The sequence below is a fragment of the Sinohyriopsis cumingii genome, chromosome 9, assembly GCF_028554795.1.
Source record: "Sinohyriopsis cumingii isolate HCF-2022 chromosome 9, ASM2855479v2, whole genome shotgun sequence".
Lineage (NCBI taxonomy): Eukaryota > Metazoa > Mollusca > Bivalvia > Unionida > Unionidae > Sinohyriopsis > Sinohyriopsis cumingii.
This window is the reverse complement of record NC_142969.1, coordinates 22,997,190-23,069,278: the sequence shown is the minus strand read 5'-3', so window position 1 is coordinate 23,069,278 and position 72,089 is coordinate 22,997,190. Positions and strand designations below refer to the sequence as shown.

Genomic DNA, 72,089 nt, shown 5'->3' with positions numbered 1-72,089 from the left:
CTTTCAACTGCATTTATCAACCTCAGTATATAATGAAAATATCGATAAAATTGACTTTATGACAATTTATATTTGTTTTTGGTGCTTCTGTTGCATGGATTTTTTTGGATTTTTTTAAACGTAGCTTTAACACATTTTCTGTGATATCGCTACGATGTCTGCAGTGTGGCAGTTTATAGTGATGTCTAGCACTGGGGCATCATGCCACAGACATATAGCATCATGCCCCACCCAGTCACATTATCCTGACACCAGGGTGACCAGTCCTAACACTAATCTCTTAATCCTGAGCGCCTAGCGAGGCAGCTGGTAGTACCATTTTTATAAGTCTTTGGCATGACTCGGCCGGGGATCGAACCCACGACTTCCCGTATCCGAGGCGGACGCTTCTGTTGCATAGTGGCCATCATAAAAAGTGCTGAGGCTGCTCAAAGAAATCAGACGTCAAGCTTTCAGTAAGCTACACCTAATAGTTTGTCACACTCATAATGACTCTGAAGTTTTGAAATTGATATGATTAAAATGAAGAGGACAGATTCACATAAACAACGGTTAAAATGTAATCAAAATCTATCAGGTTGTGCTGGATATTTCAGTTGAATATTTTCCAGGGGAGGTAACTCGTTATAAAAACGAATTCTCTTTTCCTGATTTGGATGACACGAATGAGTTATTCTAATTTAAATTAATTTCAATTTTCTCGAGCAACACCTATATCCTCGTTTTGTTTCGTTTGTTCTGAATAAAAGACGTTTAGACCACCATTCATCTTCAGATAAATATCTTTGTAAACGAGAAGGAATAACTATTTATGTTACTCTTCAATATATTCCAACTTACAACTGCGTCAAAGTTACATTTAGTTTGTATTATAAGGAAATAGTATTGTAAGTATTTAATCATTTATCTCTTCTATCCGTTCCGCTTTATAATTAGTAAATAATTCTGATGGGTATAAGGCGAAGTCCCGTCCATTTGCAACAATCACAGTGGAGAGAATGTATTCTTCAAGGCTACTTATGTGAAATGTGACAGAAATGTATTTCTTCGTGGTATTAGTAATACAACACGCCACCTAAAATAGATAGCTGATGAGAAAGACTACTCTCGTGTGATCTCTAAATGACCTTGTAATAACCCTAAGTGTGTGTGTGTGTGTGTGTGTGATTTGGATTTTTAACGTAGCTTTGACCCTAAGTAGACTAATTTGAACAGTTATAAAAATAGTTTGGAATATTAGGTAACACTAACTTCTGAAAGTGAAATAAATGAATTATTAAATAGAAATAATATTATTAGCTATTCATCTTCTTCATTTTACCTGTTACCATTCAAGTCCAGGAAGTGCAAATGACCAGGTGGAGCCATTAGACTTTTGATACATGCACATCTGAAGTAAGGCCAAGCTGTATACTCTTCATCCCGAAATATACACACCAATCATTGTCCAAAAATAAAGGAAAGTAATTGTTCTAAAAACAATAATTAAAATATACAGGGTATTCTTTTTTAATAAACAGGATAACGATTGAGAAAAACCAGGGAAATTTCTTCATATATGATATCTTACATAAAACTTTACAAGGAATCATTTTGGTTACAATCAAATAATCATTGATTCATTATAACCATCTATCAAATCTCTGATATGTCAACAACATTAACAAGTTATTATTTTTTCTAAATCGATGAAGAGGAGTCAAGAAGAGATGCCGACAAAAAACAAAAGTACTACCTTGTTATAATTGGTTTTTCACATAAATCATGCAAATTAACAAAGACTGAACTTATATGACCTGTTGCTATTCGAAATCCTGTGTCACCGATTGAATTGCGTCTTCATCTTACACTCTACGACAAATTGTTCTCCGTTAAACTCTAATACAAATGTGTTAACAAAAAATAAATTTCGCTTTGTATTTTCGAATGAAAATAGTCACTGATGAAATACAGAATCTGAAGCATTGTATGTACAAACTAAATTTGTAAGAAGTCGCTGTCCTTACGTTATCTGAGATTTCGGAGCTTTTTAAAATTTCTCAATGCCGTAAAAGAGAGAGATCGAGAGAGAATTGCAGATACCCACCGAACCGAGCGGAAAGTGCTATCCCTGGATTCTTCAAGAGATTGCTTGCAAATGTTAACCGAATTTTATAAATACGAATAAATAACATTATCATACAGGTTAGAGAATTTTTAATTGGCACTCTACGGAGATTCTTTTCCGGCTTTGCAGGTAAAAGGCACCCATTGCCTTGCCTGCATCAACAAACCCCTATACCATCTCGACCATGCACACATAACCAAAGAATGATGCTATAACTCATTCGATATACCTTGATTTCTGTTTTAGGAATTCGGAATGACTGTGTACTTAGATTATAATTAATAACTTGGTCGACATGCGAGTGTGTCTCTTGCTCACGAATGCCTACACCACCATCTTTGTAGCATTAATATTCCATGCTGTTAATAATACTACAATTGGCAGAAAGTATCTATGGTTATTTTCCCCAAAAGCAAGAGAAGGAACCACTACCGTATTATTTGCTTCTGGTACAAAGTTAAATTGTTTTGTTTGTTGTTTATGTATTTCCAGCAGTCTGCCAAGTTCAGTGTGTAATTTGATATTTGTAGCGAATACAGTCTTAGATCAAAGACAATCCTTCTGGATTTTACCTTTCCCACCTGTATCTTCAATTTAGATACATTTCAAAGGCTTTGTTATTTAGATCTTTATCTTTTAACTTAATCTAATAAGAGTACCTGCTTATTTTGTAAAGAATGTTTATCTTCTTTACGATTTTAGATACAGTTACCTTTAAAACGTGTTACCACTTAATTTATATTTGGCACCATATAGTGGTGAGGATTGTGATTAATCTCTCTCTCTCTCTCTCTCTCTCTCTCTCTCTCTCTCTCTATATATATATATATATATATATATATATATATATATATATATATATATATATATACACATACATACGTACATACATACATACACAGAGGTTCTAGTCCGTATGATTTTATCTTTGGATATCAATAGCAGAGCCATTCAATATTTCCTTCATGTTTTCTTCGTAATCAATATACCACTTTGGTGCTAACACACACACACACACACACACACGCCTCTGTATCAAGGATAAAATATGCCCTAGTAGATGGACATCATAATACTGGAACAGAAGTAAGTGATGTCTTGAACGGTAAAATTGCGGCTTGACACTCTTCTGTTCAACGAAACCCTTTTCTGTGAGTTTATGGAGTGGTTTGTTAACTGATGCTAAACTGTTTCTTTTCACTGGGGGCCCTGAGTGGCCGAGTGGTCTAAAGCGCTCACCGTTCCGGATCACTGCCATCTCACCTCTGTCTGCGTGGGTTCGAGTCCAAGGCTCGGCTAGCGTGGGTACGTGGGAAAGCCTGCCAGTAGCTTCTCGTGGGTCGGTGGTTCTTCCCTGGGTTTTCCAGGGTTCTTCCTCCACCAGTTATACTGGCTGCCATGTATAGCCTATCTTGTGCTGAAAAATGGCGTTAAACCCTAGAACAACAACAACAACAACCTTTTCATTGTACCTTTACCACTGTATCGATACGTCGGTAGTTTCCATCTGCAAGGAATATACGGATATTCCCAAGGAATCTTGTTACGACTTCAATGATATTAACAACGTGTTTTTATTATTCATGACAAAATAGTTAAAATGATCTTCTTTTTTTAATAAATAAACGGTTGTGCTTATAATGATTTAGTCACATGTTTGATGCGTGTCACGAATGCCATCGCGGTGGCCAAATGGAATGGTATGAAATATATTTAGACCAAATTTCAACTTTAGGATGAAAAAAAAATAGATTCAAATAAAACACTCCACCCAACTCCTCACATATCATGTTTAAGTTATTTACTAGTGTATGCTAATGTGTTAGTAGTGTATTCCTTTATAAGACTGCAAATCATCTTACGATTTTCAGAAGAGCATTTGTCTTCTGTCCGAATTATACATAATTTCTAAAGCCTATTAAATATGTTATGATTTATTGAGTGTTTTTATGTTTACTGCCCATCTCTGATATCGTTTCCGGGTGCTGACAATCCCCTAAAAGTTTATCTGCGTATTTTATCAGCAGTGTAGCTAGAACAATGTACGGTTCACTATCACCACTTCCTATTTTAGGCTGTCTAACATCAGCACGACGTCTTTTACAGTATCAGAGACAGCGTAAGCTTAATAATCCCACTTTAGTTACAACTTATAAAACAATTAATATACACATAGCAAACTCATCTACTATATAAGAAACCGGCCATTTAATTTTGGGGGTCAGTGGGGGCTGTGATTTTCTTTTCAGCTGAACACCCTACGATATATTATCTTGCAGGAAAGAGAGTAAAACGTCCGCTTGGACATGAACAATGCAAATCCGAATCTCTGTACCATTACGTACGGCCAGACAGACCCGAACCCAGACGTTGACACGAACTCCTGTTGGAGGAAGAAGTTAATAGACAAAAGAAGCTTCAATACCTAGGAAACAACCACCTTCAACCACCTGTTGTAGGAGTCTTGATGAACCGAATTTCCGCACATGCAACCCTTAATAGGTGTACAAACTTTGGGCCATTAGCAACGCTTTCGATATCATGAATGAATGCGGTCATCTTGAGCTGTAAGACATTGTTTATTAACGACGACACCATGGACTCAAAGACGATACGCGTCTTAATGCATGAATTCACGGAAGACATCGATGAATCGATGAAAAATCCTGAAGTGCCGCGATGAAGTGTGTCGTTGCCAAAACATGAATTTTACATGGTTTCCCCGAGGCGAAATGTAGCGGCGGAATCATCCACACTCTATATCACACTAGCGTCGAAGATAATAATGAAAAATTCCGAAAGAGTCTTAAGCATCGGATACAATATGGCGTCAGATATTGTCAGAATCACCCAGAAGATACAGGTTAATCTAACATATGACACCATCATCAGCAGTTACAGTTAAGTCGCTTCCACGAGTTACATATTGTTCGGTCCTCCCCTAATGCACCACCGGATTGATCTGCTGTCGATTACTCCGACGGCGCACGTGTATATTCCATGTCAAAATCCCCGATTGAAGAACCATCGTTTGTCCCTTGTGGACTATTAATAATGCAATAAACACTAATATGGGTTCACACTGAGTTTTCTTTTTCTGGCAAAGTTAATTGGATATGCCTCCTTGTAGCTAACTCAAACACAACGTAACCATATTAAAGAGATAAAAAATAACACCTCACTAACATTCAAATTACCAAAGTCATAGGTACCACAAATAAAAAAGGGCGGTGAACTTTTTCCATTTCTCATGGCGGTTCTAGCGCTGTTGGAAGCTGCTTCTAGTATCCATACTTTGGAAAGGATGAGGGCGTCGGTTATGGCATCGCCGTTGCAAGCCACAGTATTAACATTTGTCAGTTTTATTTAAATGTCATGACTAATAAATCCAGCCTCTCCAAGGTGTCCTTATGAGTGGTAAACATGCGTCGGTAATCCGAAGCATATGGGAAACCAGAAGTGTTACTGGACATATAACTCACTGGGTAGCATACGCAATAACACCTCGACATCACTTGTATTTTACATCGTACTGATTTGTACCACCAGGGAAATTCTTTCTTTATCTACATGGTGGCTTTGCTACTAAATAACCTCTGTTTAATTCACCGCTGTTTTTGCAAACTCAAACAGATGACCCATGGACATATCGTCGTTGACGCGCTACATGCAATTGCGGGACGCAAAGCGTTCTTAAGTAAAAGGTGGTATGTGCTTGATCATACACTATCACGTATTAGCTACACTTGAAGCATGTACGAAATCCCAGGTAACTTTTACAGATGCTACAGCTCAGCGACCAGATGAAGCCGATATGGATTTAACTAAGTTTTCAAGCAATCCCGAGTTGACACAGTTGAGAAACCGGATTGATGTTTGCGTCGACCTTAACGAACTTGAGTTTACAAGATCGAACAACAAAACTGCAAATGTCCAACGTGGACATAAACGATAGTGTTCTGAAGCTGTTACTAGACATTATGAAAAACAAAGCCGAAATCACTGAGAACCAGTGAATAATACACTTAACTGCGTCAGTTGTCTTCCTGAAATACAACGCTGACAACGCCGATGCTGTGATGAAACAATATATGTATATAAATGTCGTCAAGGTGCTAGCTGCCCACTCTTCACCCATACAGTAACAAACATTCATGGGGTGTTTTCGGTGGAATATTAACCAATGAATTAGAATTAAATAATGGTGAAATTGCAAATCACCAACTTGTGTTCATTTATGTCATGGATGGCCTTCATAAGACTAAATTTTACATCTTCAAGATGCATGCGTCCGTATCGCATCAGTTTATTTTAATCGGATCTATAGCCAGGCGGGTACGATGGCAATATTGAAAAATAATAAGATGTGTGGTAGCTGACAATATTACGATATTTGTAGAGTGGTTTAAAGATCAGCTGACAGGGGATGCTAACAAGGAAGTTTTCCTTGTGCCTCTCTCTCTCTCTCTCTCTCTCTCTCTCTCTCTCTCTCTCTCTCTCAAGAGGATTGTGAATAGTCGCAAACAGTACAGCCATGGGTGTAGTGTTGTGATTAACATGCATTCCTTCACTTCATTATCGTGTTCTCTCACTTCTTCATTTAAAACTACGCTTCTCGGCGCAGCACTATGTTTTGATTGGGATACCTGGGCAGGGATGTAAATATTTGCTCACTCCATCAATACACAGTTATATGTAGTCAATCTGATCTCCATTGTGAATGCAACTACGTGTTCATCAATATGCAATACATTTTTCAACGATTCATCGTACGTACTATACGTAGATTCTACGCTGCGAACTATATGATATAATTGCTTCACTTACAATCAACGATATCAGCATTTTTACTTCGAGAATATATCGTAATAATACTGTTGGTGCCCACATTTTTTCTGAAGAATGTTTGCCAAACCAGACATAACAAAACCGATGAAGATCTTTGGCAAGCTTAAATGACTCGATACAAGCGAATCCAGTCAGTTCAAAACCTGGTAATGGTCCATTTATCAATACTCTGGTCATCTCGTGTGTTGAATGTCCAAATCGCTCAAAATACTTAGAACACTCTCCCATTCCAAGAAAACTCCCGGGATGACATGCAACCATGTCAACCGAAATACCATCCTTATAATCGTATCTTGTATTCCATAATCAACAGTGTCCGTATTCGAAACAACTCGATATTATATCATTGAGAAAATCAAGCCTCGATGGCTTCCACAAATTTTTCTCTCTAGCAAAATGAGCCGCGACTGATGGAATCGTAAAACAATTACTGAGCAACTTTCCATGCATTACTATAGGAATAAATGATCATGGTCGGGTATTTATCGATGTAAATCTTACCTGATCACTCACAAAGTACTTTATGATAACTTTGTGAGTGATTATGTAAGATTTACACATCGATAAATACCCAACCATGATTATTTAATCCTTATAATTCCAATTTCGTCATTTCTTCGTCAAATCAACTTATTCCATCAACAATGCATTCCAGTTTAAGTAGCGCATACTTTTCATTCATTCGCCGCTTCACATCACCCATAATACATAACCTGTACAGAATCACACGAATAAATTGACTACTGTCACAGTTACATTTATTCAGAAACTTCATACTTTACATCTTAGGCAATGGCTACCGATAGTTTCAACACGTTTAGTTCATTTACAAAATTTTTGTTCAGTTTTAGTCAGTCCCATCTGCTACGTCAGATGACAATGACCTTACATAATAACAGCTGACACGGAATGAACAAATGTGCTAGAGTAAATTTACGATCAAACTTTAAATCATATTGGATTTTATCAATGAACAACATGGAAATATGAAAAAGATGACTAACATAAAGGTAATTATTCAGAAATAACATTTTATATCATTCTCGACATCGTTAATACTTGTGAAGACCCGTTCAGTGATCTAATGTCAGATGAAATGTAACTACTGTCACAGTTACGTTTATCCCGCAACTTCATAATTTACATCTTAGGCAATGGTTACCCGTGATGTCAGCATATTTTTTTCATTTAAAAAAATCATTCCATTTTAATTTTAGTATGAGCTATGCAGGAATAACATTTAATATCTTTTTCATCAACGTTAATACTTAGCAAGACCATTTCAGTTATCTATGTGAAATTAAATGTGCAGTTGTTAAATGTAAAGTTGATAGCATGCTTGTGACTTGCAAACTGTCGACGGTGGCGATAATCGCGATTCTTCAATACAAAATGGGGCTCCAAGCCCAAAAACAATTTAATATACACCTCCTCACCACGTCAAAAATCGTGGTGAGTGCGATTTGCACTATCCCAGGGGTTGGATATGGGGTGGGTGGGTGGTGGTTTGCATGAAATTGAAAGGCCTAGACAACCTTCTGAATCTCTAAAATTTCGTTTCGTTTAGGGATTCGCTGTGTGCATCTATGCAGTTTGAGCAGCCAAAAATAAACAGTAGGGTAATGTGAGCTCTCAGTCACACTTAAGGGTACCCCACACAAAAATATTCAGAAAGAATGTCAACCGAAAAGAAAAGCCTTGTGGGGTGCCTAGAGTACCATAAGAAGGATCTCACAAAAGGACTATATGGAAAGGCACAAAAGCAAATATGAATGGACCCCATGATTGATAACCGCTCATCATGCTAACAATTATATATATATATATATATATATATATATATATATATATATATATATATATATATATATATATATATATATATATATATATATATATATATATATATATATATATATATATATATATATATATATATATATATATGTATATATATATATATATATATATATATATATATATATATATATATATATATATATATATATATATATATGTATATATATGTATGTATATATATATATATATATATATATATATATATATATATATATATATATATATATATATATATATATATATATATATATATATATATATATATATATATAGAGAGAGAGAGAGAGAGAGAGAGAGAGAGAGATTATATAATGGACTACTAAAATATTAATGTTAGTATATCTGCAATTAAAAAATTGAAATATGACGGTATAAAAACTGAACTTGATCCAGAGAAAATTCTTTGTAAATTTTGAATCATTAAGAACACGAAAATTTTAAGATGGATATACCCTACAAGCAGAGTACAGATTTATTAAGCTCATCCAACAGTCTATGTTCCAATCTTTGGCTATGGTTAAAGAGCTTGTATCTCTCACGTGCGATTGAAAAAATTAGATCAGAATTAGCTGACGAATATTAGAAGAAAAGGATTATTAACACGCGCGTGAAGTTGTTGAAAAAGTTTGTCAGATAGTGAAAATGAAAGCGATTATGAAAGTACTGTCAGTGACTGTAGTAACAACGTCACTAATGGGGATTGTGAAAGTGAAAGTAGTGACGATGAAAGTTATGGTTACTGGGGTCTCTCTCGTGGCTAGTGAGTGTGAAAGTTAATATTTACCCTTGACTTTGTCAATTTTTTAAAAAAATTCCGTTATTGTGTAATTTTTTATTTCTTCTGTTTTTGATAGGATTTTTTACAATTTCGAGTATCGATTGCCCCATCAAATTACAAAATGTGACTGATTTTCCTTGTTTTATGTACTATTTACGGAGAATCAGTAAAAAATAAAGTCTGGTATAATGTCACGAATGTGGAGATCTATGATTTTACTTATAAATTAGGGGCCCCGAGTGGCCGAGTGGTCTAACGCGCTCTCCGTTACGGATCACTGCCATCTCACCTCTGTCTGCGTGGGTTCGAGTCTCGGATTCAACCAATGTGGGTATGTGAGAAAGCTTGCCACTAGCTTCTCGTGGGTCGGTGGTTCTTTTTGGGGTTTTCTCGGGTTCTTCCTCCACCATTAATACTGGCCGCCATGTATAGCCTATCGTGTGCTGAAAATGGCGTTAAACCCTACAACAACAACTTATAAATTAATATAAAGAATGTCTTGTCTTAAATCAATAAGGTGTCCGGTCTGGTCAGTAAGTTTGAAATGTATTCATGATAATAATGGATTATGACAACGTAGACAAACCAGATTAATAGGTTCTTGTACAATAAAATATCCAGGAGATACTTGAGGTGTAAATGAAAACAGAATACGTCCTTGCTGAGCTTGATTGGATTTTTAAAGATCTATTTGATAGCTACCATCAATTACGTCGCATTCAAGATTGACTGCGACTGTTGATGTTACATTAACGATTCCTGGTGAAATATGACGACCCTCACCATAAGGATTATTATTATGTTTGAGAATACCTGCCAGTGGATTCATTTTTCTCCATGCGCATAATATTTCAGGGAGATTTTCATTAATATTACTGACTAATGTTTTTAGCTCGTCGTTTCTAAATTCTGGCATTACAAATTTTGGTAATTCTAATTCAGTTATTTTATAATAATCGAGCAATATTTCTTTAGAAGTTTCCTTTTTTGATTAATATTGTCAAGGTCTGATATAATTCGATTTAAATATAGTATTGTTTCAATGATTTTCTTTTTTAGATCATCATTAAGGTATTCTAAAATTTAATTTATGAAAATATTTGTTAATAATATAGACATAGTTAAACGTTCATTTTTAATTTATCAGGTAATGATTTGAACATTTCTTCTTTAACAGTAAAAGTCCTCTAATCGATTTAACCATCCTTGAAGGATATAAAAGATCGAAATCAGGCTGTAATGGAGATTTTTCTTCGTTATATTTTGGAGTTGTTATAAGTTTTTCGCATTTGTGAGGAATTCGTTTAACTTTGGTTCTGGCGGTACTTGATAAACAGGTGGAATTTCAGACCAACTTAAAACAGATCGGATTGATGATTGATAAATATCTACAGCTTAATCTGGTAAAAAAATGTAATCGCCGCTGATAAAGTTGGTTCGTGAACAGTAACAGCTATTTTTAATTCTTGTAGACTTAATTCTGCGCTGGAATTCATCGTTGATTTGTTCGATTTGATAATTACCTGTGGTAATTCCAATAACTTGCCAATCAGGAGTTTCATCATCTTTTTTATATATGAAAATACAAGCGAATTATTTGCTGGTAATCCACCAAATGATTTTGATCTGACATTTGGTCAGCTGTAATATACTCGTAATTGCGCTAGCGCTATTTCTTTCGCTGGAATTGCAGTTGAAAAATTAACGCTAAATTCAGGATTATTTGAGCTTACCGATATCATCGTTGTTTTTGACGGGGCTGTATTAATTACAATTTGCTGGAGTAATTCGTTCGTCATTGACATTATTATTATTATTATTATTATTATTATTATTATTATTATTATTATCATTATTAATACGATTATTATTATTATTATTTAAATCAGGAGTGGATTCTATGACAGTCATTAAATCTTTGTAAATTCCAATCATCTGTGTAAATTTAAAATTGGATATTTTTCCATCACTAAGAATTGATGATAATAACAAGGATAATTTGGAGTATGCTAGCGTCGCTGTGTGTAATTTTATTATATAATCATGCAATTTTGCATTTGAGCATGTACATATTTTTGTTTGCAATAATATTAAGAAGACCAGCAATTGTTGTTGCAACTGAAACACAAAATGTTACCACTGCTGGTGCCATCGCTAGCGATGGTGTTATTGTTGATAATAACACACCGATTCCAGCAATAACAGTAGACGCCGAATACACAATTATGTCAACAACAACTACACGTCTGCGACATTTTTTAAAGTACTTTTAATGTATATTCGTCAACGATATTTTTTAGTTTTGTTTGCTATTCAAGTGCTTATTTAATCTTTAATGTTGCGCTACAACATCACGTTGAACGTTGATCGCAATGTTCTTTATATTTTAATTAGGTGGGAGTTTGGTGATTAATTCAAGACACCAATAGTAAATCAAGCCGAGTTTTTTCCCTTTCCAGGTTCCACAGTAAATGTTTCCACGCCGTTTTGCTCCAACATCAATAAGATAAATCCAGGAGATCCACCTGACGGAGTCAGGAGTGGATAACGCCGCCGTGAAATTGTGGTAGATATTGTAAATGTTGTAACGCCAAGTACTGAGACCCTGTATATACCGGTAACCTCAGCGCGATGTTTAATGTATTTATTGAGCGATGACCATAATGCTTGTCCAGACGCTGCTGCATATACTACACTGTCGGTAAAAAAAATTTATGTCAGAGAGTTTAATATTGATGGCTGGTGGACTTTCAAAAAAATTCATCAATGGATCTATCTATGTTTCCTCGAAATCTCATATGGAATTGTACATGATTAGAATAATCAGTTCTAAATGAGGTCATTTCAATATTAATTGAATCTAACGAATTCATTATTGGAAGGATGTATTTTGTCGCTACAGCTTCATTGTCTGATTCTGGTTCTCCAAGATCACTAATTTTATTATTAGACATATTGAGAGAACCAGTCATTGTATCGCCGGATTTTTGTACTCGACCACGAATATTATCTAATATCGTTGACATAATAACACCGGGTTTAATTTTTCTATTACTATCAAACACAGCTATGCTATTTGCGGTTACTCCATCAATTTTAACGATAATATCTTTCAATGAAAGATACCTTGTTTTGAATTGTCCTTGCTTATCTTGAAATACAACAACTTCGTTTGGATCTTCATTTACAAGGTTTAATAATTCGGATATTTCATCACTAATCTGTTCACTCACATTTTCATGAGTTATTTCGTCGGTTTTTTGTTTAGATGCTGAACTTCCATAAATATCAACCATTATGCTTTAAGATCTGCTTAAAACGACGCGTCTACTTGTATAATCGTGCACGACTTTATGAGGTGGTAATGTTGATGATGACACAGCGTCAAGTACAGAAATTACTTCACAGACACATATTGGCGGATCGGTTATTGTTTGTGTTGGTAATGTTGAATACCAAATTGGAGTTTTTATTGTGTTTACATAATTTAAAAATTCCTTTGGTTGATCCCACCGATACGAATCAAAATAAATAATACCACGTGGATCAATTGCGCATGCCATCCAAGGAGTACAAGGACCGGAAATTTTAGCGAGATTAATGATACCAGTTTAAATATTGTTTGGTTGTTTTGTCAGCTGATCACGCATAAAAACACGTCTAAATTTGTTACGTTTACTTTTTTTAGCAGCATCAAGTAAACGAAAATTTGACATAAGAAGAATCAGCGAAGTGTTCCTGAAAGTCTCAGATCTTTTCCGTTTCGATCAGGAGTTCCTGGTAATCTTAGACTCCTTACCCTTTTTTAAATTCATTTTCCTGTTATGTTGTTTGGTGCTAATGCACCAGCAGCTCCAACAGCACCAAATGCAGCTGCTTTTGCAATGGCTGGGGCTGCAGTGGCTAATAAAGATGTATAGCTTCAAGAAGTTGAAATATACCGGTTTTAATCTAGTCTTTAATGGCGCTCGCAGAAAGCTTGAGTTTAAAGTCCGTTTTTGATTGTCTGGCATCATTGAAATGCCTGAGTTGACGTTATGACAAGGTTAGATTATTTTGACCACTGTGGTCTGATCTTTTTTAGTGATATTTTTATAACACAGCTTTTTGCTGAATTTGATTGAAACTTTTTAATCTGACTAGGAGTCAGACTGACACTAACATGACGATATGACATTTTAAATATCGTGAGTGATTTAATTACATGTTTTCTACTGGAGCATCAATAACTTTCATTCGTCCACCGACACCTTCAAGTAGCAATGTTTTGTCTGAGAAGAACAGCGATTGCTCTGTAACCACATTCATGCAGTCGAGCTACACGGACTCGAAAATGTATATCAACGACAGATTGCCTGAATAAATCTAAATGTTCCAATGAAAAGTAATATATTTAATATAATGTTGTGAAATCCCGCTGATATATTTGCAAACCAGTGGCAACATTTCGATCACGCCCCATAAATGTCATCAACCGATGATAAGCACGTGCAACATGATTTGGTTCAAAATTTCACAAAACTTCTTCAGAAGGTTCTTAATGTCCATTTATTCTTAAAGCAACTTCAAAAACCCCAAGTGTGTCAACTATCATTGTACTTCGTTCCTGTGATTCTATTCTTGCATTTTAGTGAAACGCAATAAATATATGTCTTGATACAGAAACTCATCACTTTGAACGCTATCTATAGTCATTGTCAACCATAATAACAATGATTTACCACAAGAATTCATAAAAACAAGTAGTTTTTCTTCTTCAGCAAGCGAGGGAGTCATTAACGGCATCTACAGTGACAGCTTTGTTCGTATTACTTTACCAGCATCAACTGCGTTGGTTCGCCAGTTTGCATCATTGTCAGTGGCTTTTCTTACAAGATCCACATTTTGTTTAGCTCCAAATATAACTTTTCTAACATTTCTAGAAAATCCAAATATATGTGATTATGGAATTGTACACGAAAATATTTCGTCTCCTTTTAACATTGATCTACACGCTGCAAATCCCAAGTTGAAATTTTCGTTCATCGATGCATCTTTAGTTCCAGCCGCATTTAGTGCTACGTTATTACTCTCGGGCTGACCAGTGGTATCTTTTGCAAACACCACTGCCGGACCTGATGACCTCGAGTAATCATCGGAATATCTCGCCAGACCCAGTATCGTTGTGGCGACATCAACATTTTCGAGACACGATTCAATATTTTTTCCATCAATCATGTATATATCACTGTTAAATAATGCCATAACACCATTATTCACAAAACCAGGTCGATCTAAAATTCTGTACGCTGTATCACCTGCTTTCAAAAGTCTACCTTCTACTTCAATAAACGCTTAAGCAGGTAAAAAAATCTGCTTGTATCTTGAACTTGTAATTCGATTTGACCACGCTGATTTGGTACACGTGCGTCATAATAATAATACTGATAATCGCGTATAGATTCATCTTTAAGAACTGGTGCATTATTATCGTCTAACACGAAGACCACTTCCTGCTATTAAACTTGCTGTTATATATTTTCTTTTTCTGACTGAGGTATATCAGCCATTTTTCCAATTAATTTTGATTTGCAGCTTGATGTTTTATTTTACTGATATTTGCAGGCATAACTTCAGTGCTGGGTAATTTTACTGGCTGTGGTTTACTTAGTACTAATTGAGCTAATCTTTCTTTGATTACTGAAAATGCTTTACCGGCAATATTACCTACATCACTGATACCTTTATTGCGAAAGGCGTCAATATATTTCATTCCTAATTGTTTCCAAATCGGAATTTCTTTTGGAACTATTCTCTTAAATAAATATTGAACAACATCACCAAATCTATCTCCATAAATCGCTTTGTACGTTGGTAATCGCGAATTTACTACCCTAACTATTACGTTGAGCTTCGTGTATTATCATTTTTAAATTACAAGTTCATTAATTGAGTAAATTTCAATCGCTGTAATAATAATCGACAATTTCATTAATGAGAGAATGATAAACATTACGATCCATAACATCACCTGTAAATAATCTTAGGTAAATACCAGATATTTCATTAATAATTTCTGGAGAATTATTTCCTGCTTCTTTTCCTCAGATCAGAATTTCTGATCGATTAACATCAGCAAGAACAGTGTCAGAACGAGTTCCTAAACCACTTCCGGTTTTTGGTTCACAGCTTTCATCATTTATGTCGTCTGCTTTATGTTCTTCTGGTTGTGACTCATGTTTCATGTATTTTTTGGTAATTTTGTTACACCATCGATAAATAATTTAAGATGATTTCCCTCATCATACGTTTTATGCCCATATCTAATCAAAATACATCTTTAATCAAATTTTTTTCTGGTGTAGATACAACATATTTAGCTTTTAAATATTTTTTCTTTGATCATATTTCGCAGCAACATCTAATAACCCAACATAATTTTTAAACATATTTATAATAAAAGATTCAAAATCATTATTGCGTTGTTTTGTATAGGTTTATGAGTAGATAGTGGTTCTTCTTGTTGCATTACATCATTCTTGAATGTTAAAAAATCCGCATCATGAATGGTAGAAGTTTGATTAGATTTGATAAGATATATATTTTCAATCCAATCATCTTTTGCCCAAGATTTAGCATATTTTTTGTTACATAGTTTTCCATTTTATCATAATTTCTAGCAATATCTACTAGTTGATCATATCCCGTACACTGGATAGCTTGTAAACTCTTAGCTTTAAATTTAAATTATATCTTTCAGCGGCAAATGCAGCTAAATCGTCTACATTTTGATATCCCTCTATTTCATAAATAGTTCTTGAGGTAAATCTGTTAAACAAATTAATTTTTAATTTTTAATTTTTTTTCTTTTCTTTTCTGTAATTGGTTCTTCACTTTCAATAAATGTCACGGTGGGTAAACAAAAACTTTTAAAAAAACAAAAAAAAAACAAACAAAGGACAAAGATAGAGTAGCAAAATAAACTAACCCAATTAGAGAAGCTCTCGGTTTAAGTTAGAGGCTTGAATTTGACGTTATTGACCTTTTATTTTCATTTTTCCTAGGAAGTTTTATTTTTAAAAAATGGATCTTCCAGCAAGTGGTCTGTTCACCCTCGCTGCTGCTCAATGATTATTTTGCTGTTGTTGTAATGTAATGATATATTCAGTATCTGGATCAAACTCAGGTTTATTTCTTTTTGTAACTTTCTTGGTACCCAGCTAATATTTTCCTTATTATTATATCATCCCCGTTGCCCTTCGTGTGATCGTCGTTGGATTTAACCTGAATAAATTCAGGGATAACCCTCCGTAGTTGAAACATTTTCGTCACTCTTGATACGGCTAGATAAACTGAATTTGACCATTCGATACGGTCATCATCGATAATCCAAATCGTAGTATCTGAAATAGTTAATTCCTGGAATGAATCAATGGTCAAAGCATATCCTAGGGTCCAGCACGATGCTGCAGCCGTGAGTGCTTTTGCAACCGCACAATCATTTAGTACAAGTTTTTGTTTCTCATTGGTCCCAGGAATTAATACATCAATATTTTGTTTACGTGTATCTGCTGAACGATAACACAATGAGACACGTAAACCTGGATATTTCTCCTGATGAAGCAGAAATAATCGCTGCTGAAGTGAATAACGAACACATTTCCGTGATGTAACTATCAGGTCGCTAGGATGCCAAAACTTCCAGAAATCTTCTTTTGTTGTTTGTGGAATTACTTTACGCATTATCGAGCACTGGACGCTATCCGGCTGTTGTCGTATTCATGTTTTTAATTCTTTCAACGGCTCATCGATTGCCCTGTTGTCCTCCAGCATTTCCTCATGATAATTCACAGGTTCTTTAAACCAGCACTGTGGCGATTCGCCGACAAAGGGAGGGGGTTGGGTGTGATCGTCGCACATACTCACGGCTGTATTTTTCGTCAACAGCCATAGAAGAAACATCTATAACACGTGTACAGATACAGTGCATACCTCATCCCAGATAATAATCTTAAGGATATATTTCATTCTGGGGTCCATGCTTCTCCCTACCATGAAAGAAACTGTGATAGGTATGTGACTTAACTCCTCGTTGTTTCATCTCTCTGGCGACCCGGTGAGTCGGAGTCAGCACCATCATATTGTTGTTCAGGAACAGACTTATTCCGCGTGTCGTTTTACCTGATCCACCTGACCCATTAAGATAGACAGTTTTTATGCCACGCAACAGACTCGTGTACAGGTGGCGCTGATGACGGTTGTGACAAATGTGTGTTCCTGAAATATTAAGGTAGCGGCTTACAATCTGCAGATTCCGAATAATCAAGTATCAACTCATTCTTTACTCGCCAACTACCCCATGGAGCAACATCTCCCACACTGATATCACATTCATCTAACAATCTAATATTTCTTTTATCGATATAAAATGAATATGTGGCGACTCTGACCGCTGTATCAGGAAACCTGTTTATCATTGATATCAGATTTATGGACACATAAGCTAACATAGAAGATCTTAAATTAGTAAACTGTGGTGAATTCCCATCATAATAACAAACACAGTAGTCCCCAGTTTAGTTCCATTGTTTCAGAATACAATCCCTGTGTACGCAAGTGTGCCTTTGCTCCTTGTGTCTTTGATTATAAAATCAAGTTTACAACTTCGTCGATGATGCGACGAGGCTCCTTGAATAACTCTACCAATGATTATTTACCCAAATCCTTTGCAAGTGACGTCTCGCAGTTGTCGCCGGGTTATGTCATCCACACCTCTTTTTGTGGCCAATACGAAATTATTGCTTCACTCACTGTCAGCGATAACAATACCACCGCATCAAGCATATACTTAATAATACTATCGAAATTAAGCCACGTTCATTTTTCGCACAGTCATCGTTGAGATTTATCGCCTGAGCAGGTTTTTAGAAATGTCGGCCGAACCAAGCCACAATAACAAGATGAATCCCCTTAGCAAATTCAATGGACTCAACATATACAAATCCTGTCAAGTCGAAGTTGGGTAGTGCCCATTTATCAATACCCTAGTCATGTCATGGGCAGGATGCCCAAATAGTTTAAAATACGGGGCACACTCACACATCCCAAGAAAACTTCCAGGGAAACATGCAACTAATTCCATTGAGATAACTTCCTTGAAATCATAAATTAGTATCTCCACAGCCCTCCGTAACCATACTCGACACACGATCGTTGAATATCCTCCAGAAATTCTTTCTACGTTGGTGTCTAAGAATGTTTCTTCTGAGCAAAATGAGCGACCACAGACGTAACACTAAAACAATTTCTCAGTAATCGTCCTATCTTTTCGTTGTTGTCGGGATATTTTTGTGCGACTTTAGTTATCATTGTATGTAACGATTCCTCACGATAAAGATTCTCGCACAGTCGCACAAATTGATCAAATCATCGTTTCTCATCATGACTTGGAAACAACCACACAGACACTTGATCTGGTTGACTGATCTCGCGAATATACTCGAATATATCATTATTCCCCCCCCCCTTGATGTAAGCCTTGTCGGAGACAAGAGGGACACATCTAGCTCGTGTATTTCGTGGGAATATGGTTATACTTGAGATAAAAGCAAGCGCGTTATAGTTCATTAGTTTAATCGTATAAAACCTCACCGGTTATTGTTCGAACCGCGATGGGTAATCTTAGGGTCTTTTCTAACTCAGCAATATCACTAATGGTGGCCCCAATGGATCGCACTTTGGACTCTCATTGATTTATTTTATCACGTCCCAACACTGTCAGACACTTCCCTCGTACCGCGTTCGAAACGTGGTCTGTGTTTCTCTCGCCCACACAATTTAAAATACCACCCCATGGGCCGCTAGCGACCCTCGTACTTGTACCCTCTGTCACTAGTGACCTCCGCATTGGTGCAAGAGCGTTCACATCAGGCTCATTTAACGGTTAAATAGCATAAGCCATTGCAGTCATTGAATAGGCTTTCTCGTAATAGGGTTTGCCCACCCCAGTTAACATTCCTGGTCTAGAATTTCTATCTAGCACAGCCACACACAGCGTGTTCATGATTAACGTACTGGGTCGAGTTTATCACGAATAATCCAAGTTACATCGCCCTTGTCCTTGGACAAGGTATCCTCGTCGACCACGGCAACAATACATTTTACTCTGAAAAACATATCTTTGTCCATCCTGTAAATAATCCAAGATTTCCCTTGCACGTTGGTCATTCATGATAGCATCAATCCGGTGACTAGCACCCCTGCCCAGGGTTGCTAGTGACCCTGACAAGGGTCTGACTCTCAATATGTTCACCACACATGAATTGTCCCATCACGTCTAAACTCGATCCTGGCCCCACGGATACGATCAAGTAATTTTAAATTACCCAAAGCTGCTAGACTTTCTGGGACGGGGATGTTGTGGTCAATCTGTCAAGATCAAAAAATCCGCTCCGACGACCAAGTACTAGGAGCCTTATCGCAGACAATCGTGTAAATCTATCCATTATATAAATTAGGAAAATATATCTTTAAATTAAACTTTAACTTATATACATATTCTCAGACAGCAATACAAAGTTGGCAATGTTATGAAGTCAGACTCGACTTCTTCCAAAGACACTCATTTTGTAGCGATGCACACAATGTTTTTTGCGTTATAAAAAGACATAATGTTCACAATGTCATCTTTCTATTTTGTCATCGTTTCGAGAGAACTTAATGAATACAAGACGTTAAATTTCTAAAGGAAATCCTTGACGGAGTTGAGGATGAATATGAACATAATATTGTCCACATAAAGACAGCCAGAGGAAAAATAAACGGAAATGAATTTGCTTTCACAAAAATGTATTGCAAAGACGATGAACAACTTGTACGGTACTCGGTTAGAGAGTACCGGACGGACGGATCCGGAAGTGCCAGGAGAGCAAGTAGTCAAGAGTACCTGAAGTACCAAAGGGAAACAAGAGGAGGAAAATGATTGACAGATGAGTAACAGAGACAACACTAAGAGGAAACACTCTCACTTAAGACCATTAATTTCTTCTGAAGAAATAGTAATTGGCAAATGTGAAAAGGTCACTGACTGTATTTGTTCGAAAGAAATTGAGATTGAGAAATTTGTCGATGAAATTATTGAATACCTTTGATATATTTTATAAAATTGTTGTGCCTTTCGCCTTGAGTTATTTATATCCCTACACCGTCGGCATTGCTGACTGGGGGCTCGGATCTATTTAAATTTTAATTGTCCACATTCTCCGGTATTAGAAATAATACAGTAGAAGGCATGTGACACGTATAAATACTATTTTCTACCAAAAGCAACTTTTCAATTAGCTTTGTGATACATTTACATACCTTGGAGTAATTTAGCTTGTGAAACAGCACAAGTCGTTGCTCTGAAATATGGGCTTTAGGTAATGTTAAGTAGATTTGGTTATTTATATTTTGATGGTTCTGGTTTCTGAGGAGTCATTCAATGTCAAAGGAGAATGATTTTCCAAATGTTCCAAAAGACGACTCTTGCTGCTGTAGTGACTGGAAGAGTTGTTGAGGTGACTGCCGTTGGCACCAAGATTGCCACTGATGTTATTATTAGTAGTGATAGTATATTTCAAAGATTTTAGCTGCACGATATAATTTTTTTATTCCTCCATAACGATAAAAAATAAGCAGGAGTTTAAAAAAGAACTCTTGTTGTGGCGCGGTCAAATTTAAACGTTTGAATTTATTTCAGCTGTGGTATTGCTTTTTATATTTTTGTACCCGCCGTTGATGACCCGCGTAAACCGAGACGCTGTCTCTATGTCTCCAGTAGGCATCTTCTTCTGGATCGGTATACTCCTTGGAAAAAGTCAGCTCTGGAACATAATTCAAATTCTTATTCTCTATCCCTATGACCTCGTCCATATGCTTTAAAAAGAATCTTCATTGACAGGTCAAATGTCTGGCACAAATTTAGCTGGATTCGTTGTTATTTCTGTTAGGTTTATTCATTTAGCAAACAATGAATTGAAAAAGCAATTAAATAAACAAGTAGTATATAAACAATGGAGTTCAGGCAGCGGTTCCGGGATTTCGCAGGGTTCAGTAAGAGTTTTTAAGCGTATTTTGAAAAGCCCGTACCCATCGATGATATCGCAGCAAGATCGGAAACTTCTATACGCCGAGTGCTGGCTTCTCAGATAAGAGAGCATCGCAGTAATAAGTATAATGTGACTGCACAGGTAAATTTGTGGAGGAGGAGGTAGAGTTGAATTTCGCTACAAGCCAACGTGCTCTTTTTAACGCGGCGGATATGGATATCAGATTGCAATATGAAATATTTGCTGAGGATATCGAAATATTTCAGCGAAACGTATCGGGATGGGTGCAGGTGGATGGGACCGGAATCATCGTCAATACATCCAAGTACAATCCACTCAAAGCAAACTCATGGTTAGCGTTATCCCCTAAATTCGCAAGGAGCCAAGGCTGCATCAACCTTAAAAATGACGACAACAAATGCTTCATGTGGGCGGTGTTATTCGCGCTTTATCCTGTAGCCAGAAACCCGGACCGGGTCAATCATTACACAGCTTACCAGAACACGTTCGATTTCAGAGGAACTCAATTTTCGGTCCAAATCATTGATATTCAAACATTTGAAAAACAAAATAATATTGGAATAAATGTACTTGTGAATCCGCTCAGATTAGCGTGTAATGATGATTTACGAAAGTGCATTGATTTCTTATACATTCACAAGGATAACAACTATAACCATTATTGGTGGATCAAAGGTTTTTCGAGGTTATCGCACAACCAGGTAAATAACAGTGATCATACAACTTATTAATGTACTAATACATTCTGAGCGGGTTCAAGAAACAGAAGGATCTGGAAAAGTACAAGGGGGATTGCGTTAACGTGATGGCCATGAAACCTCCTAACAACAAAAATGAAAATAATTAACCTTTAAAAATTTCCAGTCAGACAAGGATTCATTTTGTAGCGTATGCAGATTTCGAGGCATTGATAACTCCCCTGGAAGCCACCGCCGACAAGTCATGAATGATTCCGTATGTACAGCATGTGCCCTGTAGCTTTGCCGATAAATCGTGTGCGTCAACGAAAATTATAATTCCGAGATAAGGCTCTACTTGGGACCGGATTGCGTCGAAATATTTGTGCTGGATGTACTAGTGGAGGTGGATAAAATCGTCCATTCTACAGGCTCAGTCGATTTTTACAGAACATGAAAAAAATGCTCGGAAACGATCGGGTACGCGACCATTTCCATTACACAGGCAAGTATCGAGGAGCTGCTCATAGTGCGAGTAAATCCCGTTTTCAAAGACCTTATTTTGCACTGGTGGTAAAGCATAATTTGTGTGGATTTTATTCGCATCTGGAAAATCCTCGCAGCAAAAAAAAAATCAAATGCATCGCTAACCACATGGAGAAATACATGTGGTTCTCGCTAGGCAAATTAAGGTTCATCAATAACTTCAGTTCAGGCAGCCTCGCTGGAGGACTTCGTCAAAAACACAAAACTATTCCTGCGAATTAGAAAGTAGCATGGGGACTAGATCGAGTATGAGACCTGTAAAGGAGTTTCTCCTTACGTGTATATGAGCGATTGGAATAAATTCGAGGACACATCGCTGAGGTCCAAAGAAGCGTTTTACAGATCTTTTACCGATTTACACATTACCAAGTGGATTATAATCGTGCAGTAAAAGTATGGGACATGATTGGGATGACCACCTAGGGAGAATATCAAGAATTGTATTTGAGGACGGGCGTGCTGTTGCTTGCAGATGTATTTGTAAATTTCACGATGTGTGTCTTAATTATCACGGGTTAGATCCTGCTGATCTTATTTTTCGACGGGATTATCTTGGGAAGCTGCACAACAGATCAGCGTGGTCATGTTAGGTTTGTTCACCGACGTCGACATTTTAAATTTTGATGAGAAAGGAATACGCAGGGAGATTAGCATGATTGCTCACAGACACTCGGTTGCTGATAACAAGCATTTGCCGTATTACGATCCTGATAAAGAATACAGATGCAGTATTTACCTGGATACTAATAATTTGTAAAATCGGGCCATGTCGCAACTGATGTCTGGGGGATTTCTTATGGATGGACCCAGAAAAAGTTAGAGGATATGCTCCACAGCGATAATGACACTGGGTATTTCCTGTAAGTGGATTTATTTTATCCTCCAGAACTCCACAACCAGCATAATGGTTACCGGTAGCACCAGAAAGAAAGGTGGTGACCGAGGACATGAGTCCCCATACGTTCCATCCATAAATAAAAACTCACGCTAGGGTGTGGTTAAAAAGTAACTAAATTAGTGCCTAATCTTATTGGAAATAAATTGGAATGTGATCCATTACAAAAATCTCAGGCAGTATGTCTGCTTACGGGTCGAGCTGGTGAGAATATATCATGTGCTTAAATTTGAGCAATAAAAATAGTTAGATACCTACATTAGTTTTAACACCTCCAAAAGGAAGTTAGCCATGACCGCTTTCGAAAGCAATTGATGACGAATGAATGTCGAGTTGGTCAATCATGTCAGGAGGAGAAATAAATTAGTAGCAGATCCCACCTTTGTCTGGATGAAATTTTTTGATGAGAATTTAGTAGCAATCCACAAGAAAAAAGTTGGTTTTACAGTATTCGGCTTATCCAAAATGCTCATGTACGATTTTCATTACCGGTACATAAAATCGCGCTACGGCAGCATTTCCAAATTATTGCTAACCGACACGGATAGCTTATGTTAGAAGATCAAAAACTAAGGATGTTTGCGGATAAGCATCTATTCGATTTTCCAATTATCCTACAAAGAGTCCTTTCCATGACGATTCTCACAAGAAGGTCATCAGAAAATTCAAGGATGAGGCAAACCCAGTGCTCATAGTAGAATTTGTTGTACTCCATTGCAAATTATACTCTGTTAAAGTAGCCAGTGGCGATGTCAAAAAATGCGCTAAAAGAATTTAAAAAAATGTCATTCAAAATCTCTGATGCACAATCATTAGTTTTTGGCTTTAGGAGGAATTAAAATGTTTTCGCAAATGAACACCGTCTGATCAAATTATCATAATCTATTTTACATACTCACTCAGCAATGTGGACCTGTCCTAGTCTGATGTAATTAAAACACCTTCGGGGCAGGGACAGGTGACAAAAACAATAATCACCCCTCAAGAAAAATGCTAGTTTGTTAAACTGAACCTATAATGACCAATTATCATCCTTTATGCTTAAGCTGGTATTTTTACATACTACTCATATAAAACCACACTGATTACACAATTAAATAATCTGAAATGAGCATTCTCCTCTTCATCTAAAGCTGTTACATGGACAAGTGCAACCTTTGGGGAATAAAAGTCAGGATTTTTTCCTTCTTGGTTGAACCACTGCTGGTGTAACATAATCAATGGGGAAACTCCGTTTCGTAATTGTATGAAACAATCCCTGAGTGTTTTCATGGCTGGTTGTGCATTCTGCAACTGGGTATTTTCTCGTGCCAACGCGATGATTCCAAGCTGGCTTCAAGTTGGTATTGGTACATTAGGGTAGTCCCAGTTCTTGATTTTCATTTTTCTCTTAACAAAATTATATTTCAGTGTAACGAGGGTTAATTAACAGTATTCATCCAAATATGCATTGAAAAGTTAAACAAAATCGCTATCGACGTTGGTATCACTAGATAGCTTATCCAACAACCTGTAACAAATTTTGCATCATATACGGAAATTCTGGAATTGTTGGTTCATTCACCATTCATCGTTACAGTTATTTGCACTTTTGTGTTATCAATCAGGACCTTGATACCACAGATTTGTTTATCCACACATTGCTTCATTGCAATGATAATCAATTTCCATTCATGATACGGTCTCCACTAATTACACCAGATTTTTAGATTATGACTGTATTTTTGCTGACAGTCTTTGATATGTTATGTATATTTAATATATATTGTTTGTTGGCTTTTGTCCTTGATTATGTGTTATATATGTTTGGATTTTGTACATGACCTTTTCCAAAATGAAGTAAATGGTACACCTGACCAGTGACATTTATTTTGTCAACAACATAATGCATAGCTAAGATATATCTTTATCATTGTGAATTAAATATTCACATCATTATCAATTATGGTAAACTGTTATCTTTAATCGGAGTCTAGAACATAAACTTTCCACTTGGAAATTCCTAAACTTGTTGACAACTTTGAATGTTTTATAAAAGAGACTGACTTACATCCTGGCTCTATTATGTCTTAGCGTTTGACTCATTCTTGCTTTAACAGCTAAAGCAGAATCAGTCTTATTGTTGTTGTTATGTATATTTGATTTAATTATATCTGATCTAATACATATTTATTTAAATTTACTTGTTTGTTTGTCAGTTTTTATTTTATTTTTCATTACATGCTACTGTAATGTAAATTTATTCACTGGAGATGATACTTTTTGCATAGTTTGACCCTGACTGTTCGTTTTGTAAACACTAGGTGTTGACATAGGTCCTGACCTAGATTCAAAATTGGTAGCAACCACGTAAACACTAGGTGTTGATCTAGGTCCTGACCTAAATTCAAAATTAGTAGCAACCACGTAAATAAGTTCTATTTTTATTTTAAAATGATTGATTGTTGTCGTGGTCATGATGGAATTATTTGTTTAAGATGTAAACAATTTTTAATTTTTTTTGTTTCTTAGAGTAAAATGATTGGATTTCATCAGGGCTACACTGGGTGTACGTGGTCTTTAACAAGTACATAATTTCGACGAGGTTCTGGAATATGATCACATGACCCCCTTTTTGCATTTTAGAATACGATATAACCTTTGTTTTGGAGAGATATTCTCAGGAGTAGTAGCTGGGCTTATTCTTTACACTGGAAGGCATATGTTGTTTTGTTTGGAGTTATTTCAAATTACTTTGATTCAAAAGGATTTTTAAAAAATTCCTGGAAAGTACGTGTGCTCATATGAAATTCCTGAGCAAAGGCAGCTCTTATAAAAATTTATTTGGATTTTACAAAATTGGAGTGATAATTCTTGTTTCTACATGGAACTGTGACTTCAACACTACAGATTACAGCATATTTCATCGTCTTCCATCTTGGATTCTTCATTGGGACTTGAACCTGAAATCATTAGAACATTTTGTTATTAGGACCCATAAAATTTTATTCATGGATTATTCTTGGATTATCTTCAGATTTGATTCTTAAAACCCGTAGGTTCATATTTTTTCATTTTTACAGAATTTTTCCAGGGAAAAAAATTATTATATTTTTCAAAGCTTGTTTTTTTTATTCTTTCTTGTGTTTATTCAACCCTAAACATGTAACATAAGATTGTATTCAGCTTTAAATTTGGGTGGAATTATTGTTTCAAATTATTACTCACTGGAATTGCAAAGTGCTCAACAATATTCTTGGACTAAAACTTTAATTTGGAATTATAGTGAATTCAGACAAGGCCATATTGAATTATATTATTGTGATACATTAAAAGACTGTTAACACATCACCATAATCCTTGCGATTGGTATATTAATGCTTACAGGAACATCAACAGATTCAATATTGGAACTTATTTGGAATACCACTGGAATTCAATTGGAACTTCATAACTTTGGATTTGTGATAGATCTTTCAGGACTTTTAGGATTATTAATTCACATTACTATAAATTCTTTTAAAATTCTTTTAAAGTTCTTTTAAAATGTTCACTTTGCATTCTTGGGAAATAAATTTTTTGTTGAATTTTACAAAACTTGTTGGTGTTTGCTCTTTTCTATTACTTTGTGTATGGTCATGGAGGCATTTGCCACATCAGCCATTGGTATATTAGTGCCAATGAGACTACAGGAACATCAACACATTCACTATTGGAACTTATTTGGAATACCACTGGAATTCAATTGGAAATTCATAACTTTGGATTTGTGATAGACCTTTCTGGACTTTTGGGGTTATTAAGTCACATTACTGTAAGTTCTTTTAAAATTTTCACTTTTATTCTTGGGAAATACATTTTTTGTTGAATTTTATTCATTCTTGTTTATTACTTTGTGTATGGTCATGGAGCCGTAACAGAAGGAGGCATTTGCTACAAAGCATCTGCCCTCTCCATACCACTGATTTCAGTCAGGTTTCTCAGAGTGGCATATGACAGTGGCACAATATCTTGAATGTCATCTTAAATTTCTAGTTTGGAAAATCATAAGCTTGCCAAGGGAAACATCAACAACCCAGCTGGTAAACTCAGTAAATCCGCTTTAGTGGCAAAGCTGCTGAGATCCATATTAGCACTGCGTCAAGTTGAGCAGCCTCAGTAAATGTTAATAGGCATTTTGTATACAACTGGGCATACTAGGTGATAATGGAAATGCAACAAGTGCACGTGGTGTTGGTAAACACTCAAGTGCAAATAATAGTTTGCCAAGATGTCCACATTGATTCATCCAGCCAAGTTTGTATCAGCAGATATAAATAAAACAGTTGTAGATGACTTTGTCCCCCAACAACTTGTTGTAGCAGTGCAAGCTCAAACAAGTCAAAATAAATGACATCCAAATGTTACATCATATGCGACCCAATGAGTCCCAGGTCATGCTGATGGTGTGTCATGGACAATAGTTTTGATCAAAGCCACAAAATGTTTTGGGGTCCATGTTTTCCTTTTCTTAATAGAAAAGAGCATTTGCTGGTTTGGCACTATTGCTATACAGGACTGAAATCATATATCCTTCTGATGCGTGGTTACTTTATTTGGATGTCTTGATATAAGAGACTGCTCAAGAACCATTATTAAAGTTGTCTTGCAGCGCAACTCAGCAGACTTGGATTTATTACCACACACAAGGATTGAGATGGCGTTGAACAGACAGTCATCCATCCCCGATTGTTCTTAATGGTATTCCTTTTCCTGCATCATACAGGAACAAGATGTCAGCAGCAATTCATCTAATGGTATTCTGGGATATTCAGCTGACTCGCATGAAGAAAACCTATCAGCGATGAACAAAGCCTCACACTGAACACAAATTTTAGTTTTTCAAGCGCAATCTTAGTAGCATGTTGTGATGAGACAATGATGAAAAACGGAAATAAACATTTATACTTTTGTAGCATATCAACTTCAACTCTAGGTTTTCTACCACAAATGTATTCAGAGAGGATATTTTTTATCAGATGAAAATGAAGCTAAATCAATGTGCGATTAAAAGTGAAATATTTATTATCAACCTGATATATAATATACTAATGGCAACAATGCTTACAAGTTTACTAGTGTGTAACACTGATTTAGGCTAGTATTTGTTTCAACCAACTGTAATTGTGACAATTTTAAAATTGAAATGAAACATGGCAATTATTAAGCATAACTGCTTTAGTTGTCTGTTTTTAATATGAAGATAAAATATATTCAGAAATCTTATTTTAGTGTATATTTGCACTTTACTGGGTTTGAAGTATATTTGCAATTTTGAATAGTCACATGCTATTGTCTGACAGTTGAGGATTACACAAAGTGATCAGTCCAAGTGAACACAGCTACTGGTCTGACAGTGTATGATCTCACATGGTAGAGTATATAACTGTGTAATGGGACACAAAAAGGACATCATTTTACTTTTCATACTATTTTACCTATGATACTGTGCACATTTCTGAATAGGAAATGAGAGTTGTAACATGTTTACATTTTCATTCCTGAAATGCAAAGATGCATCATTTACTTCATTCTAAATATATTGTACATGTAGTTGTCTCATTATTTAACTTTTCAATGTTAACTAAATATAACTGCAAATACATGTATAGGAAAGTAAAAAAAACAACACATAACATTAAATATCTGAATTTTGTCGGAGGTATATACAAAACAGGCTAGTAGAGTAGCATACAACATCTACAGTACTTTCTAAACATATTCTGACATGGGCAACTACATATAGTTCAGAATTACTAATATAAACAGGAACATAAAGCACTGGGTGAATTTAGTCACACAATAATAATAATAATTCAAATTATCTTGCAACAAGAGGCCCCAGTGAGCCCAATATTGCTCAACTAGGTAACTAATAAATGTAAGCTTGTTAAGTTAATTCATATATGTATTGAGTTTAGAGCACTTAGTTGCCATATTGTTCATTATACCTAACAATATACGAGTGTTTCCAGCTTCATGCTAAAGAAATATTGGATTGGTTGGTCAAAAATAGGATTTTTTAAATTCTTTTTATACCATTGTTACATGATGCAATTTTATTCATTCGAGAAAAGACCCAAGTACTTCTCAACAATACAGTGTCATAACAATAGTCAGATACTCAATAATATGCTGTTATAACAATAGTCAAATATTCAACAATAGGCTGTTATAACAATAGTCAAATACTCAACAGTACACTGTAATAACAATAGTCAAATACTCAACAATACACTGTTATAATAATAGTCAAATACTCAACAATAGGCTGTTATAACAATAGTCAAATACTCAACAGTACACTGTAATAACAATAGTCAAATACTCAACAATACACTGTTATAATAATAGTTAAATACTCAACAATAGGCTGTTATAACAATAGTCAAATACTCAACAGTACACTGTAATAACAGTAGTCAAATACTCAACAATACACTGTTATAATAATAGTCAAATACTCAACAATAGGCTGTTATAACAATAGTCAAATACTCAACAGTACACTGTAATAACAATAGTCAAATACTCAACAATACACTGTTATAACAGTAGTCAAATACACAACAATACATTGCTATAATAATAGTCAAATACTTAACAATACACTGTTATAACATTAGTCAAATACTGAACAATACACTGTTATAACTATAGTTAAATAATACACACATTATATACACAACAAATTCGCTTTTGACTGAGATAACTTGCTATAAATTTAATCTAACTATAATTAGTAAACAGCACACAAAGGAAGCCATTATAGAATCATACTTTAAGTGAATGTCCAGCAGGTGCTAAGAATATTTGGAGAAACAGTCAACAAGTAAAAAAGTATGCCCTCTAATAGTGAATGAACTGAAATGAAATTCACAACCTTCAGAAAATCTGGAATTTATTTTTCAATTTTTAAAAATTATGTTTTAAGGTCAGAAAATTTCTGGATTTGGCATTCAGGAAATTGGAGGATCTACATAATTATGTTATTCAAAGAAATTAAATGCGAACTGAAACAGGAGAAAAGCATTTTTAGGGGAGGCCGACAATACCAGATATAATCTAAGCTAATGTGTCATTGATAAGATTTATGTATGTAATACCATCAAATAATGATTTATATATGTTGTGATAACATAGAAACAACAAACATTGCAGTAATTTTATATAGCAATACTATTTTTAGGTGTCAGCAACTTACATTTTTCTTTTAGGCAATGGTGTACATAAGAAATGCACAAATAACACTACCTGGTTTTTAAGCACATCACAGGAAATAAAACCCAACACTATATATTAAATATAGTTATTGGTGTACATCACAGATGTGCAAAGACCTGGTTTTACTTGGCAAAGCCTGATTTATGGTCTGACTAACTCATTTAACACCTTAATGATTTAAGCACATTCCAAGTCTGACCAAAATCAGCTAAGAAGTATTGCTTTCAGTGTTAACAAAGTCATCCAATTTGACGTAAAACCATCTCATTAATATGCAAGGATATTGATTTAACAAAGTTATCCAATTTGACGTAAAACCATCTCATTAATATACATGGATATTGATTTAACAAAGATATCCAATTTGACATAAAACCATCTCATTAATATGCACTGATATTGATTTAACAAAGTTATCCAATCTGATGTAAAACCATCTCATTAACATGCATGGATACTGATTTAACAAAGTCATCCAATTTGACGTAAAACCATCTCATTAATATGCATGGATATTGATTTAACAAAGTCATCCAATTTGACGTAAACCATCCCATTAATATACATGGATATTGGTTTAACAAAGTTATCCAATTTGATGTAAAACCATCTCATTAATATGCATGGATATTGATTTAACAAAGTTATCCAATTTGACGTAAAACCATCTCATTAATATGCACGGATATTGATTTAACAAAGTTATCCAATTTTACGTAAAACCATCTCATTAATACGCACGGATATTGATTTAACAAAGTTATCCAATCTGACGTAAAACCATCTCATTAATATGCATGGATACTGATTTAACAAAGTCATCCAATTTGACGTAAAACCATCTCATTAATATGCACGGATATTGATTTAACAAAATTATCCAATTTGACGTAAAACCATCTCATTAATATGCACAGATATTACCCATTATTAATTTCATTAAAGATTTTGATGATATAAACCCATATTCCAAGTCTAACTGAAATTAAATCAGAAATATGGACTCCAGAGTCGTAGCAAGCAACTGTTGATAGATGGACACATGGCAGATGACACATGACAAACACATGGGCATATTGCAAACTCACTTGGTCTTGAGGTCAAGAGAACTAAACACAATGGAAAGAATTATACTAATTAATGCAAGTGAAAGCAGTCAGTAGCCATAATTCAAAAGAATTATAATGCTTCTACACTCTGAGTCTGGTAAATAGACACCATTTGTGTTTTATTGTGCTAAAATGATGAAATGCCGGCATGCGGGTTGTGTAATGTGTGTCATATTTGAAGTTACTCCAAGTCTTGATTATTAAGTATTTGCTCTGTATTATTTTAGGTTTATTCTGTACCGTTCCTGTCAGTAAATAACCACCATGACCTGCAGCGAGTGTTTTAGTTCATCATTTCTTCCGAAATATAACACCCAACTCACATATATAAGAAACTTTTCATTATAATGATGCATTCAAAACTGTTTCTCTCTTAATTTATGAGATGTTATTACCAAGTTCATGTCAGGAGTTGATATAATTAACTAACTGATAATTCAAATTATGAGTCTGCAATTCCTAATGATTTATCTTAGTGCGGTACAAGATATTTTGATTATGTCTTCCAACCGTAAATTTTGGGGACTATTATAATGGCTTTAGCTCATTGGGCTTGCAGTGTGGTTATATATCTGTCAGGTTTTATCTTTTGTCCATGAATTATCCAAGCCTAATTAGCTAATAGGAAAGTCAATGAAAAAACAACACTGAATAAAATGTCAAGATAAAAATGTGTTTATTTTTGTCTATTCTGCACATTACACTCAGAGTGATTCTGATTATATAGCATAATATATCAAGTAAATACATAAAGTGAAATATGCTAATATAAAAATGAAATATCACAACAGGTGTGTGCATAATATAACAAGTAAATACATAAAGGGAAATATGCTAATATAAAAATAAAAGATCACAACAGGTGTATGCATAATATATCAAGTAAATACATAAAGTGAAATATGCTAATATAAAAATGAAATATCACAACAGGTGTGTGCATAATGTAACAAGTAAATACATAAAGTGAAATATGCTAATATAAAAATGAAATATCACAACAGGTGTATGCATAATATATCAAGTAAATACATAAAGTGAAATATGCTAATATAAAAATGAAATATCACAACAGGTGTGTGCATAATGTAACAAGTAAATACATAAAGTGAAATATGTTAACATAAAAATGAAAGATCACAACAGGTGTATGCATAATATATCAAGTAAATACATGAAGTGAAATATGTTAATATAAAAATGAAATATCACAACATGCATGTATGCATCATTCACAATAGATGAAGACAAATAAAACAGCAAATTTTGTTGTTCAACAGAAATGCATTTATTCAAAGAAACTTCACTCCAAGTCTACAATGTTTACTAAAATTTATAAATGTGCACATGAAATACACAATAACTGAAATGATGCCACTTAGTCGAAATGAATCCAACTTTATCTCTCCTTCTGTTTACAAGTGAGACTTTATCAGACAACTCTTGGTATGATACAGTCTAAATTCATTATTTTCATGGGTAAGCCAGACCATGAATTTAAAGTCACAATGAAATATCAACCAGATCAGCATTCTACCACCCGCTCCATCACATGCCATCCTTTCTCCTTTCAAAATTTACAATACTTTTTAGCTGGATTCATCAATATTCTGGTCATGGTTTGCATTTAGGTAATACTGTTACTTACAGTGCAGAGCTGGTTAGTAATTAGATGCATCATGTGCAGTGCTAAACCTCTAAGTTAGATCACTGTGACCTATATTGAATGATGCAGTGATTCTGATTAACCTCTGCCTTTAGCTTATTTTCTCAGGCACTATTGCCTTAGAAGTTGCATAACTTGGGCACTTGGTAACTGTATCATGAATATGACAGCCAGTGGAAACTAGGTTACTCTATCAAATGTCTACTGTTTCAATAATTTGTGATTACCTTTGCACCAAGCTCAGTTTCCTCTGGGTTAGAGTTTGAATTGAGGTCATTTTCTTGGACAATATCAGTGACTGAATCACAAAAATTGGTATCTAGATTAGTCAATCCATGATTCAAATGAACCAAAAATCTTCCAAGATGGGTTACAATGAATAAAAATGAATTTATGATCTCCAAGGTTGGCAACCTGGCCATATTACTAATGACAGTTTTCTTCTTACTTTTAAGAAATACATGTACCTTTCATCTCATCTGACTTGTATTAGTGCAATAGAGCTTATTTTAGACTGCATTTTTAATTACATAATACAAATGTAAGCCCACTGCATTTGACCCACTAGTAAATTGTTAATTTTGAGAGATTTTCTATTGCTCATATTATCTTAAAGTCCCCAGTGTAAAACATGTGCAGGTACATCCATCAGGTGTGCTACTTAACATTTTTACAGGATAATTATCAATAAATATATCCAATTGTCCACCAACTGGTCAACATTTTCAGATAGAATAATAATAATAATAATAATAATAACCTTATTTGATCAACTGACCAATCTTCCATGAGGCCTTCTACAATTATATATATATATGTGTGTGTGTGTGTGTGTGTGTGTTACAAGATAAGGTGTCTTTATAAAACAGTTCGAATTGAAAACAAGATAACTAATCTATTACTACAATAAAATATGCACATGGCTTTAATGCTGAGTAAATAAAGTAGTGAAACAAAGAGTAGAAGTGAAAATGTGTAAAAACACATTATATAAACAACAGCAGTACAGAATAAAACAAAGTCATACAAGTGATTGTTTCTGTGAATGTTGACTCAGAAGCTTTTTTAAAAGAAAGGTAGGAGTCAGCTGACATTACATTGACTTGTATGGAATTCCATAGTTTGACTCCAGTATAAGTCAGCTGACTTTACTTTGACTTGTATGGAATTCCATAGTTTGACTCCAGTATGAGTCAGCTGACATTGCAATGACTTGTATGGAATTTCATAGTTTGACTCCAGTATACGTCAGCTGACTTTACACTGACTTGTATGGAATTCCATAGTTTGACTCCAGAAAAAGGAAAACTCTTCTTACAGAATTCTGAGTTTGGATTAGGTACATATATATTGGTATTTAATATAGATCTTAGTTCATACTTATGTACATTTTCAAGAGATTTAAAGTATTATTTAAGGTAATCAGGAGCCAATCTATGTATGGACCTAATGATTGGAAAACCATTTTGAAATGGAGTTCTCTGCTGAAATAAAAGCCACTGTAGAGTTTTAAAAAGATTTGTTGATGGTGTATCTAAATCAGCATCAAGAATAACTCTAACTGCTCTTTTTTGAAAATTCAGCAATCTTTCTTGATTTTCTGTATTGCTATTACCCCAGATAGAACAGCACTATTCTAAGTGTGGCATGATATATGCATTATAGAATATCTTTTGCTGTTCTTGAGGGAGATAAGATTTTATTCTGCTCAAGAGATAGAGCAGCGAGTTAACAGTTTTAATGACCTTATCTTTCTCAGCTTTTACTCTTGCTGGACTACCCATGATAATGACTTTTTATTTGGCTGCATTTATCTTCATACCACTGTGCTCACACCAGTCATTTATTTTTTTATGAAATCTTGATTTATCTTAGTACTAATTTCATGGCCTGATGATCCAATGTTATATAATGATTAGAAATGTCCAAGTGAAAAACTGATCTCCTACATTCAGACAGAATTAATCATGTTTATTTCTATTGATAATGATCTCAATTTATAATCTACTATCATACAGAACATTAGCTGTCTTATATTGCTTACAAAATAAATGTCCCTAGTCACGTATACAATTAACTTGATTTTGGACACAGGTCAATTACAAAATACAGATCCAACAATACAAAATAAATATACATAACAATATGCATACGGACTACTAATTGGTATACAATTACAGATAGATTTACATTTATACACATACAAATGAAAAGCAGGAAAAGCCAGCACCATTCTGTATGACAAAAGAAGAAAAAAACTTCAGATAAATTATTTAAAATGTTTGCTAAAATATAACTAAGGCATATTAAAATACTTCAGCTCTACAAAAATGTCTCTACACTACAGCTGCTCAAGGAAAAGAAACACATTGCAGCAAACTTTAAAGACTTACTTTTCCTACAAGTATAGTCATGATCTATTAAAATAAATAAAATTCAGACATAGCATCTTAAGTTGGTCGTGTCTCTCTGATTGCAAGATTTTTAAAAAGAAACCAAGGCTGAACAAATTAAACCCATTTACCAAGTTTTATCATAATCAGATCAGAAACAGTCACTAACTGGTAACAAGAAATCTAAGAAATGCAGTCTATAGAATGGTAACCTAGTCACCTGAACACAGGCCAGATCACCTCATTATAAAGCTAATGAACATCAGCTTGTTGCTTTATCATCAACAACTTGGCCTGAACTTATTACGTACATCGATACCAGAGAGAACCTTGATGTAATTTGATCGAAGTTTGGTTTACTAAATTTCTTTTAAAAATGAAAATTTCTCTTTCAATTATTAGTGTTGCTGGCAATTTATTTCACACGTTTTCCAGACAGTAAAATCACAAAGGATTTATTGTGTGCTAGAATGAAAACAGTTCAGTAAGAAAATCACACAGAATTCAGATCATCAGTGAAAGATAGTACACTGGAATCGATAATGATTGAAAAGAATCCTAGGTATGGAGAAGGCTCCTATACACAGCCTGTGAGTGTGTGTTGCACTCTAAATGTGCACCCGAATGGAACAGGTGCCCGTTCAGAAGGTGCAAGAGTGTAACACATGCATCTTTGACATTAAATAATTAAGTTAGGTACTATCCTACTTTACTAATTGTTGTAGATATTGTAAATAGTTACATATGCATTGAAGTTGTAAAACTCAGTATTTGGTCCTGAAAATCAGTATTTTTGTCATATGCAGTCAGTATTTTTGTACTCAAGGGTTGACAGCTAGGTATAGTGGCCTTAGATTTAAAGAGAGATGTTTATAATGCCTCATAATATCCTTCCCCTCTCCTTTTTCTACCCTAAATAGCTAGTTATGGTTGTCATTTTTTTTTGCACATTCAAGGTGGTTTCAATGCAAAATTTGCTCATTCTCCTTAGAAAACCTGAGTTGGTGTGATCCCCTTGTACAGGCCTGTTATTGGATATTTCAGTAGCTATTTCAAGCAGTAATAAACTGATCAAGATGGTACACTTGTTTGTTCTGATAAAATCCTACTTTTTCACTATATTAAAAATTTGCAGCATTACCCATGTTTTGCATTATAAATGATCATGTGACATTTGATCTATTATTAGATATTTGGCCAAAGGACATTTTTATCTTACACGAGTGAATTTGCAACAGTGTACAAATATTGTTCATTGAGGTCAGATGAGTTAAAATATATTTCAGGAACCATTCTGAGATTGACAGTGTTACACCAAGGAAGAAAATGACCTTCAGGGTCGAGTAGTTTTCAGTTTTGACATGAATTCATTGTGTGTGAAGAATGAACCTGGAGGTGTCATCCTTTATCTTCGGCCACTGAGCAAGCATGCAAAGGAGACACTATCATGTTTCTGTAAATATGGAGGAATGAAGAACTTCGTATTGGATTTATTAAAGAAAAAGGATATATTCTCATCACTTCCTGATGGGGAAGTAAACATACACGCAGAAGTCCGTTATGGCAAAGACACTGCATTTGAAGCTAATGTCAGAACTTAAGCTGAATCTGTTGTTGTCGTTGTTGTAGGGTTTAACGCCATTTTTCAGCACATGATAGGCTATACATGGCGGCCAGTATTAATGGTGGAGGAAGAACCCAGGAAAACCCCGGAAAGAACCACCGACCCACGAGAAGCTACAGGCAAGCTTTCTCACATACCCACTTTGGCTGAATCCAAGACTCGAACTCATGCAGACAGAGGTGAGATGGTAGTGATCTGTTACGGACAGCGCTTTAGACCACTTGGAGCCCCAGCTGAATCTTTACATAGTCTTTATATTTGGATGGGAATAGTCCACTGAAACGTTTTTTTTATACGACTGTGAAGGGATAAATTAAAGGAAAGAAAACTATATTGGAAAATGAAAGCTAGAAAAATGTAACACAAAGCAACTGTGACCGTTAGTTATTATTTTTATTTATGAATTTTCATTGGAGAATTGAGATTGAAAGGTATTCTAAGCAATTATTTTAGCATAGGGAATAATATGTGCTGAAATTACTCATCTGAAAATAATGCTGCTTTTAATACTAAATGATCTTGGAAAAGAAGCTGTTGAATTCTGTGATGCAGGTCTTATCATCTGTCCCAGGCCTACATTTTCTCATCAACTGTCCCAGGCCTACATTTTCTCATCACCTGTCCCAGGCCTACATTTTCTCATCACCTGTCCCAGGCCTACATTTTCTCATGAATTCTCATCAATCAAAGTGTCATGTTTTTCTACAATTTGGTTAACTTGTGAGTATTCTTTTAACCCCTTGTTATAAGAACTGTATCAAATCAATGTTTGGAAATCTTTTCTTATTAGTATTGAAATGAAATATTCAAATTTCTTCTGTACTTTTTATTTAGATACAGGTGGACAATATGGAGACTTTAAACAGATAGTTGAAAAAGAACCTGTCAGTCAGGATGATAATTTTAAATTCAAAGATAATCCTCAAGTGATTTAACAAAACCCGATTCTTCAGTATGGAAGCATGGTGGAAGAGATTGAGCCATTACAATTCCAGGGTAGATTTGTAAATGGAGGAATTTTGGACAAGAGGTCTTTTGAAAAACTTGAAATGATACGAAGAAGAAGAGCATGAGCAGTTGAGTTTCTCAATGAAATTGTGGATAAAGGTGATTCAGCACTTGCAGCTCTTGTAGATGTTTTAAGAAACAGTGGAAATGATGACCTCGCCAACAAACTTTGTACTGTTCAGAAGATTTCATCAGAATTCAACAATGAAGGTTATAAGAGTTTTAAAATGTAAAATGTATTTGAGAATGTAGAGAAATGTTTTGAAAAGGGATTCACAGAAGAAAGAGTGGCACTGTCATAGTTAGTTCTCTTTTATCTTTTTCAAAAACTGAGTTAACATAAAAGTGTCAAATTTCATTGTACACCCAGTACATTGCTAGCAGAGGTGATACCAAGGTCATTAATGGATATGAAAGATAAAAATATATAGTGGTTTCAGGTTAGAGGTCAAGGTTACATCAGTGGGATCAGGTGAGACCTTTTGGTCACAGACTAGAGTTTAGAAGAGTACATATAAAAAAAAACTTGTATACATATTACAAAAATAAATTTGTCTATAATCTTGAAAGAAAACATCAGATTAGAAATTGCAGTCAGTTCCAAGCACAAAAGGAAAAAACATGGTAATTGAGACATTAAATATTAAAGCTTGTTCCCTAAAGAAAGATATATTATATCATACATTAATATATCATTCAATCCATAAACATAGAAAGACCACTTGTCCATTTGTTACCAGTTTGTTACTAGGGACTTATTGATATCTCTGGCATTCAAAGCTGGTTGTTGGTCATATATTTGATAAAAATAGCATTAGCCATTGTATTTTATTTGCAGATATTTTGAGTAAATTGACAGTGCATTATCTTATTAGCACTACTGCACATGATTCAACAGATTAATAACCTGAGATAAAATCAAAATAGATTTAGCAATAAAACAATGCCATATTGAAGTCCATTTGCTTAACCTTTCCTTTGCTGTTTATTATAGGTCAGGTGGATGACAGCTGTATTGAAGCTATTCAGGAAGTAATTCAGGAGGATTCTGAAATACGTGCTGAAGTGGATATACTTTGGTCATGTGATTGGGGTGTTGCGGTTAAAAAGAATGAGGATGGTAATATATTGTTTTCTATTTATTATTGTACTCAAATAAATAAATGTAAGGACAAGGGATGCTACTGGAATATGCTAATTGACTAACTTTTCATTAAGAACAGGATAGAGATGTCATTCAGTCTTTGTGTCAATCTGCTTCAACAAAATTCAATACAGAGATAAGATTTGTGCCGACATGTGTATTCATTTACCAAATCATAACAAGACGTCTCTTGAAAGCGCAGAACATTACATAAATAACATGCTCAACAATGAGGTACAGCACTTAAAAGCTTGAAAACGGAGGCAACAATCAACAAAGTCAATACGCCAGAAAGAAAAAGAATCAATCCCAGCCAAAAATCCTTCTTGCACATTCAAAGAAAGTGATGGCCCTAATTTAGAACAGGAAGGCGAACCAGATGAAAATAGCATTGATGTATATTGCGATACCCTGAACGAAGAACAGAACGAACCAAGCACTGTAGACGACAGTATTACACATTTGAAACAGACATATAAAATGTCAAGCAGAGTCTCGACGAACCCGGATGGACAAAATACAGAAGCTGTAACTGATAATGAGTATAAGTGTAGTTCTGACTGTAAAGCAATAGGCAAGTGAAAAACAAAATTTAAAAATATGACAAGGTGTACCATTTGCATGTTTTGGTATCATGATACTTGTGTTGGTTAGGGCTGTCAACGGATACTCGGGTACCCGACCGTATTGAAAAACCCGGGTATTGAAACGTAAACGCGGGTACTGGTAAAAAAAAATCGCCACACTCGCCAACCACTTCAAACAGGTGTGACAGCTATGGCTTTAATTAGAAACCAGACGAACTGTCAACATATCTGTCGCAGACACCACTTAATGTTAATGGTGACATTCTTCAGTATTGGAGAGACAATACACCACATTATCCCAGGCTGGCTGCCCTTGCACGAAAGTATCTCTGTATACCTGCGACGTCGGTTCCATCAGAAAGTGCATTTTCGACGGCTGGACACGTTATAAACAAGAAACGTGCATCGCTGTCACCAGATACGGTCGATATGTTAGTTTTTTTTAACAGAAACTGGAAAATGTGTTGCGAACAATGATCATGTACTTGTTGACTATGACAGACTGGCATTATTGAGATTTGCTAAATTCTTTCTGAGTTTTTCTCATAAAAATAAAAACATTTACAAACATTATATTATCTAGTTTGAATTATTATTATTGTGTAGTGAATACAGTTTGTGGTCTTCTCTCTCTCTCTCACTCACACACACACACACACAAAGACGGTTTTAACGCATTACTCTTGACATGTGGTAAAGCTGCTTTACACGCATGCGTGGGTAATTCAAATCTGCGGTCAAAAGCCGATGAATAAACGTTGTCTGTTCTAACAAGGACTTGTACTTTAAAAAAAGGTGAGTGTTCTAAAGGATTTAACGCGGCTGATCACAGTGATCATTAAAAGTTGGATTATACCTACCATCTGTGTACAAAGGTCATTCTAAATAAATTTATTAATTAATAGCGTGCGGTCAGATCATTTGCGGCTACATCGGTGCGGACGCATCAGACCGAGTAGTGCATTACACGGTTAGCCTCTATCGCCATACAAAATATTAAAGAAAGGGGGATAACAATTAGTTGGTCTACGGTTGTACATGTCATTCATGTGCTAACGGGTACCCGTTAAATTTCGCAACGGGTACCCGGGTTGGTTTTTCGTGATTTTTGACAGCCCTAGTGTTGGTATTAGCAGAACAAACCCAATAGGATTCTGGACCTGTACTCTATGTAGAAATATGCCTAAAGACCTTAGAACGATTCAGGCTTCGGTAAATGAAATGCATGCTTGTACAACGGTCATTTTAAACCAAATACAAATTCTGCCAAACAGGATGGAATCAAAATTTGCAAACATAAATGACCAAATATCCAGCATCACAAAACGCATGGCCGTGTACGACCAAATCAACCTCACTACAAACTGAAGAAATCAAACAACAAACACTAGATGCCAAACTTGAAACAAATAAGACAGCTTTATTGGTGAACAAAACACAAAATGTAATTGAATTGATACCCAAAGTCAGGTAATGAAACGGCCAACAGACGTCAACCAAGAACTGATAAACCAACATGAGCTAATGAAAGATACGAACACCCTCAAACAGATCAAAATCGACTTAGTCGTTCTCTTCCAAAACCAACAAAGACACTGATTACAGGATCATCTCTCCTGAAAGGTATCAGCACCAGGAGACTTTCACGTAAGGTACATGTGAAGTCATACCCTGGTGCCACCATTGACAGTCTCAAAAGAGAACTGAACAAACTTGACCTAAATAATTACCATACGATTATTTTACAAGTAGGTGAAAATGACGCCGATAGAGATCAGAAAATAAACCAGTTTGAAATCAAATACATGTCCCTCATCAGCCAGTTGCTAGCCCAGGTAGACAATGTCGTTATATCTGGCCTTATTCCAAGACATGACGTGGATATGATGCAATATGATGACATGCTCATAAATATTAGCAGATCCTTCAACCTAAAATACGTATCAAACCATGACAGCTTTTTGCTAGCGTTGGGTCAGCTACCATCTACTTTCTTTCACTCTGACCTGATCCAACTGAAAGATGCGAGCACAGCAAACCTATTGAAAAATATACATAGCGTTACTCCTATACTCAAAACAACACCTACCAACGTGAGTAAGCACTACCCGACTGCGCAATACCAACATTGGCAACAGAAAAGCCACAGACTTGCAATACAAGCCCGTAATGGGTGGGAACAGAGTACATGGCATGCTTATCGAGGCAGACTCAAACGTTATACAAGGCCTTGGAAAAATGACACTTCGATCATACAATAGTACGCACATGACAGACGTCGCGGACCTACCTATAATTGTAACCATTAGGTATGTCCATCTAGGTACAATGATTATTATACATATACCTCAGTCAATAATAAGTATCGTGTTTTTGGAGATATCTGTTTCGACTGTCTCGCTGTCCAAAGGACAAATTCTAATTGTACATGCCAAGGTTATCAGGTCTCTCCCTCAGATTCGGGAATAAAATTGTCTTCATTCCTATAATGACTGAGAAAAATGTAAACTGTACATCCTTTGGTCTGAAAAAGAAAGGTTTGCAACTTATCAATATCAGTGTAAGACACATCTTACCAAAGATCGATGAACTAAGACTAACAATACAAAATGAACCCAACCTTGCAGTAATTTGACTATGCGAAACGTTTCTAGATTGTAATGTACCTGACAGTGCTATCTCTATTAGCAACTTTTCTTTGGAAAGACGAGATGGACCACAAGGAATAGGAGGAGGGATAGTCATGTACATTTCAAATAACTTAACATACAAGAGAAGAACAGATTTTAAAAATTCTACTACCGAATCAATATGGATCGAGTTAAGTTTCCTTATTAGTAAATCAATCTATATCTGCTCAGCATACTGACCCCCAAACTCCCTCTCCTCATGGACTGACCAATTTAAACACGAGTTAGAGGCTGCTTTATCTTCCAACAATGCAGTAATTATCATGGGAGACTTTAATATTGACCTCATCTCTGATACTAACACTAAATGGCTACATATGATACAACTACACGAACTTACACAGGTAATATATGCTCCAACAAGAGTAACAGCCTGTACTTCTACTCTGATCGACCACATCTGTACTACCCATCCAACCAATCTCTACGAGATAAATGTACCATGTTTCCCTATTAGTGATCACTATCCTATTATGTGCAACTTGTAAGCAACAGAGTGCAAAGAAAAACAACTTATACTCCTACATGCAATACAGATGTTTCAGAAACTTTGCTGAAAATGAATTTCTCACCGAACTATCACAAAACATTAACACAATATATTTCCCTAACATAGACCCAGATTATGACTTGTCTATCTGGAATTACTGTTTTCTTATTATCCTAAATAAACATGCCCTCAATATGCATCAAAAGAATTAAACGATCAAAACAACCAGAATGGTATACTAATGAAATCGCAGAGGCACAACGCAAATGAAACTACTACCATAGATATATAGACTTTACAAACTATCGTTTGTGGCGGAACAAAGTCAAATCAATCATTGTAAAACACAAACGCTCCTTTTCCAAAGAAGCCATCACGTCAAACTCTGATAACAGATCCATGGAATCACTTACGAAATCTAACTTCAACGAAACCTGCGCCTCTAGCTCCATGTGTAATTATAGTATACTGATGAGCTCGATATTGCAAACCAGCTGAACCATTTTTTTTTTTTACTAATATCTCCCAAATGCTTGACAGGTCTAATAATACAGAGCCTAATTTAGACAAACTTACTAAATTCATGAATGAAAGGGTACCCGATCATGTTAGTTTCAACATTCCCTTAATAACAATAAATGACACTTTTGATATTCTAAATAAACCTGACACAAACAAATCAACTGGTCTAGATGGAATTCACCCCAAAACTCTGAAAATGTCGGCTTTATCAATCTCAGAGTCGTTGAAATAAATAATTCACTGTAGTATCACTTCCTGTAAATTCCCAGAATCATTGAAGTTAGCAAAAGTATTCACAATTTATAAGGGAAATGAAAAGAATGACCAATCCAACTATCGACCCATATCTGTTCTATCTGTACTGTCAAAAATTATTGAAAAACATGTCTGCAAGCATATTTTCAGATATCTTTACAAGTACCAACTCCTCAATAGATCACAATCAGGTTTTCGAAGGAATCATTCATGTCAAATTGCAATGACAGAACTTATAGACCAATGGCTACTAGCAGTAGAATCAGGCAAACTTACTGGCGCAATCTTCATTGATTTTAATGAAGCATTCTATTTGGTTGACCATTCGGTGATAATTTAAAACCTTTCAGCCTACAAGTTTTCTCCAAACTCAGTTGCCTGGTTCAGTCGTATCTCACAAACAGACACCAGGTTGTTTGCACGGGTAAATATATATCCGAACCAAGTCATATCTTAAGTGGTATTCCTCAAGGATCTACATTAGGGCCTCTTCTTTTTCTACTATTTATTGATGGCTTAGTCTTGTATCCAGTGCACGCTAACACAGATCTTTTCGCTGACGATTCTACAATTTGCATTTCTCTGATAAATATCCATTAAAAATAAACTTCAAATCGACCTCAACAATATATCAGTTTGGTGTCATCAAAACAAAATGCATATTAACATCTCTAAAATGGAATGTATGACAATTGGAACAAGGCAGCATCTATTTACTAACATGGATTTACTTCTAACTCAAAATGGCTTAGACGTTCCATTGTCAAAAATCAAAAACTTCTTGGTATCTACATTGATCAACACTTCAGCTGGAACGCACATATCGATCACCTATGTGCAACGGTAGTCAAAAGAATAACTGTTAAAATTTCTTTTGAAATTTTTGCCTCCACAATCACTTGAAATTTATTTTTCGGGCTATATACAACCACTGATAGATTACGGCTGTACCATGTGGGGAAACACATCAAATTATAATCTGTCAAGAATTGATAGACTCCAGAAAAGGGCATCCCGAATAATACTGAAACTTCCTGTTATGACTCCCTCAAATGTTTTGTTTTCACGTCTGCAATGGCCAGCTATATAAAAACGTATTCTTTATTTTAAAGGAATCATGACATACAAGTCTTTAAACGGTCTTTCTCCAGATTATATCTCTAACAAAACTGAACTAAGATCATCGAATACTGAGTGTAATCTCCGATTGACTAACAACGATCTCCAGATTCCTTGATCGAAAACCAATCATTACAAAAGCTCATTTACTGTATAAGCACCTACTATATGGAATTCCTTACCAATGAGATGCATAATTCAACTTCCCTTGCTTCTTTTAAAATATCATTAAAGAAATTCTTTCTAGACCAGCTGGAATGATACATTAAAAGCTCTGAATAGAAAACTTTATAATCATATCAATAATTGATATATCCATAACTTATTCAATATATATACACCTCTCCCTCAATAACTCGTGCCCAATGGGGTCCACAAACATAGACCGCACTATAAGCGAGGTGTGAGTTACAGAGAGACCTAAAAAAATTGAGAAAAAACAAATCTCTTTGACATCGAGAAAACCATGGGGGGGTGGGGAGAGCTGCGTTAGGGAACTGGGCTGTTTAATGACTGAATCATCATTTCACAATCACGTAATTTTAAAAAATGCACTTTTTCTAATGAAGGTGTTCGTTATTCTGTTTAAATGACATTTGTTCTTTCTTCAAAATATCCATTATATGAAAGATCTTTCCAACTGTTTTAAACAACCATTTAATGTACGCGAAAAATCTATGTATTACATCACTGCTTTTTGTTTTCTTGATGAATCTGCTTCCCATAGTGGTGTTTAATAGTATCTTGCCAAATCGGTAGTCCATAATTTGGGAACTAGACTAACTGTTGATACACCACCAAACAAGATTCCTTTTTTTCTCTCTCAAAAACATGCGATATTTATTTCGTGACACATCTACATCGAAACTCAATTTTTTTTATTGTTCAATCAGTACAATGTTAATGTCGTGATTTCAGTGCAAGTAATAATGAAATTTCTTATCATCCCTGAGGATATCTCTAAATGCCAGTTCAAGAAATGTCTGAAACTTGCTTGCCCACAATGGTCCGTATCTATGAAATAAAGCTCTATATTTTTACGAAGTATTCATTTTGCTTTGCTGTCTTGTTATCTTTGATCAGTTATGAAAGAGTCGGTTAATTTAAGGTAGTTTCTGTTACATACACAATAACGTTTATTAGTGTTCGACTGATCAAATGAAGTGAGTTCAACCAACATACGACAGAGGCCGCTAGATTTTAGGTAAGTCCGATTTTTGTGCCTTTTAACTTTTCTTTTATTCCAACTCCTTTTTTTAATTCAAAAGACATAATTAACATGATAATACAAAGGGGGCCAGCTTTTAATTAAGTGCAACAATACAACAAATACTTCCGCAAGTCAGTTATCAAAACACAGTCGGTACTTGATTAGGTTTTCAGAGAAACACTTGCGAACATAGCTATTTATAACGATTACACATAAAAGGAACTAAAAGAGGGATCTAGAACACAAATTTCAATTGATAAAAAAATTATTTGATTTGTATTTATTTATTAAAGTTCTGCCTCTACTCGGTGCAAGTGACATTTTCATTGATCAGAATTTTCTTACATATCGTTAATTGTGGTGTACTAGGAATGTCGTTTGGAAAGAAAATGTAAAAATTTGTATGAGCCATTTTTAAATTTGATATTTCATAGTGTTGATTAAAATTTCCAGGTCCTATATACCATTTTCAATGATAAAACGAGTGATACATCAAAGTTTCCGTTACCAAATTTGATCGCAATTTTCTTCAAGTTCTACAAATAAGGATACATTTTTGGGGTATTTTCAGGTTTAAAAAATGAGATCCACGCCTGACACCGCATTATAAGTGGGTTCGCGAGTTATCAGGGCGTGAGTTATCGAGGGAGTGGCGTATTGAGGATAGCAATGGCACCATCTATTGGGGATGATGTGGAAACTGATTATGAGGCTGGAGTGGAACCATACACTGGCACAGGTGTGTTGACCATATGTTGGAACAGGAGTAGGATAATATGTTAAACTGTGGTAGGACCAAACTGTTTAGAATTTCATAGAACCAGCTGCTAGATCAAGAATGGGGTCAGTTGGCACAGAAGGCATGGAACCAGATGTTGAGGGATTGCCTGCAATGTCTGGCATAGGGTTGACAGTGGGTGACAGTAGCAAAAGAATAGTAGAATGTTTTGAAACTACATTTAAGCTGTGGACCAAATAATGCAAGAGTAGTAATGGTACAAATTTGTAGCAGAAAATGAATGATACATTCTTAGATATCACTGTGATGTAGTCCAATAAAAGATTGCATATATCTGCTGTTGTTTGATGATGAGAGTTGTATTTAAGGATGATGTTCTATGAAACTTAATTTTGTTTGACTTATTGAGGCAATGAATGCTGCTTTTCCTGTAACAATTGGTAGTTTTAATGTTGATGAAGACAAAATCACAGTTATCCCTAAATTTTGTTAACATGGTTGCTTTGGAGGCTAAATAATTACTACAGAAGTCATCAAACACTGATGAGTAAAAAATCCAAAGGAAACTTTTTGGATTTTTTAGATGATGCCAATAATACATTTTTCACCTGGTTGGTAACAATAATAACAATAATACAAATCTTTACCTGCAACAGTATCATCCCAGCCCTTGTAAACCATGATTAAAGAACATGTTGCCCTGCACATTTTGACTACTTCATTTCTCTGCTAATTGTGTGTGACAAATCTAACATCAATACAACATGCTCCAGTTAAAAGTCTGAAGCCTATCCATAGACACTGGATTTAAACTTTCCCCAAATACATATGGAACTAACCACTGTGACCTTCAACTTCGACCACATAACTAGAGATATATCTCTCCTTTATTACAGCATCCCTCGCTATATCAGCCAACAATGCAATTCTGAATAATAAATGGAACTATGAACTCTTAACCAAAATTTAAAATAAACAAAAACGTTTTTTATTTTTCAACATAAATCAGTCCAAATATTATTGTCAAAACCATTATGCTTATACTCAATGCTGCCATAACATGTTTTCCAATTAGCCACTAATATATTCAATGTTAGATATGGTATTCCTAACAGGCCCTATTACACCTGAAATTACCTTATGTCCTAATCAGCCTCCACTGTAACTGAGCTGTGTCAAATGCCTCAGAAAAGAGATTTGCATTATTTAGGCTTCAGAATGGTTGAATATGTGCTGTACATTGTATATAACAACATTCGGTCATTAACCATCACTAACATGTCAAAAGTGCTTTGAACTGGTGACAAAACATTTAGCTGACAAAAATAACTTGACCAAAAACACCCAACCTTCTATTTTTAGTAATGGCAGCCAGATGTGATGCTGAATTGTCATCATTTTCATAACTTTGAAAAGCTCTTCATGCTGGGATGTTCTCTGCCAATTTTTGCTAATAATCTGTTCCATTTTTCTTCAGAAGTTTAAAATTTCAAATGTTCATGGATACTTAAGTGACGGAAACAGAATCAATCCTATGCTCACTTGTTCATGTCCTACTAAACACTGCAGTATTGGGCAAAGAAATGCAAAGACATGCAAAGATGTCCAAAGACATTACAAAGATGTCCAAAGACATACAAAGATGTCCAAAGACATTACATAGATGTCCAAAGACATACAAAGATGTCCAAAGACATTACAAAGATGTCCAAAGATATACAAATATGGTGCAGATATGTTATATGATAGCAATATACTAAGATGATACTTTCTCTAGTGTAGTTTAAGTCATAGTATTTTACCATCTCCTCTACTGATGTAATCAGCATAGGATTTTTTAAGTTTGAATGTTAATAGTATTTGATCAATTGTTTAGCCGATGTAATTTGCAAGCTACACATTTTGCTACATTTTATATTAAACTATAGGTAACCAAATGTGTGAATACATGTATACAATTCATTTTATAATTATTTCTTTCTTGTAATTATTCATTACTGAGAAATAAGATACTTCAAAACTGTGCTACTCAATATTTAAACATTATAAACACCACCACTAGGAAACCAATTGATATGTAAACAAAAATCAAAAGTATTGAGGCATTAACATCTGTGTTTTACAACCAGCATTTTAAAATTTCCTTGTACTACAAATAAGTTAATTGTGTTAAAAGTAACACAATATCTAAAAATTGTAATTATTTTACTGTATGTTACTCGGATTTCCATAACCCTTCCCTACCATATACAACATATGCATCACAACAATAAGGAGAAAATTACATTTACAATGGCAATGAACCTTTGGTACAGGTCCTGACTTTAATATATTGTATACCAATCCATTTAGATTTTGATTACTTATTTTGTCTACAAAAAAATCATTTCATATGTTTTGACAAAATACATTATTGAATCTTGAACACAATTTAATACAATGCTGAGTACAAATGTACATTCAAGAACAAGAACAATCAACACATAAAAATTTCTAAATTCTTATATATTTATAAATTATGTATCAAAATTCATTATTTAACAGCATTGTAAGTTAAAAAGTCTTTGTAACATCTTTGCCTGGCGTTTGTCATTGTGTGTTTTTGTATGTCCTGCAAGCACTGACTCTCTCCACACTCCAGAAGGGTCATGATACAAAATACATTGCATATATTTTCCAACGACCTAACCCAAAATCAATTATATCTAATATGTATGTGTCCCTTCCAGGCCCTGACTGCCCCTGTATTCAGTACCAAGGGTAGCAACCCCAAATATACACTTGCAAATGAATGCCCAATGCTTTGCTAATAATCTGTTCCATTTTTCTTCAGAAGTTTAAAATTTCATATGCATATACATATATGTATTTCCAAAACAAACACCACATATATACATTTTTGTTTCATCTCTCCAATAACTACATTATGAAATTGACTTTCAGCAAGATCTTCATGTCTACATATACATTAAATAATGTCTGAGTGGTATTAGCATTAAGGAAGTCAACACATCATGCATGAGGGGTATTATCCTTCAATATCTCAATGTATCACGATTAGTGTATTAGCAATGTATTATCATGACTGTAGTGCATTAGAGTTAAACAATGGCAATGTATTATCATGACTGTAATGTATTAGTGTTAAACAAAGGCAATGTATTATCATGACTGTAGTGTATTAGTGTTAAACAAAGGCAATGTATTATCATGACTGTAGTGTATTAGTGTTAAACAAAGGCAATGTATTATCATGACTGTAGTGTATTAGCAATAAATAAAGACAATGTATTATCATGACTGAGGGTATCAGTATTAAAGTTAAGTAGCAAGTCTTTGGGTATTACTATTAAAGTCAATGTGCCATGCCTGAGGAGTACTAGCCTTCAATGTCTCAATGTACCAAGTATGCGAGGTATTAGCATTAGATAAGTCATGTACCATGTCTATGGGTATTAGCATTAAAGTCACACCAGCATTTATTTCAAGGTACCATTTCTGAGAGGGTGTTCAAATTAAACAAGTCACTGCACGATGTCTAAGCTTATTAACCTTCATTGTCTCAATGTACCAAGACTGTTGGGTATTAGCATTAAACAATTCAATGTAACATGTCTGACAGGTATTAGCATTAACATGTCTTATGGCTATTAGTATTAAACAAGTAAATATACCATGTCTGAGTAGCATCAACATTCAAATCAAGGTACAATTTCTAAATGGTGTTAAAATTAAACAAGTCAATATACCACGTCTGAGTAACATCAACATTCATATCAAGGTACAATTTCTAAGTGGTGTTAAAATTAAACAAGTCGATGTACCATGTATGATGAATATTAGCATTCAATATATCAATGTTTGAAGTCTGAGGGGTATTAATATTGAACAAGTTAATGTACGATATATGAGGGGTATTTGCATTCAGTGTGTCAATGTACCAAGTCTGAAGGGTATTAGGATAAAAGAATGTCGGTAAGTACTAACATTTCAAAACGTTAATGTAAGTTACTGTGTTACAATTTTTATGATAAAGCAACAGACCTGACAACACTCAGAAGAAAATTATCCAGTCAGAGGGGAGGAGATCTCTTTACAATTCTTTCAATACTGTGTCAGAGATACCTGAAATGGAAACAATCGAGATATTATAAAGATGGTCAATTCCTTACTCAAAAACAGAGAAAACCTATGCTTTTGGATATCAAGACTAGACTTACTTCAAATACTCATCATGCCAAATCCCCAAGATTTTTATTGCAAATTTCAAATTCTCCTCTACATCCTGATGCCACTCACGTCCACCCACGATGACCTAGGGGTCACAAAGTATAATCTGCCGCAAATATAATGTGTCTTCCTCTTATGACAACATACATACATTTTGGTCAGAGAATATTTGAACGTGTCATTATAATTAAAATATTTGTGCACCTAACCTTTGAATCCCTCACATGGTCTCCAGGGGTGGCAGACAGGGATTACATCCTTCTTGTAAATGGTCATTCCAAGAACAACATAAACTAAATTTTATGAAATGGTACCTAGCAGGTTAGGAGGATATATGGTAATAGATAAAGGGACAGGCAGACCCAGAGGGTATCACAATATCCAACACTAAAGTCTGATGATAAAAATAATGAGACATTGTAATTTATAAATTGATACATAGGCAGACAAATAGAGGCTACCATTATATCCACCGCTAAACAGACTGAGGAATATATATAAAGTGTGGTCTAATTCTGGTCAGATTTTTTTATAAGTACTTAAAAGGCTGTTCTATTTTTAGTAAAGGCAAATATATTTGGCAACATACCATCATCAAGTGTACTTGTTCATAAGTCCTCTATACCATAATGCCTTTTGTAAATTTCTGTTTGGTGACTTTTGAGAAATCGTTGTTTAAAGATTTGTTTAAGTAACAGCAGCTATAAATACTGATCAGGAATGGTATTTGATTACATCATTTACAACAATTAACATACACATAGCAAATTCATCTGCCACATAATAAGGACCATTTAATTTATTTTGCGGCGGGGGGGGGGGTAGATTTTCTTTTGAGCTGAGATATTTTGATGTTTCATCTTGGGATAATTGTTTTCTTCCAATGACATAATGAGTATAACATGATGTCAGTTTGCTTTATATCTGTGTGTGATATTTTTCCAGCTATCAACAGATGGATGCTTTGCATTATACCATAGTATGTATCACATTATGTTCAGAAATATCACAGTACAAAATTTTTCGTGGAACCAGCTCAGAAAAGTGTAAATTCTGCAATGGACATTCACCATACATGCATTACTGAATACACAGGTGCTCGTTACAAAAAAATCAAGGGATGGGGGTTCTAACCTGTAGCAATATAACACATTGTTACAGGTTAGAACCGCCCCCCCCCTTGATTTTCTTTGTAACAAGCCCCTGTGAGTAAGGTGTACCAAATATCAATAACTGCTATTGCAAAGCTGGAAAGCGTAATTAAAAATTCGAGGTATCGACCATAAACATCATGTTTAACTTAAAAGTTTGTAAAGTACGCGCACTTTATTTACCACTAGTACAGTTGCACAAACTCTAGTTCCAAGCCCTAATACAACTTAATAGCTTATTGCTATCTCTCACCTATAAATAATTTTTTGAAATTCTTTTCCGTTTCACATGACAAAGGCAATGATATTTCCCGCCACGAGACATGCTCACATAGACACGTGGTGCCCAATAAGAGTAATTGTGTCCTTTCCAGCTTTTATTCATAAGAATCTAATTTAATCCTTTTTATCTTTCTGTGTTGATTATTAACACTTTTCTAGAAGCTTATTTTCCTTTTTGTCTTAATGCAACGCTTTCTGGACGCCATTGTAAAACAAAATAATCTATACTCAAAAGTTCGATTATGTAGATGCTTCTCATGAACAAATAGATGCAGTTTCAAGCGTCTGGGGTGGTGCTGTAAAGTTAGTCTGGTTCCCTGAATAATTTTACTATATCTAGAGTGAAACCCCGATTGAAATAGAACACGGATGAACCAATTATCCGGATTTTTCGGCAACGATCATTTTTCTGTAGTTTTTGCTCGTATGCCGTAAGACCGTATTTTGGGGGCGCTCACCAGTTATTATGTACTTTTCAGAGAGTGACTTACGTAAGGAGAAGTTGTTCGCATTTAAAACATGCACAATAGAAAGAATGTTGGCATACCTCTATGCTATATTATTGTAATGTGGATGATATTTCTTTGGATATTGTACTTTTGGAAATTGTACATGATTTAAGCACACTGCTATCTAAAATGACTGCTCCCTTGTGCTAAAAAATGAGCCTGAAATAGTCTAAAGTACACTATCCAAAGCAGCTATTAAAATAGGGAAAATGAATTTTGCCAGACTAGACAATACCAGCTTCTGAAAATGCAATGCATGAATTACCAAATATATAAAATGTAAAAAAAAGTTATGGGCTCTTTTTTTATACAATTTACTTCTGAAGTTCAGGAAGTGAAAATGACCAAGTAGAGCTAGCACTTTTTTGAAAGGTGCACATCTGGAGTAAGGCCAAGCTGTATAATCTATAACCCATATTATACCCATCAATCATACATGAAAATAAAGGGAATTAAAGGTTCTTTGACTTATACCTAAGACATACAAGGTCTTTTTTTTAAATAGCCACTATAACCAGTGAGGAAAGCCAGGGAAATTCTTTTTCTTTAAAATTCTAACCCTATGCAAAATACAAAACTGTAGAGCACCACCTTTAAAGATAATTTTCGTAAGACTTATGGCAAAATCGTAAGAGTTGGAAGGTCTGCATTACTGGATTAGAAATTTTACTAAATCTAGTCTATACTGGTGTTGCTGTATATAATGGTGATTCCAGAGTTAATGTTTTTTTATTTATCAGATATCCCTTATGAGCCCATTACAGGGCAGCAAATACTGACCAAAATGTAAAAATGATACTGATATACTTCTAGAAAAATATCAATATTCACACAAAAATATTCATACAAAATATTCACAAAAAAAGATACCAATAATCACTGAAAAAAGTATTTCTTTTACTCAAAATGAGTAAAAACGTTTCTAAAATGCATGAAAGAACACTAGTAATTTCAAGGAACATTGAGCAAAAGATAATTAAATAAATCCAAGTGAAAGGCAAATAAATATTTTACTGAGCAAAATAATGTTACTTTGTATTTTCCAAGTAAAATATTGACTTGCTTTTAAACATGCAGTTACATTGGGGACCTTTAAAATCTATGAATTAATGAAAAGAAACCAAGTGGAATGAATAAATACAAAGTCATAATTGTTGGAAACAATACATATCAAAGTTAGACATTTTTACATATACTCTTAAAAAAAAACATTAATAGTTTACATTAATTTATAAAACATTTAAAAGTTTGTTAAAATGAAACTTCTCTACATGATGCGCTTGTATGGTCTTCAATTTCTTTTAGAACAAAACTTCATAAACAATATATATTTCACTAACTGTTACACTGAGTCTCCTTTAAATGAAACAAGCTACCTATCCTTGCAATAATGTTGTTTGTAGCAAGGAATTATCAAAAGTCTACTGGCAAACACCCCTTGTACATAAAGACATCAATTTTGGAGCTGTAGAGATAACGATATATTAGATAGCCAATTAAGTGTCGACATTGAGGGCTAGGCATTTTTATTATCTACCAACTCCATACCATAAAAACTCTTCAAACGAAAACCCAGCAACAAAATGACTTTCCAGCTAAGGGAAATAGCAGAAACAAGGTATTCAGGACGGGATCATACTGGATGTCATATCAGCACCATTTAAAATTTTGATCAACACAACTTAACAACTCTTCTTGGGAAAACGTCATGTGAATGTGATGTTTCATTTAGGTAGGGTTGTGATAACAATGTTTAAAGATGGCTGATGCAGTGGCCATATTAGACATCAGATCGGCACTATTTTCATTTACAATCAACTTGACATTATGTTCTGCATCAGTTATTCGCTATTGCCGAATGCCCTCCTCCCAACCTACTCTGATGTCTTGCATAATTGTCATCCTTGAAAAGATGAAAAATAATATCTACCGTCTGTGCAATAGGTTAGCTACACAATAATGGTAGGTAAGTACTACATAATTAAAATCAGTTTTATCCCCAAAACTACATATATATATATATATATATATATATATATATATATATATATATATATATATATATATATATATATATATATATATTTCTTACAGATTAATCCAATTTGTGAGATAAAGTCTTGTATATTACAACTCCACAATGTTATGTATATTTGATTTAATTTAATTGCACGTTTTAAAATCTTTTTATTTTTTAAAAAATTTCACTACATGTCAATTTAAATTTGTTTACAACACTGAAGTGTTATTTCTTGTGTTTCTATAAGGAACTGTAGACAACAGCACTGTATAGAATACAACATATGTCATCGCCTTCCATCTTGGATTCTTCGTCTGGACTCGAACTTGAATTCATTAGAGCATTTAATTACTAGAACTTCTAAAATTTTACTCGTGGATTATTCCTGGATTATTTTTGGATTTGATTCTTTAAACCCTAAGTTCTTTTTTTATCATTTTCAGAAAGATAAAGAAGTAAAACAAATGCAGTTGCAATTAGAAAAAGAAAAAATCAAATGCATTTACGAGCGGAAGAAAAAGAGAAAGAGAGACAAATGCAGTTACAATACTGAGTGACTGGTAATAGAGTTCAGTCTCTTCTCCAAATATCAGCCGATCTTTTAAATTGTCTGTTGATGTTGGGGTTGGAGCAGTTTTGATTCAAGAAGATGAAAATGGTTATTGATTATCCAGTGTGCTATTTTTCTAAGAAATTAAATAAGCATCAAAGAAATTATTTAACAATTGAGAAGGAATAATTGGCTTTGATACTGGCATTACAACATTTTGATGTTTACATTAGTTTAGCCATTTCTTCGATCATTGTGTTTAGTGACCACAACCCCTTTACTTTCATCAGCAAGATGAAAAATAAAAATCAAAGACTGCTAAGGTGGAGTTTTGTTTTGTTACAGGAATATGATATTATCAGGCACATCAAGCAGAAAGATAATATCAGATGCACTTTCCCTGTGTATAATAATGTATTATTTCATGTACACTGTGTGCAAATTTATAAGAGTTCTTTTTAATCTTGTGTATAATTAGTCTGGTAAAAAGAAAGCTATATCATATAAATCTTTCTTTTTCTTTATGAGGGAAAGTGTTATGTATATTTGATTTAATTTAATTGTAAGTTTTGAACTCTTTTTAATTTTTTTAAATTTCATTACATGTTAATGTAGCACTCATTACTGCATGAGCTGCAATTATTTATTCTGTATGAATTGGCTTGAGTAATGAGGTTGCAATAAGCTGCAGTGCATAATAAGCTAGAGGAAATTTTAGGCAGGTCAGCTGTTCTACATGAATCCCAAACAAGGAAATTGACAACAGTGATAGTGCTTGATTGCAAATCTTCATTTTGTCTGAATGTTGTAATATTGCCTACAATGCATCCAATGTATCAAGTATATTAATGGGTTTATATCAATAATAGTGCATACAGCATTACGTGCAATTATATTTAGTTAAAATCTGATGAAATATACAAGTTACTGTATGTGTGAGAAATCATCTTTAAAGGTTACAACTCTGTAAAATATGCAAATGTATACCATAAGTAAAATCTGCCATGGTTACATATATTAATGAAAGATATAAATAAAATATAATGTGAGTTACATGATAGCAACAGAGTTCATGTACCAAATGGAACTGATGTCTAATTCTTTTGCAGTAAGATCAATGGTTCCTGTTAATCATACTAATATCTCTCAAATTAAATCACCTGAAAAATTATATGATGAAAATAAATGATTTGCTTTGAACATTGAGAAAATGCTATCTACAGGTAATTAGTAAATGAGTAACAATCATAATAGTGAATATGATGTGCAGTCTTAAAATTTGCTCTAATCATAGAAAATGTTATAAGAGACAATTAAGACAGATTGACACAAAGACTGAATGATATATCTATCATGTTCTTAATGGAAAGTTAGTAAATTAATATTCCAGTAGCAATCCTTAGTCATTACATTTATTTACTTGATTACAATAATAAATAGAAAACAATACATTACCATTATCATTCTTTTTAACCGCAACAGTCAGATCACATGACCAAAGTAAATGACACTTTAGCACGTATTTCAGAATCCTCCTGAAATACTTCCTGAATAACTTCAATACAGTTGTCATCCACCTGACCTATAATAAACAGCAAAGGAAAGGTTAAGCATATGGACTTCAATGTGGCATTGTTTTATTGCTAAATCTATTTTGATTTTTATCTCAGGTTATTAATCTGTTGAATCATGTGCAGTAGTGCTAATAAGATAATGCACTCTGTATTTACTCAAAATATCTGCAAATAAAATACAATGGCTAATGCTATTTTTATCAAATATATGACCAACAACCAGCTTTGAATGCGGAAGATATCAATAAGTTCCTAGTAACAAACTGATACCAAAATGGACAAGTGGTCTGACTATGTGTATGGATTGAATGATATATTGATGCATGATATAATGTATCTTTCTTAAGAGAACAAGCTTTAATATTTAATGTCTCAATTATCATGTTTCTTCCTTTTGCACTTGGAACTGACTGGAATTTCTAATCTGATGTTTTCTTTTAAGATTATAGCCAAATTGATTTTTGTAATATGTATAGAAGTTTTTTTAAAAAAATGTACTCTTCTAAACTCTAGTCTGTGACCAAAAGGTCTCATCTGATCCCGTTGATGTAAGCGCACATGTAATAATGATAACTTGCCATAGCACTAATCTGTCTATTTACAGGTTTGATGAAATTATTTGTATTTAGTTCCCGTTTTCATAAAGGTTATTTCAGAAATAAAAAATTTAAAAAAGCTATTTTAATGTTCTCAGTTTGCAGAGTTTTCCTTGCGCACGCAAAATGGAAAAGAGAATTAAAAAGTTGTGCAGTATTTGAGTGAAGTTATGACCCCAAACAATGGTGTACCAATTAAAAATGTATGAGAGCCTTTATTATAGACACCTCATTTTTTAAAAGTCCACATATACATTATCTTATTGGTATGCTAGGTGCTAGTGGCACAATAAAGGAATGTAAATATCAGCTAATGTCTGAAAACAATTTAAACTTCGTTACCTATTTTGTCACATGATAGAAATAACTTAATAAAAAAATAAATAGGTTGTCAGCCATGGTTTGAGGGTCACGGGGAAACTGCATTGAATTATAATACAGCTGAAATTAGCCAAGCAGTTTTCACAAGAATTAAATATGACGTAGTTTGGGAGTAATAAACTTGATATACTTTAAGAAAGTCAGAAATTTGATTTGCCGCTGAATGTGTAATGGTGCGCGATCACAACATTTGAAACATCTTGCAACTACTGCCTTTAAACAAAATGGTAATTAAAATTGTACGTATGTATGTGTGCAACTATTGTAGTCTGGTGAAACTAGTTAAGCTGCTATTATGTGATACTTAAACATGCTGTATTTTTAATATAGAGATATACTTGCACACAAAATTCACGAGTGTGAGGTAATTGATTGAATAGCCAAGAAGAAGATACATTCCACAAATAAATATATCAGAAAGAGTTCCATCCCTGGAGATATCTTACAAGTTAGAATGTAAGAAGTAAGCTATTTTTTTTTTCAACTATAAACAAAGGAGCACCAAGTGGGGACTAGGAACTATGCAATCATGAGTTGCTTTTAAATAGCAACAAATAACGTGATAAAACAAAAAAATTACTTACTAAAATCGAAAGTATGGATTGAAAATAGTGAGAGTTTGATAATGTTATGGGTGCTGTGTATGGAGTGGTAGAACAGGTGAAGTAGAGAATGAAGAAAGTATACAGCAATTTCAGTTTCACTCAAATAAAGTTGAGGAGTTTGAAATGGAACAACAGATTAGAGCTGCACAACGAAACAGTAAAGGAAATTCAGTTCAAAGTAAGCAGTAGGCTGTGAAGGAGTTGGTAAAGAAACTCATTTAGTTTTAAGGTACTAAAGACAATGAACTATTTTTCATTGGTGTGCCTCAGTATGGAAGTCATGAAAATATATCTAAAGCCGACAGATGGACTAGGCTCAGAATATGAAGCAAATATGTATTATAGTACCAATTACCTGCACTAGTTCTTGCATTAACTCTGGCAAATGTGTCTGTAGGTTTATTCTGGCTGATTAAACTGATAATAAGGTTCAAATAAATTGAAAAGGGCAATGAAAAAGAATTTTGTTAAATACAATTGAGTTTGTTATTGTATATAGCAGCGATTGTCCATTAAAGTTATTAAAGGGAATATATGGTTTCCAATGTGAATAAAGTTTTATTAGATACAATTATTATTTCGTTTCTGAATATATGATCACATTAATTCAGACTTCATTTTATTTACAGATAAGGTAATTACCCTGAACTTTGCAGATGAAAATAATGTCATTTCAATTTTGCCATTTTGTTTCCTTCAGTCTTGTTTAGTTAGCCTGCTTCTAGACCTTTTCCCCAAAATAGATTTCTTTGTCATATTTTTCCTTCCCTTTCCATTGCATGGAATCAATTTGGTATGCAATACACTCTCATCTTTCTTTACGTGTTTGTATTGTTTTCAGTGCTATTTTTGGTAGTTTCAGATAGCTTAACTTTTCTTGACGTAGTTCAAGCTAACTGCATCAATTGTTATAAAGCATACAACTGATCATTATACACAGATTGTATCATCTGGTTTCAGAACAAGTGTACATGGTGAACTCCAGTGACTTTTACTGGGCTTTATGAAGTCGTTTTTCAGCTAACATTGAATTTCTGTTTTCAAGTAATCCTGTTTGAGAGGGTTCATCCTGTATGGGTGTTGTTTCACAGGTTTGGATTTCACAATTTCAACGTCATGGAAAATTTTGTTTGTTCTTGTAGGAACATCTGGAAATAAGTGCTCATATTCAAATAATAACTGTTTAAGTTCATTCTTTTCTTGTTGCTACAAATGTGAAAGTTTCTGTACAGATTATTCATAATGTCTGAATTCCCAAGATTTGTCCGGTTGGTATTCCATCACTTAAATCTTCACTGAGTGGTCCAGGAAATTGCTTGTTAAACATGGCTATCTCTCTCAACAAACTCCTTTAAATTATGTGACAGGAGTGCTATTATTATAACTTAACTCATTCATTTTGTTCTTAACTTTGTAAGGGCCGTAAGCTGAAAAAGATTTTGAAGAATGAACAATAGATACAGAAGTCCATTACCAGACTCAAAAGTTCTCTCAATTGTAGTTCTATCAAACCATAATTTCACTTTTGACTTGAATTGCTGAACGCCAATTCAAGCATATTTAACTGGAAAATTCCAGACATAAAATATGACCCTTGATCAGATTGGACAGATTTGGGAAGGCCACACTGAGTAAAAAACTTCATCAAAGCTTTTACAATGGTTTTAATTTTAATATTCCTCAAAGGGATTGCCTCTGCGAACCTTGTTGACGTACGCATTTTGGTCAACAAGCATTGGTTACCTGACTTGGTCTTAGGTAAGACACCAATACAGTCTACTATTACTCTGCTAAATGGTTCGTCAAATGCAGGAATAGGTTGCAGATGAGCCTTAGGTATCTTCCGATTGTGTTTGTATACCATTTGGCAAGTGTGACAAGATCTGCAATATTTACAACCATCACATTTGATTTTTGGCCAGTAGAAAAGATTCAAGATCTTGTGATAATTCTTATTAATCCCTAAATGACCAGCCAAAGGAGTTTCATGGGCCAAACTAAGTATTTCCAGTCTGTATGATTTTGGAACTACAATTTGATAGTTCACTGACCACTCGTTACCAGCATATTCCTCGGGAGGTCTCCATTTTCTCATAAGAATTCCATTTTTAATGAACTATCAGACAGGTACTTCTGTGGCTTCAGTTTTACTAATGGCCCTCTGAAACAAACAGGAGATCTCATGATCTTCTTCCTGTTTGACGACAAGTGATTGTCGTTTTTCATTCTGATTAGAATAAAGAGAAAGAGTAATTAAAAGAGGATCATTATGATCAATACAATTTGATTGATCCAGACAAGGAGTGAAAGTTACCTCGTCAAAAGCCTGACCAATACATGTGTCAGCTAAAGGAATGCTTCCCTTATCAACATCATTCTCAAGAGCTTTCTTTGCTTTGCTATAGCAACTGCACAAGCTTGGTATAAATCATGGAATTCTTTTTCAATAGGATCCACTTTCTGATCCAAACAAGGTTTGTCAGTTGCAAGTGGATTAACCACAACCTTATCTCCAGTTAGGTCGTTGCCTGGTAATAAATGAATTCCCTCAATGGGTAAAGCATACACTCTTCCGATTGTCACGGGTCCTGAGACTAAGTCTGATGAAAAATTTACACAATGGAGAGGAACATTAACAAAGCCGCACTCCACTGCCTCAATATGAACACTCTCATTAGAAGATTTCTCAGAAAAAGCCAAAGTACTTGACAATAAAATACTCTGATAAGCTCCTGTGTCCCTTAATATTTTAATAGGGGCAGGATTGCCACAATCACCCAAGAGTGATATAGAACCCTTCGACACGAATAGTTCATAATTCTCCATAATACAAACAGACTGGGTTTATTAGACCCACCAAATGTATTGCTTTCGATACATGACGTGACAGGGACCTTGACCTCTTAGAAATATGAGCATTTGGAATAGGCCTGTCTTGATTCTTATTTTTCAGTTTGTGTCCGTTATTCTTGCAATAGGTAAACGTTGGAAGAGACAAGGAGTTTTGATCAAGCTTATCAGAAGCTTGGTTTTTAAAAAATGTGCCAGATTGAGATTTAGAAGGGCTTGTATTAGGCTGAAATACTTTTCTACCAGAATACTGCTGAGTAGAAGTCATATGTACAAAACAAACTTTATGAGCTAAGGAATGTCCATCAGCAGTACGAGCAGCATTTTCAAGGTTACGATCTTCTTCTCATCCAGATGAGTCTTAATGTCACTATGTACACAGTTATTGAACTCTTCAAGCAATTCCTTTACTTTTATGTCAGAGTCTTATACAGACTTACCGATCAAAACCAAAACACTTTTATCCAAAACTTTCTTCTCCACCAAATACTTGACCAAAATATTTTATTTCTTTCTTCGTTAGAGAAGCTTTTGCCTCCGAAACGATCATATTTTCTGACTAGTTGAAGAAATTTATCTTTTTTCAAAAGGTCTAATTGTTCCAGGGTAGGATTTGAAAGAAATATCTCCACTTTTGAAGACATTGTTAAAAAGCCTGTTGATTTCACTAAAGCTTTCTAAAATGAAAATAACACTTGGGATTTCAAAAATTTCAAAAATTAGGGGAATTTAAAATTTTTTAAAAAAACCCAAAGTTTTCTGAAATATTTTAGCCAAAAGTCATCTATCCCAAGGACGATCTCCCCATTTTCTTGTTACTTGTTTAGTCTCTTACAAAACGTAACAAGAAAAAAGTGAAGACAACAAACTTTGTAAAATTTAGCAAATAATTTATTTCCCAGAAAAACAATAAGGTAAAAATGAGAAAAAGAAATTAAGGTTTTACGATACAAATCTGAAAATAATCTAAAAATTAAAACAATGAAACTGAGAATCCCGATGAAATCCAAAATGGAAGACGATGATGTCTGTTGTAACCTGTGAAGTTCTGCACTGTCAACAGTCTCTTGTTGAATCACAGAAAATATTATTTCAGTTTTTGAATTCTGTATAAGTTTCGATAAATGTCCTTGTCCAAGAATTAATGCGGAGCACTACTATTTCCAGGGAAAGCAATTTCTTTAAATTCAAATATTTTGAAGAAGACAAAAATTAGCCCAAAACTGGACACAACATAAAACAACTTGACTTCTCAAGTGTTAAGGCACTAATGACTATTCTTTCTCAAAACATCAATAATATGTCTAACTACAACGCAAAACAGATATCCGGATGAGGGTCACATGGTCATCTTTATAGAACAAAAAAGAAGCTTTTCACATGCCTAACATCATGCACTTACAGTATGACCTAAACTTAACTTAATAATTTTTACTCTGAGAAAGAAGTTTAAAAAATTAAAAAAAACTGTTTACCAAAATCTATCACTGGTTCTGAAACAAGGTCAGGAACTTGGTCAGCATTATATAAAATGTCAGTATTATTAGCTGTTTGCGTCAAAAAAAACAAACTCTGAACTATATTCTAGACAAGATTACAATAGCATGTAATTAGATTATAAACATATAAGAAGTAACAAACAAATAATTAAATTAAATCAAATTTACCTAACAATAGGCACTATCTTTGTACTTGCATTATGAATTAACTTTGTTATCTCAATAAAATAGTTCATTCATAGCTCTTATTCATTTATGTTTGACAAAGACCACCGACCTTAAATAAAATTTCTTGTATCACGTATCTAATAATTAATATATTCACAAACAAAATGTTTTACCTGCATATTCTCTTAGAAATCTTTGCCCAGTCCCTAGATCATAAATAGAGTTTGCTATTGATGAGTGATTCGTTTCTAATGTATTCAACAACAAGAAACATTTTGGTAGAATATAATAATATTTACGAGCTATGATGAATTAGAGGTAAAAAGTATGAGGGGGTAGAATTAGACCTTAAGCAATTTGAATAGAGGAAGGAGAAAACTTAATGCAATACTTCTGTAAACTGCAAAATGTGGATTGTTTCAAAATTTATATCTCAGGTGAATACAAATCATTGTTCGATAATAATGAGATATTGCACAAAGTGTTCTTATGAGAATCTTTATAAATTTAGAGACGTATAGGAGGCAAGTTTAAATAATCGTTTAAACCCACAATTTAAATTATCTCAACTTAACTGAAAAACTACAAAGTCCATACTCAGACCGCGTTATAAAATATTTTCTAAAATTCTTTTAAAAAGATTTAGGATTATTTCTTATATACATAAATTTTTGTTTTCATAAGGGTGAAATATCTACTCCTCAAATGAAGGAATACTTATTATAGGATATATATACTGCCTATAAACTTGCTTCCGCAAATGTTGTGATATAATTAAGAAAATTAGACCAAAATTGATACAACAAAATCAAAGGGGTAACATTTCTAATAGATATTGTTACGACCTTAATGTCTTAAACTTAGTAACAGAAAGAAGCAACCAATTTTGAAAATTCAACAAACAATTTAATTCCATAGAATATAAAGTGAAAATTCAAAAGGAACTTAGAGTATTGCGAATCCAATCTCAAATAATCTTTAAAGTGATATCGTACGTTCAAACGTACGGTATTCTGAACGAATTCCAATAATGGTTGGAATATTATGATGTGCCATAATAACGTAATGTTTTAGAATGAATCATAATAATCCCAAAATAGTGTTTTAGTCGAATAGCCAATGAGCACTTTGCAATTCCAATGCATAATTTAAATAAATGACTCCTCTTAAATTATATCTGTAAAAAAAAACAGTAAATAATTCCACAGACAGAACGAAAATTAGAATGAATAATTTCTTTTACCTCAACATTCAACAAAAACATAAGACACAAAAACCGGGATGTGGATCAAAAGTTTGCTTTCAGAACATTCTAAAGTAAAAACGCAATGTCAGCACGTTTACAAATTACCAATATAGATGAATATAGCAATATATAGTGACAAAATATAAATTATTTATGATGTAATGCAATATGAAAAAGACAATGATATTCTGGGTCTTCTCCCCTTGTAGTCTTTAGAATAGCCTTTGATTTGGTTATAGGAACATTTAATAGGTATTGGCAGAAGTAAGCTTTATGACTTCACCACTGAATACAATAAATCAGTAGATATGATTAATCCCGTTAAGAACACAAGGCAGGTACACGAGTGTAAATTACACTTATGCGATTTAAGATAGTGTAAAGGGATATGGAATGTTTTGACCTATATCAGACATACGTCCACAATGATACGTTGCTCTGTGCATCTCCTCCCTTTGCCTAACTTCTTTAAGATATCCAAAGAGGATTTTCGGGGCTTTTCCGAAATGAACGTGGATTTAAGGATTTCCTTGCTATGCGTCAAAAACTATGTATTGATGATAAGGCTCAAAAAAATAACCGTGGTAAGTTTATGTTTTTTTTTCGATAGCTTAACTTTTTTAAATTGATTTTTGTAAATAAATTACAACTTTATTAATATTATCAAAGATCAATATCACTGGTCTACAATTTTTAGAAGTAGCCTGCTTCAGAGATAAAATGTGATATTTATTATGGATTTTGATGCGCTGAATTTAATATAACAATTAAAACATCTGATTGGCTACTATTTCCCAGATATTTAAGGTTTTAGTTTTTAAGTCTATGTATATTGCGTAGATAGTAGAGTTTTAATCATAAATGGGAAACCAACGTCTTTTCATGTGTTGATGGTTGTTTACATGATACTATTTCCCCATCCTGTTTGTGCAACACTTTAAAAAACAGCAAAAGTGTTATATAAACAAAATGTATTATGAAACAAAAGGCAAAATACTATTTTGTATATGTAAATACATTGTTTAGTCCTTATTCAGTGTCTACTCTGCGCTTCTTGGCTAGTCTTTTGTATTCATTAAATGGAGCATCTCTTGTCGCTGTCCAGTAATACTCTGCAAGCATTGATGGGTTCCATTTACCCTGACACGTTTCTCCATTGTTGCAATCTCCTGGTGAAATCGCTCGCCGTGCTCGTCGCTCACTGCTCCGCAGTTCGGTGGAAAAAATCTAGATGAGAGTGCAAAAAATGTATCATTAGTGGCATGTTGCAAACAAGACTTTTGTATGACTTGAGGAGGTTTTCCACCAACTCCCTGTAGTTGTCTGCCTTGTTGTTTCCGAGAACATTTGTTGCCACTAACTGGAAGTCTTTCCATGCCGTCTTTTCCTTGCTACTCAGGGCACGTTCAAATGCATCATCTCGAAGAAGCTCACGACTCTGAGGACCAACAAAGATACCTTTTTTATCTTAGCTTCACTTAACCTTTGAAATTTTCCACGGAGGTACTTGAATGCTACTTGTGTTTTGTCCATGTCCTTGACAAAGTTTCACATCAGACCCAGCTTGATGTGCAAGGGTTGTAACAAAATCTTCCTTAATTGAACAAGTGGTGGATACTAAACACTTTTCCTCCCAGGCTCCAATGGCTGTCAGAGTGGCCAATCTCTCCTGGTAAAGTGGGAATCTCTCGCACGACTATCCCATTCGCAGAGAAAACAGCAGAACTTTGTGTATCCAGTCTGCAGATCAAGCAAGAGAGCAAGAAACTTCAAATCGCCACAAAACTGCCACTGATGTTGGTCATAGTTTGGGCACCTCAAATGTTGTTTCATGTTTTCATAGGTGTGTTTCATATGGGCTGCAAGTTCAACTGGAATTGATGGCAAACATTGCCATTATGCAGCAAACAGATTTAAGACTCGTCTTCGATGAATCAATGAACAGTCTCCACTAGCTAGATCATTAACGATGTTGAGGGCTGCCATCACACCATCGATGTTTGTGCAGGCTTCAAGGTCACCTTCCATGATGAAGAATGGAACAAGATCCTTTTGACGGTCACGGAACATAGAAAACCTAACATCACCTGAGAGGAGATTCTACTGCTGTAGTCTGGAGCCCAACAGCTCTGCTTTACTCTTGGGTACTTCCAAGTCCGTGACAATGTCATTCAGGTCGCCTTGTATTATGAGGTGTGGTTCAGAGGAGGAGGATGGACGAAATTATGGATCATGTGACATTGATGTTTCAGGACTAGAAGTTTCATCCTCCTTCTCTCCCTGGTCTGACTCTGAGTGAGAATGATTCTGGTGCACTAGGAACCGGCAGTCCTTCACCGTGGAGTACTTGGTGTATAGCCGATGGAATGTTTGGAACATGCAAAGTCCACTTTTTCTTCTTTGAAACCTTTCCCAACTGGAGGCACCATGCAGAAGTATAAATTACTAATATGATCTGTTGACTCTCCAAATCATTGGCGCTGCCAAAGGCATATATTTACTTTTCCTGTTTAACCACTGGCAATGATTTTACTGCACAAGTGCAACGCATATATGTGGGGTCCACCTCTTGTCGTGATTTCCAATTTTGCATCAATAAAAGGTGATAGACTTTCTTAACCATAGTGGTTATATTGCGCGTTTGTAATGCAAAAGTCACTTTACCACCAACATAGCAGAAGTTATCTGCATTATTCTCACAAGTACGTCGCATCTCTACTCATACTGGCTAAACAGAAATGTGTCCCTTTGCAAAATCAAACACCAACAAATAAGAGAGCACGACAATGTATGATTTCTAAAGCTATATAGAGCAATTTATTCAGCAAAGTGAATAAACAGCTAACACTGCCAGTTTCAACAAGTTGGGAAATTGTTCTCCGTGGTTGTTATTACTATTTTCCACAGCTCAAAGATATTGTCTCTTTGATATCTCTGATCCAGTAAAATACGCTGTCCTCATCGCACACACTACTGCACTAGATTTTTCACACTTTTTTTAAAAAACTTTGGAGGCAGGAACTTCAAAGTCGGACTTGAGTACATTAGCCTTTAATGCCTGCACATGGTGATGTGACTTGGCGTGTCATATAAGAGTTGATGACCTAAAATTCAAACAGCCAATTCGTGATGTAAAAGAGTTACTTTTCCCACAAGGTTTGCAGACATCACAAAACATACCTCCTGTCTTGGAGTTGTGTTGAAACCATTTGTACTCCGACAACCAAGAATGCTGAAACTTTGCTGCACATTTTGATTTCTTTTTTGGCGGTACATCTAACTCAGCATGATCTGATATTGAAATATCGTCCTCCATTTCGTTTGAAACGTCACTACTTTCTTCATTCTCCCACTCACTTTCCACATGCCTGCCACCACTAACCTGAAGTTGAACATAATCAATGATTTTATGTCCCACCATGGCTGATATCACTTTCCGGAAATGGACCAAAGTTCGCACATCCGCACATGGAAGGAAAGGGAATCAATTGCAGAACCCCTCTTGGACACGTGTTTCGGTTATAAATAATTAGAAGAATTTTCAAAGTATCCTTTTGTATTAAAGTTAATCTGCAAACTTGGGAATGGAAGAGGTATGGTGATAAAAAATATTGTTACTTTTGAATTTACTTTTAGATTCTTCTTTATAAATTTATTATAAAAAAAAATAACACTTTGAATAATGCCGCACATAGTACATTTCAATATGCACAACTTTAAACTAATTTGCGGGAGTTCTCGCGCATCACCGGTATCAGAGTGCGCAAATTCGTACAAAGTTTGCGCGAATCTTGCGATCGCGCGCAATGGAAGCATCTCTGAATCAAGTGGCATATGGTATATTTTGTTTTTCTTCTCATTTGAGTTTATAACTTGAATAAAAGATATTTCAAGTTAAAAAGTACATTTACTCTGGTTTCCAAAGTTAAATTACTTGTGTCAAACAGGTTGTGATTTTTATAATTGCTTCAACACTGCAACATCAATGAATTGCACCTGGGGTCTTTATCTCATCAAATTTTTCTTTAATATACACCAATAACTGACTGTCACAAATGTTTAACGGTAGATCAAACATGTAAGGAGTATTTTTTCAGGTTTTCATAAGTTTTGTTACCCTCAACTAACAATGTAAATTTTTAAAAATTTCCCTATTAATATGTTCAATTGGTTTCGCTAGAAATACGCAGTCTTAAAATCTTACAATACATGTACACATCCGCTGAAAGACAGAGCGTATTATGCTATGATGTCCTTCTGTATCTCTGTCTGTTCTCTGTTTCGTTTCCACAAAATACCTCAAGCAGCAGCTGAGGGGGCGAACAGACCACTTGTCTGAAACCTAATTTGCTTAAAGTATAAGCTTTTTCCGAAATAAATAAAAATAAGGTCATTACTAACCTGAACGAGAGTTGTGTTTACATACCGGAGGTCCCGCCCCCTCTGCTGGTATCAATTTATCCAAAAATTTTATCAAGTCCAATACGATATCTTCTTCTAGGATCATGCAAGTTTATTGTTATAAACCCGTGCTGGGATGGTTGTGCTTGTGAAAAGAAATTTCTGAATTTAATTATATCCATGTCACCGCTACACCAAGTTTGATGAATATTTCGTAACGTGTGCGTATCAGCTCCATTAAACATAACTAAAATATTACAGTTATCTCTGATCACTTTTGGTATTTGTGTGTATCGCTGAGTAACATGAATCACATCAGTGTTTTTATGTGTCACGTGAAAACATTCTGGCAGGATTTGATTGTTTGTCCAGCATCACATCATCGCATTTAACTAAATTATTAATAAATCCGTCTAAAACATCAACGCTCTGCGCTTCATCAATATCGGTTATAAACTCTATAACATCCTTATCTTCGTCCAGTAATCTTGCGTTTTCATTGAATCTTTAAGTACATCATAACATCGTTGATCATCAACTGATGGGGCTACCAAATATAACTTATCCCACTTTAACCATCTCATTATCAGATTAAGTAATAATTGCGTCTTACCCGATCCAGATGGACCTATTATTATCATTCTGATCGAATTGGGCAATGCAGGATGGTGTTTAACTGGCTCTTGTTTTCGTGTCGCTGAGAAATCAATTATATCCATATATAAATAATATGAATCTATATTGTTTACGTTGTAGAGTTAAAACTCCAACTAATGATCTATCTACGGTTACAACAAAAAATGCGAGAATAGCATATGGTGGAAGATGTGCAGTATGTAACAGAAATTTTTTTTTCTTTTTTACCCAGAAAAGATGGTGGTGATATTGCTAAAGTAATGTCAAATTTCCCAGGAACCCCATGGGCTAAATACCCTGGAGAAAAACATCTACCAGGATATAATTATTGTGGTCCTGGTACTCGATTTGATATCAGGCTTGACAATCAGGATCAACCAAAACCAGGTGATATTGATAAAGCATGTCACGTTCATGATGTGGCTTATAAAAATAAAGATCTACAACATAGGCATATTGCAGATGTGAAGTTGATTCATTCGCTAGATTCCATAAAAAATAAAAATATCAGAGAATCATTAGCCAATTGGTTAGTAAAATCTGCGATGAAAGGTAAACTCGTAGTAGTGGGTGGTAATTAATTATAAATGGAATCAATTTATTATAGTCCAAGGGGATATTGGAGGGGTAAAGCAGCAATTAGTAAACTCGGTGATGCAGCAAAAGTCAAACAGTCTACTGCTAAAGCGTGGTTATCCAAACAAGCAATATAGCAAATTTACCTACCATCACCGAAACGAATTCAGTACGCGTATTTCGATATCAGTGTTTTAATGAAGTTCATCAAGCAGATATTCTGTTTTTACCTTATGATACAATTAAAGTACGTAGACGTCAAATAACATACAAATACGCGTTAACTGTCATTGACGTTGCAAGTAGATATAAAGAAGCGGAACCATTATCAACGAAAACATCATCTGAAGTAGCCGATGCGTTTGAACGAATTTATCAACAAGGACCATTACGATGGCCACAACTATTACAGGTTGATCCTGGCAAAGAATTTCTTGGTCCAGTATCATCGTTAATGAAGCAACATAATGTCAAATTCAGAGAGGACACATTGCAATTCATCGTGATCAGGCAATTGTTGAACGATTTAATCGAACACTTGCTGAGCGGTTATTTGGATATCAATACGCGAAGGAATTCATTCAAGATAAAAGATCTCGCGAATGGGTTGCAAGATTACCAAGTGTGATAGCCGCGTTAAATAATGAGATTACTCGAACGACCAACATGAAACCTATTAGCGCAGTCACAAAAAAACATATACCCGTACAACGACGTGATTTTTCAACACAGCCAGTATTCGGTAATGTGACCGTAAGATATTTATATGCACGAGGTGAACTTGAAGGTGGTAAAAAAAGAGCGACTGATCCTATATGGAGTATTACGACACACAAGATATCTAACATAACAAGATCCACTGGTAGACCAGCAATCTACAGACTAGATTCAACTGCTGCTCAACGTGGATTTGTACGTGAACAACTACAAATAATTCCCGAGGACACTCAATTACCACAGCAATCACTTAACTAGCACCCTTACCACCGCAATCACTTAACTAGCACCCCTACGTCGATTACACTCAAGACAGGTCAACATCGTGTTTTCTCGTGTATGGCCAAGATGGTTATCTTTCCTATCTACGGTAAATTTTCTTGGATCATTTTTTAGATACCGCCATAACATTATACAATTACCACTCGCACAGTGATTATTCTGCTCTTGTTTCAGCGTATTAATAAATTCAACGTCAAGATCAAAGACGCGTTTATTTT

The 72,089-nt window shown here is 34.6% G+C and overlaps 2 long non-coding RNA genes across 2 annotated transcripts; both read right to left on the bottom strand.

Annotated features, from left to right (window-relative positions):
• Positions 1-26,579: 26,579 nt before the first annotated feature.
• Positions 26,580-53,478, bottom strand: LOC149791387 (uncharacterized). The gene is made up of 3 exons (XR_016423175.1): positions 53,233-53,478; positions 51,643-51,723; positions 26,580-26,742 (listed from the first exon to the last, which is right to left on the bottom strand). It is a non-coding gene; the product is annotated as an uncharacterized LOC149791387 (long non-coding RNA).
• Positions 32,811-43,192, bottom strand: LOC149791388 (uncharacterized). Its single transcript, XR_016423349.1, has 2 exons — positions 38,453-43,192; positions 32,811-38,396 (listed from the first exon to the last, which is right to left on the bottom strand). It is a non-coding gene; the product is annotated as an uncharacterized LOC149791388 (long non-coding RNA).
• Positions 53,479-72,089: the final 18,611 nt, after the last annotated feature.